This window comes from Taudactylus pleione, unplaced genomic scaffold (genome assembly GCF_031769625.1).
Source record: "Taudactylus pleione unplaced genomic scaffold, aTauple2 ptg000218l, whole genome shotgun sequence".
NCBI lineage: Eukaryota > Metazoa > Chordata > Amphibia > Anura > Myobatrachidae > Taudactylus > Taudactylus pleione.
Window position 1 is genome coordinate 2,222,501 of NW_028284620.1, and position 68,960 is coordinate 2,291,460.

A 68,960-nucleotide genomic window follows, 5' to 3' on the forward strand; every position below is an offset into this window, starting at 1 on the left:
AACTATGCACGGAAACATAGGAACTAGGGTGCAGAAAAATGGCAGCAGGTGCTCTGGACTGATGAGTCAAAATTTAAAATATTTTGCTGTAACAGAAGACAGTTTGCTCGCTGTAGGACTGGAGAGCGGTACAATAATGAGTGTCTGCAGGCAACAGTGAAGCATGGAGGAGGTTCCTTGCAAGATTTCAGCAAATGGAGTTGGGGATTTGGTCAGGATTAATGATGTCCTCAATGCTGAGAAATACAGGCAGGTACTTATCCATCATGCATTGCCATCAGGGAGGCTCCAAATTTATTCTGCAGCAGGACAACGACCCCAAACATACAGCCAATGTCATTAAGAACTATATTCAGTGTAAAGAAGAACAAGGAGTCCTGGAAGTGATGATATAGCCCCACAGAGCCCTGATCTCAACATCATCGAGTCTGTCTGGGATTACATGAAGAGACAGAGGATTTGAGCAAGTCTACATCCACAGAAGATCCATGGTTGTTCCAAACATCTTGGAGAACAATCTCCCTGTCGAGCTCCTTCAAAAAATACTGTGTGCAAAAGTACCTAGAAGAATTAATGCTGTTTTGAAGGTAAAGGGTGGTCACACCAAATACTGATTTGATTTAGATCTCTCTTCTGTTCATTCACTTTTGAGTTTTGTTAATAAAATAAACTATTAACACTTCTATTTTTGAAAGCATTCTAACTATGCATCATTTTACCACACCAGCCTAAAACTTTTGCACAGTACTGCAGGGCTGCCATCAGATATTTTGGGGCCCGGTACTGACAAAATAGGTAGGGCCCCCCGGGGTATCGGGCAGACTTGGGTGGAGTTGTGGATGTGGGTGGAGCTACTTCAGGGGGGGTGCATCAAATGATATGTAAGTCAGGGATGGCTAGACATGGTGGGGCACAGGGTAGAGAACACTGGATATTAATGGGGGGCACAGGGCAGGGGAGGCTAAAAAAGCAGGGGCACTGGGCTGGGAAGAGTGGATTGGGATGGAAAAGGGCAGGGAAGGCCGGCTTGGTCAGAGGGGGGGCGGGGAAAAGGGCAGGGAAGGCTGGCCGGACTAGGGGAGAGGCAGAGAGGCAGGACAGAGAAGGCAGGCAGGCTGGCTAGACATAGGGGTGCCGCAGGGAAGACTGGCTAGACTAGGACAGGGAAGACAGGCTGGCTGGACTAGAAGGGGGAGGGAGAGCAGTGAAGGCTGGCTGGACCAGAAGGGGGAGAGAGAGCAGTGAAGGCTGGCTGAACTGGTGGGGTAGGCAGGAAAGGATGGCTTGGGAAGGAATTCTGTCTGCACTGGGGGAGGGTGGCCAAGGAAGGAAGGCTGGCTGCACTGGTGGGGAGGTGGGCAGGCAAGGAAGGCTGGCTGGACTGGGGGGGGGGGTGGGCAGGGAAGGAAGGATAGCTGGGACGGAGATGGCTTAGGGAAAGCTGGCTGGACTTGGGGAAGGGCAGGGAAGGCAGCATGGCTGGCTAAACTGGGGGGAGGGCAGGCTGACTGGACTGGGGGGGCAGTGCAGGGAAGGCTATCTGGACTCGAGTGGGGGCAGAGGACAGGGTCAACAGAAGTACCTGAGAAAGGGACCAGGTGGCAGCGCGACTAGTGCACCGGGCGGCAGGCGGAGCATCTGCGTTGCGGCCTTTGAACTATGGAGCCGGTCGTGAGCCAATCACTGCTCGCGGAACAGGAGCCAATCAGGAGCAGCTACTCCTGATTGGCTGCTGTTTCGTGACCTATGATTGGCTCGCAGCCAGCTCAATAGTAGTATTAAGCTGGCCGCGAGCCAATCATAGCTCGCAGAACAGCAGCCAATCAGGGGCGGCTGCTCCTGATTGGTAGCCGTTCCACGAGCTGTTATTGGATTGCGGGTGACTCCATAGTTGTTCAAATGCTGTAGCACCACCAATGCTTTTCCACGCCGAGTCGCCGCTGCCACCCGGGCCCCCTCTCTCTCTGGGCCCAGGACAGGAGGCCCGGCAGTCCCCCCCTGATGGCGGCCCTGCAGTACTGTATATCTATCTTGATGAGATAGAGATAGATAGATATATATATATATAAATAAATAATCAACAGCAGTCTCCACATGCCATTATATATAGACCAACAGCACTCAGCACATGCCATTTATCTATCAGCAGTCTCCTTGTGCACCCAAAAAAGCTCAGTCACCCCCACAGCAGACTCCACATGTCCCGCAAAAAGTTCAGTCATCCCCATTGTCTGTAGATAATTGTGAAAACATACCAAGAGTTCAGCCAGGATGTGCTGCCTTTTATATTGGAAGATGTCGTGAACGCTGTGGTGCACACACTGCATGTTGTGTACCACATTGTTCGACATCTTCCAATCTAAAAGGCAGCACTTCAGATGAGATGCGTTGAACGACGAGCCTATATGCATGATTGAGCGTACACACTATGCAATGTGGACGATATGTCGTTCCAATATGCCTGAAAACTACATATTGTCCAATATATTGCCTAATGTGTACCCGGCCTAAGAAATTAACAAAGGCTGGTCTCTCCTCATCCGTAACTGGTTACAATTGTGACTTAATTAAATCCACTTCTCAGCTGACTCCGTATATATAGAACAGGAAGTTCTTTCATAATAAGTAGAAGACGTCTCATGTAGAAATGTCTCCATTAGACAAAAATACAATGAAAGTGTTGTTTGGATTGGTACAGCTTTTGTAATGTTTATTGCAATTTTAGAATTTAGATAACAGTACACTCCAACATCAAAATATAAGCAAGAAAAATATAGATGGTGTATACATGTTTAATGTACTGCAAGAGGAACACACCCATCCTATCGACTGCAACCTAAAAAAACTATCTTCCTTTAATAAATAAAGACTTCCCCCTGTACAAGTTTATATATGTTTTTCTCCTAACAAAGATGACAAAATTGGCCACAGTCTCTACCTTGTATGTCACTATGGGTGGGATACATGACATTACATTTTGCATGCAATATATCCCGCCATTCATTGCATGCATGCTGGCGTAAATAACGGCGGTATGCATGAATAAAATTGCAAAGGATGGCTCTCCCGATAAGGGAATCAGTATGATTTACCGCCGGCTGCATGGCCGGCGGTTCAAATCCCGACAGCAGCAGCCCGGCAGGGGTGAAAATACCGATTGTCAAAAGGTAAGTATTCACTAACCATATTCTACCCCCTAACCCAATCCCTCCATTAGGGGTGCCTAACCCTAACCTCCCCCCCTAAGTGCCTAAACCTAACCTCCCGGGGGATGCCTAACCCTAAGTCCCCCCCCTGGTCAGGATGACATCCGTCGGCTGCCCCCGGTAAGAGCTGTCCTTTGCGACAGGACTTCTAAGTTTATGACCCATCCATCCTTCTGCCTATGCATCGCGTGCCGCACGTGTCACGGGGGGGGGGGGGGGGGGTGCTGGGTGGGATCTGATTGGATCCCTCTCAGGGGGGGGAATCTCGAATAGAAGCCCATAGGTTTCTTTAGATGGTGTTGCCCGCCGCATCCAAACCCCGGAATGTATCACATTCCAGAGCTTGGTGCATATGCAGTGAGCGGCCGAAAATTTTCATTTTTGGAGGTTTGACTGCAATAGTGCATCCCGCTCTATGTCCGGGACTACAGCCAGAGTAGTGGGAAGAATATGTTGGTAGATAGTGGCAAGAAATTTGTTAGGGGGACCAAAGAAACCCCTCCAGACTTGAGGCTTTAAAATTACATAGGTGAATTTATAAAGTGGTACTAAGTAGCTGGTAGTAACTTAAAGTAACAGAACCTCATTAGTCTGTACCGAATATTAATAACACAGATGCCCAAAGTATTTAATTCTGTACGAAGATATCCTTCAAAAGTTAAACTTCTCTTCTACACAGTCGAGTCACATTATTATGACCACCTCCCACATTTGACGTCGGCAGCACGTAGCCCATGAAGTAAGTCACGTGCCATGCGCTGGCTTGGTGGGTATATAAGGTGTGCAATATGCCGTCTGCACACATATCACTTGTTGCTGTCAAGGGTAAAAGGGCCGATTTATCAGAGTTGCAAAAAGGGATGATTATTGGCTTTTGGGCCAAGGGTGGCAGTATTTCTGAAACAGCGCAGTTTGTGAACTGTTCGCATGCTGCTGTGGTGAAGGTATATAGTGACTGTACAAATGGCACCATTGTGAATAACCGCCGTGGAAACTATGGAGCACCATGTGCCATTGATGTGAGAGGTGAATGTCAGCTACAAAGGCGCGTGAGGGCTGACTGGCACGATACAGTGGAGAAGCTCATCGTCAAAATGAATCTGGGGGCCACCACGTGTGTCTAAAATGACAGTTCAGGGAACCCTGCTGCATATGGGGCAAACGGATGGTTACTGCACGTATGCCAACGAAGGTGCATTGGCGGAAAAGGCTTAAATTTTCACGCCTGTACCGGAATTGGACCTCCGCTGATTGGCGAAGGGTTGCCTTCTCTGATGAGTCACATTTTCTGCTTCATCGAACGGATGGAAATTGGCATGTCAGACGAGAAACATCAGAGAACAAACACCCTGCAACCATTGCTGGAAGAACTCAAGCTGGTGGTGGCAGCATTATAGTCTGGGGAACGTTTTCATGACATTCTCTGGGCCCACTCGTCCATGTGGAAACCCTCAACCGATTTGGTTATGAATACATCCTTGCAGAGCACGTGCACCCCTACATGCGGATTGTCTTCCCTGAGGCAAATCCGCATGTAGGATGCACGTGCACATCCTCCAGCAATACAATGCACATATCACACAGCTAGAAATGGCCGATAGTGGTTGGACGAGCACAACCAAGACATCCAAGTACTTCCCTGGCCCCTAATTCCCCGACTTGAACCCAATTACGCATCTGTGGGACCACCTCAATCGTTGCGTTTTCTCTATGGATACTCCACCGCGCACCCTCCAGCAGCTGTGGGATGCACTGCAGTCAGCATATCTCCAGAAATCTATGCCAATTTACAATCACCTTACTGAGTCACTCCCAGTCCGTCTAGCTCAGTGGTCGGGGAACAGGGATAAATTACCCCACATGGGGTAAAAATGTAATTCCTGGGGGTAATGGACGGACAGCCGGGCATGCATATGAATCATTCTATAATATAGAATGATTCATATGCATGCCCAGCTGTGCCGCAGGGAGGCTCTAAGCCGGACGCCCGCTGGGATGTTATTACCAGCGGGCGCCCGGCTCCTTCCCTGCAGTGCATCGTTAGCCGGAGGCTGGAGTTCTCTTCTGACATCCAGCTTCCGCCTCTCTCCATGCGCACTATGGGAGGGACGTCATGGACGACGGCGGATGCAGGAGCGGGGATTAAGGTGTTTTTTTTGTACAAGCGGCACTACTACAGGGGCACGACTATATGATTTCCTTCCTTTCAAATCAAGGGAGTAACATCGGCATATCTAAATATATTTTGGGTAAAAGGTAAAAAAGTTCCCTGACCCCTGGCCTAGCTGCTGTCCATGCTGCACACGGCCGATACTCTGGCTATTAGCTGGTAGCCATAATAATGTGACTTAGCTGTGTATAAATGCCCTACAGGAAAGGTATGGGGCTGGAAGTTCAGGTTCTATTACAGTGGCTTAGCAATTTTAAGAAAGGAAAAAAAAAAAAAAAAAGGAGATATAGTAATTTTTTTTTTACTTGTGCTTAAACATGGAGATCATAAAAAACCTGGACTGTTAGGGTGCCTTAAGGACAAAGGGCCTGATTCAGAGCCGGACGCTATTTGCGCTCGCTCGTTCTGAAAAAAGGGGTGGTTATTCAAATGAACCGTTCGCTCTTTGCGGTCTGTTCACGCCTCTATGTCTGAATGAGCGAATAAAACTTGCGGTCGTTTTTTGGGAAACTACACCCCCTGGCCGCTCGCATCCTACGTCATGTCCGCTATTTATTAGATTAATCGAGAACATTGACCAGTGTATGAACTGCTCGCTATTCTTGTGGTTGGTTTTTGCTACCACAATCTTGCGAGCAGCTCTGGCTATAAAATAACCCAGTGACGTGGTCAATGACGCTGCTGTATTAATTATGCACACCCTTAAAACGCCCGTTTTGACCTTTAAGCATGCCTGCGTTCGGATCTCCACTCCCCGTTTTCAAGCACCTTCCCCTGTTACCACCCACATATGCCTCATTCTGTCACTCAAAATAGCAGGCATTCGCTATTTAGCGAACAAACGATTTTCGGCCGCACTGACTGGTTCGCGCATGCGTATTACGATCCGTACGCATACGCAGTTGGGCAAACATCGCTCGGAGCGAACGCTTACGAGCGGTTCTGAATCAGGCCCAAAGTTTGGAAACAACTGCGCTATCTGATATGCTAAGGACAGGTGGTAGGAAGTTGCAGGACATCACTCTTCTCTTTTTATTTCATGTAATGGTTTATATGACCCAGCAAGGGCAGGAAGAATGAGGCCCAAGCATTACTACCACAAGTTGAGATCCTCAAAACTCATATTTTTCTTCAAGCCTCGCAGCCTTCAGCCTTAAGATAGCAAGGCACAATCTGATATTTTTGATGGGGATGACAAACAGGGCGATTTTTCAGCAAATCAAAAGCACCATTATCTGTGCTACACATGTGATTTTTTGTTTAATTAGAAGTTACCGATTCTCAGCCACAACAAACCAATTTTTGGATATGTCCAACCGCAAGGAGGATGACAGTCATTGGAAAACTTAGAAAATATGGGCAGATTAGTGAAAATGCACACACATTGCTCCATATCAGGAGATGGAGGCCGAGACTTTCTATCTTATCCGGCCGATCAGATAATTGAAGGAATGCGGTTGTGGACGTTTTTAAACATTTTGCCACACTATACAGTAACTTCAGGCCTATTACTGGCAAATCGGCCCAATAACTGTAGTATATACACCTCGCTTACATCTACAGTCTCCATATCCTGTGCTCCCCTACTTTGTCTGCCCATCCCCTCTAGGATGTAAGCTTTTGTGAACTGGGCCAGCTCATTGTCTTTTCAATAATGATGTAACTTTCATATCTTCATTCTGTAAATTTGAATTTCTCACATACAACAAAATAATGTATGTTCTAATGTATGTTCTTTCCCTTATGTACACCAATGGACTTTGTGCATTTGATTACTGTAAAAGTGTGTTTAGACTGTTATTAAAGCCACAGAAAGAGCCCACAGACATTGTGAGACACTAATTTAATGTAATATTTAACTTTTCATTTATTATAGCCCATAAATGAGGCTCTTATTTCATCATAAATGTACCTCCATAATTTCATCCCAAATCCAGTTTAGGTTACATAAATCGTCCCCCTCCCACATTTAACATACTTGCAGCAAATGCAACAGCAGTTGTTCATAAATTGAGTTCTATACAGACAACCACACACACACACACTTACACACACACACACACACACACACACACTTAACTGCATTATTAAGACGTGGAGAAATTTGTTACAGCTCATTGAAACAATGCGTCGTTCCTCCTGAAAAGTGATATTAAAAGTTATTATTGTCTTATGAAATTCTTGCTTATTCTCCAAAGACATTCTAAATTGGCCTTGTCATATGTGTTGGTAACACATATAGAAATATAACCCAATTATAATCTTTTCAAACTAGTTGCTTTCTTCAATTAGCATCACACGTCTTCAATCCTTTAATCAGTCATTCAACCTTTTTAAATGGATAAAGTAGTCACTCTGCTTGCTCTGGTCCATGTTCAGTGTGCCCATGATGATAACTATCAGCAAAAACATTCAGATTTTAGAGAATCGTGTTAAGGGTTATAAGACCATCTCCAAGCAGCCTGATATTTCTGTGACTACTGTTACAAATATTAAGAGTTTTAAAGTCCATGGGACTGTAGCCAACCTCCCAGGACGCAGTCGCAAGAGGAAATCTCATACCCAGATTAAACAGAAGGATAGTGAGAATGGTAGAAAGATACAAGCTGAACTCTAAGGTTAAGTACATTAGTGTCTTATTGCACCATCCAAAGGTTTTTAAAACAGTGGGCTCCCTGGTAGATGACTGATGAGAACACTTTTGAAAAAAAGAAAACAAGAGCAAAGCCAGACTGGAATTTTCTAAAATGTATATTGACAAGCCATAGTGCTCCTGGGAGATCGTCCTTTGGGCAGAAGAGGCAAAACTGGAGCTTTTTGGCAAATCACATCAGTCTGACTGAGCACAGATCGCAGTTGCATACGCCTATTGACAGATCCAGAAGGCTCATTGAGAGCTACAGAAATCGCTTGATTGCCTCTAAAAGGTTGTGCAACAAAATATCAGGTTATGGGACCCATTATTTTAGTCCATAACGTTTTCATTTGTTTTAGTATGTAAAATATTCTGTTGAATCAAAAATCAAATACAAAGTCTGATTTCTAGTAAAGATGGAATAAAGAATAATAATTTTCACAGACTGCCTCAGGCTATGAGGACATCCCATTACTGGTGCAGGCCTGCTGTCTGCAACATCTCCTGCACGTAGCAGGTATATGGCAGCACAGGATTGAGAAAGCAGGTGGCTGATCCTTATTACTATAAACAGGATACAACCAATACAGGCAGATGATTCTTACGTAAAATCAATTAGGCACATGTAGCCCAGATTTAATAAATAAATCTACAACCATTTTAAAGCACAGTATGGTGATCTTTTGCAGAAATAAAGGTCATTACAGAATGGCATGGACAACCTAACAAATACTAGTAATTAGAGTAGACCTTGGAATAATTTGCAAGCTCCTAGTCATGTAGAATAGAAGGAAATCTGTAAACGGCCATCGGCTTATGGGAGTGCCATACCAAAGCCCTGCAGCATATCCCTCCTCGTGCTGCCTGTCCAGGTAGCTGGTCATCTCCTAAAGGCACCCAGTAAGACACGCCAATGAAACCAATGGTTGTGTGACTTAGTGGAAGAAGTCAGATGCAGACACAAAAGGGAATATATAGAAAAATCTGTTATAGGCAGGATAGAGGCTAGATTTACAAAAGGTAACACCTAATAGGGCCAAATGCTATTAAAAAGGATAGGGGTATATTATGTACTACAAGAGCAATATGGGTTCCTAATCGCTTGTGTTCTCATATGAAAAGCAGAAGACATTAAAATCTTTGGCCACCTATAGATTAAGTTTAGATAAAAGCCACAAGCTAATTAAAAAAAAATAAAAATGTTTTGTATGTATATATATATATATATATATATATGTTTATATGTAAATGGGTGCCGCATGCATTTTCACCTTGAGTAGTGTACACTTGCATCATAATTCAAGCAATACTGCAGGAGAGTGGTGTTTACATTTATATAAATGTTCTATTTCACAGAATAACCATTGGCACTAATGCTTTCCCTTAGGGCCTTGCCTAGAGGTACAATGTCTGATAGAATGGTGGCGCAGTAATACATAAAATTTACAATGTCATATCAATACATCTTCATCAAGCAACTCCATTAATCTAATAGATGAATATAAATATAACCAACACCACAACAAATTGCTCAGTCTTATTTTTATCAGTTCCAGTAAGAGCAGAGGCGCTGCTGCAGGGCATGAGTAAAAGATCAAGACATCATCATGTGAACAAATGAGTGCTACAGATATATGAGGGAATAGTTCTTCCTTCCATAGCAGAAAGTCCTGATGTACAAGCCTATTACATAAGCACTTACAGTCTCCTCAGGCAACAGAATAAAAACAGTTTCTAAGAATATAAATGCGCCACATAAAAAAAAAAAATAGATACCAAGAAGAAGAAGAAAAAAAAAAAAAAAAGTTTGTTTGTCATCAGTTCTCCAGGCTCCAAGCTAATCTGAAGAGGGGAGAAAAGAAGTTTTGGCGATAACATACTGTACAAGTGATTTTTGTTTTTAGTCTCTGGTAAAGATCTCAAATGTTCTCTTGACGAAAATTCTGTCCATGCTTCAGCACGAGTAGAGGTTTGAGCAGGCATTGCTTTTGATAGCAGCTGTCCGTCAGTTAAAACAAATAAATAATAAAAAAAACGGTGTCCCGTTGGTTTAGCAGGAGCCGTATCACACAAACGTAGAATTCACCACTCTAAGTCCACTGGGTAGTCTCCCGTGAGGCACGCGGTACAGTGACCATAGGAAGAGCCATGAGTAGTTGTGCCATTTAACCCATTTTGCTGTTCTTTCAAGGATTTAATTCCTTCTCGAACTGCAGAAGTCAATCCTTCCACAGAGAGATAGACCACACTGTCTGCACCTGCCATACATAAAAGAATGTAACAGTTATTAGATGCAGTTCTGTGCTGCTAGAAGCAATTTTAATAACACACAAATTCAGCTCTTATCCCCTTTCCTGCGGATGATGAGTAGGACTAGTCATCTGCATGTGCACAAACTGCTCGGACGCAGACCTTTTTTTTCTTTTATCAAATAGACAAAAGTGGTCCCTCATTTAATGTGGTAGGCCTACACATTGTAAGCGCTGAAATCGAAACAGCAAAAAGTTTTGTGGTGGTGGGGAATTCAATTAGCCACAAGGGTTTACCCCATGACTATTACCTGCGCTGGGCGATTCAATTAGAGAAGTTTACCCCACGTGATAAAACCCAGAAGTGTACTTTTCCCTAGGAGCTTCAGGAGTTGCGAGCAAAAGTCTGCGAGAAAAAGGCACCCTATGGGATTTCAATGTGTTTAACGCATTTTTGTGGGTATAAAAAACAAAAAATGCAATATTGATGTTGGAACGCGAAGAACTTCAATGTCGGAAAATGGCTTCAACACAAGGATGACTAGTGTAATAAAATCGTAAATGATGTGCCCATTCTTATAGACAAAAGGGCCAAAAATCAGCATGAGACAACGTCGGTAACAATTATACACACACAAGGCTTACTTACCGATGTGACCTGCCAGGTCACTGAATTCTGGACGGTTTGCAATCAGTTCTTCTTTTGTAGGAATATTAATCCCCATGTAACAGGGATATTTTATTGGTGGAGAAGCCACTCGTATGTGAACCTAACAAAGGAAAAGCCAATGAGTATAATACAGAGATGACTAAATAATAGTAACAGTAAAAATAGAAGTGCCACAATTTTCATACTTGTCACTATGTAGACAATTTGTGGTTCAGATTGTGACTAAAGTATATTTGTAATGGAAGTATTTGCTAATCAGTCTCCTTCAGGAAAAAAGACCTTAGCTGGTATCTTCAGCACTACAAATACATAAATCCATGTTCATACATTTCAATATTTGTTGTAACAGGTCAAAAGGGCTGGTTGTGTGGACATTACACAAACTAAAAAACATTCTGATGGGATGGATAAGAGGCTGCGTTAAAGTTATTATATCCAAAGTTCTAACTTCATTTTTAGATCAACAGTTGTAAACCCCATGTCCCCCCTGAAGAGCACCAGAGATTAAGCCAATGTGCAATCTTGCTCAAAAGTAATTTTAATTGTATTCAAAAGCAAGCAATTCAGCACTACCCGCAATGATACACTGGTGCAGGGTTCACGGATTAGATTTCACCTAAACTCAGCAAAAAACAGCATTGTAGCAGCCCACACTCATTTATAAGCAAATATGAATAAGGTTTCTCATATGGATAAAGTTAGGTCTATATATTAAGTCTGACTGTTATAGGGGCACTGTGGGCATACACATTCCAGAATGCCCTGCCAGTTATCAGGGTTGCTAAAAATGTGGCAGGTATGATGCTGGGGTGTGGAGTTCACCTGCAGCTGGAGGGACACTTACTGCCCACCCTGACTCAGACACCTACATGAAGGAAGATGACAACTATTTATTTGGTCTTCCATAGGAGTTCCAGCAAGTGCTCACCTCTTTTGCGCCAGAATCCCTTAGCAGTTTAATGATCGGAGAAATGGTGTTCCCTCTCACAATGGAATCATCTATTAGCACCACTCTCTTCCCCACAAAGTTATCCGAGAGGACTCCAAATTTTTTCGCTACGCCGAGCTGTCGTAACCTCATGTTTGGCTGAATAAAGGTACGTCCTACGTAACGATTTTTGCAGAGTACTTCTACATATTTAATACCACACTGAAGAGGAAAGCAAATGATTCAGTTAGTCAGATACATAAATAGAAAAATAATCTAATTTTTCTTAAGAGAAGAAAGTTTACCTTCTCGGCATAGCCAAGAGCTGCAGGCGTGGCAGACTCTGGCACAGTGCTAACCAGGTCAGCCTCTACTGGGGCCTCGATAGCCAGCTGCTGACCACACCTCCGCCTGACTGAGTACACCATTTGTCCTGTGGGGGAATGCAGATTACATTTAATCACTATGATTTTGCCAAGGAGAAGAAACTAAGTCACTCTAAATGGTTTGATTTTATATTCTCAATTTTATTTTCTATATGACACTTTTGTCGGGTCACTGCACAGCAGATGTCAAAATGATTGTTGTGAAGTCTACAACATTCAAAGTCATGACTGCAATACAGTCTGGAAGCGTCACCGTCGAACAGATGTTTAAAGAACCAAAACAACCCAAGAGGATACTTGATGGATTCTCTAAACTTTAGGCTTAGAGACTTTATAACATTTTAGACAAATTCTGAATTAAATGTGCTCTGGAAATATAAAACCATTGTTCTTCTTTGAATAAATGCATTCCTTTATAAACAATGGCTATTGATATTAAGCTATAACATTAATAACAGAGAAGCCAAAATTAATTTGCACAACAACTCAGAATATCAGACCATACAGAACTAGTCAATAACAAAACGTACATTATAAAGACAACGGTTCTTTGTTAATGACCCATATGGTATTGTATTTTTTAAGGACTCCTGGTGTAGTGGAAAAAAAACAAAAACAAAAAAACCACACAAAATATACATACCTTCAAATAAAGAGTCTGGCCGTGCAAAATAAACATATTCAAAAATACAAAATGCAGAGGAGTCTCTCTCTCTAGGTCTGGGTACAATGTCTAGAGTGTGCACTCCATCCCGAGCAATCTTCACTATTTCTCCTGGCAGGACTTCCCGATAATACCTATAGAAGTGCAAAGAGAGGTGAACAAGCGCTTTCCTACACAACTGAGACAAATCCAGGGGACAAAGTCGTATATCACAAGGCTAGTTCTGCACAGCAAACTTGCATAAGTGGAGAGAACACTTCTGTAAGCAGGTTATAAAACGGTTCTAACAGATTACATTTAAACTCATGCATCAGACAGATTCCTAGGCCCGCATTCATTTTTTTTTATCTATAGTTCTGCACTTTTTAGTATGCAGGCAACATAATAATATGTAGAGGTATACATCGGTACTTACTCTGCACCAATTGACAAATAACTGCAAGACTCCGAGGAGACCACCCAGCCCTCCGTCTCCGATCGTTTTTTTTCTAAAAATAAAAAATGACTCGCTAAATAACCTGGAAACAAATATTTAAAAAAAGACTACTGTTCTGACAGAGTAGAATCATAGTTACTATGAGGGATGTTATGGCACTGCAACTGCCAAATCGTATCATGAACCAGTAATTCCGTATGTGCCTTCTATAGCATGAGCCCCTATGTGTTAATCCCACTAGTGACCAAAGCATATTTGGGGTATATTTACTAAAGTGCGGGTTTACAAAAGTGGAGATGTTGCCCATAGCAACCTATCATATTCCGCTTATTTATCTAGTACTTCTAGAAAATGATTCCTAAAATCTAATTGGTTGATTTGGGCAACATTGCCACTTCTGTAAACCCCCATTTTAGTAAATATACCCCCTTAAGAGAAGTCAACTTGCAGGTTGTAGAAACTCTCCAAAGAATTAAATTCTACTAGTGTTACCCAGCATTTGGGGCAGGACAAATGTGAACGAACATGTAGAATTTATAAGCATGTGTAATAGGGAGACAATAATTGAAAAGTAATACAACGAGAAAAGTATGGGGGCTGATGCAGTGTCCATTTTGTGTGACAGATCTATGGAGTAGAGAATACAGGCAATTCATTGTCATATGACAGTCACAAAGTCACTTGTGGCTGAAGGGGTGTAACTGGGTGGTAATGGGGGTTCGAATAAATTTTCTCTACAGATTATTTTTAAAGCTGGGTGGTATTATGATGTAGGTGGGGGGGGCAGGGGGGGGGGGGGAGGAGCATACCTGGGGTGACATTATGTCTCAGGATCCCCTGGGAGCCACTCTTACATTCACAAATGTGAGTGAGGTAGTCATGCCCTCAATATCTAATAGTATAGCAGTGACTGATGGGGCAGCAACAACATCTGCCGTCAGGCCACGGCCTGCTGTGTGCGTTAAACAGTGAGAGCACGAACACACACTAATGCTGCCGTGGGTGGGGGCACAGCGAGACTGCCTCCTAGGACTGCACTGAAGGCCTGAGTCAGACCCGGACGCTAAGCCGCGATCGCTCGCTATGGTCGATTGTTGCCCATCTGCGCATGCGTTGCAGTGCGCGTGCCAATCACTGCAATCGGGAATCGTGTGCTCGTAGTACACAGACTGAGCGCTACTTTGAGTGACAGATAGCGCAGTTTGTGGGTTGTAACAGGGGAAGGTCCTGGAAAGCGGGGGAGTGGTTGTGCGAACACAGGCGTGTCTGAGCGTCAAAACGCCATTCTTTGGGCGTGCATAATTAGCATTGCAGCGTCATTGTACACGTCACCCAGTTGTAATTCAGCCTGCAGTGATCGCAGTGCTTGCGGCAGGGTAGAGTCTACCTCAAGTGCTGCGAGCAGCTCCGATTGCCCTCGATGTTACCGATTAATCATACACTTCCTGGGAGATGACGTATGCCAAGACAGAAAAGTGGGAGTCATTACACCGGCATGCGATCACTCTTCCGTCGCTCTCAAAGACAGAGGGCGTCCTTAAGCCTGGCCGTGCGATTGCGGAATTTGCATACCCAGCCCTTGTCGGCGGCGATAGTGCGCTGCTTTGCGTCCGGGTCTGAATCAGGCCCTGAGAGCGGCTGCAGGATGGGAGGATGATTATATCTACCTCTTCTCTTATTATGTATGAGCAACCCAACTCACCACACACAGGGTAAGTCAGGCCGGCTCTGCGTTCCAGGCGGTTTACGAAAAAAGCCCATCAAAAATGCCCTGGAGAGAACACTGCGCATGTAGGCAAATTTTATTGAGGGCATGCCAAAGGCAATACAGGCTTTACAGAATTGTGTATATACGGGAGATACACCCGCTATTCTTGTAGCAATAATAGGGCAGCAGTACATGTGCACTGATAATGACGTCAGCCCTCAAACTAAACATATGATAGGACATAGATGTAAAACCACTCTGCATACGAGCACATATCTGCATCTTCTGCCACACATACAGCGCAGATTTAATTGCAGACTTGCATTCAGCCCCTATAATGTGTTTGTATGGATCTATTTTAGTCTTTAAGAAATCTAGTGGATTCTACAGATTTCCAGACGTCTTTGCACTGACAGTGAATATTTAGATGGCACCATCCTTCTGAGAGAATGGGCAGCCTATACTGTACGTACATGGATAATGAGCAGTGTTCATAGCTGATGAAGTACCTTTTCATGGTCACAATTACAATGTTACACAAACAAGCCTGAAACAATGGACTTTGTTATTGGTACATGGAGGTTTAGTTTACATACATGTCTTCACAAGATGCGGGTGTAGTCGGCAGGAGATTAGATTATACCGTGGGAATGGAGAGACTGGAGGTCACTAAATAGTGGTTTACAAAATGTGCAGTTTGCTTATGGGTTTAACACATTAACTCTACAATAAAGATTCTTCCAGTTGTAAAAGCATCAAAATGGTTTATAGAAGTAAAAATAGTTATTTCCCATTATCTGCTGCAAGTATAAACTCAATACAGCAATATCACTCCCTTCTAATAAGCCCATAGTAATAAGAGGGAGCATGGCAGCATGACCTAAAGGCAATCGTTCGTATACTGGGCAAACCTGGCACTATACCGTGTATAGAGGGAAAGTATGCAGAAACGGTCAATATGTATAGTCAAATTCATAGTCCAGCATCTCTGGTACACCGAGTGGCGTTTTGCTGCGCCTGCCATGTTAGTAAGTAGAGTACTGTATTTTTCTTTAAAACATCTGAGTGCCCGCTGCACGGCATACAGACAACCAGTGAGTGTGGGCACATCTGTACCCTGTAGAAAGGGGTGATAGCACTTGGCTGCTTAGTAAATGGAGTCCAAGCTATTGATTAGACATCCTAGTCTTGGCTATACTAAAGATGGAGCTGTCCTAAGTAATTTGATAAATGCCCATGATAAACTCAGAGCTCCACAGTAGCTCTACCGAGTGCCACTGACCCCTTTCTGGATTCTGCCTGCAGCAGAGAAAGCTAGCATGCCGTTAAGCTTCAGCTAAAATAGAACTATTCTTTATTCTCAGTAAGTCACACTCAATTTTATAAAAGTACCTTTTTCTTCACAGTTCACAGGGATAAGCCGCCCTATGCAGAGAGGCCGATTTCCATAAGGATCGCGTACAGCATAGACGACATCATTGTGCATGATGACCAGGGAGTACGATGTTGGGGTCTCATTCATCAAATTCCTAATTCTGGAACAGTAATAGAAGTAGCATTGTATAAGGGTTTCAACGGTTTACTTTTTAGAGGGGTATACATTTCGATGGAATGTACTGATGTACACATAATATAAAAATATTCACTGAAAGGGCGGGATGCATCAATACCAATACTGCGGTCACATCTCTGAAAATGCCATTTTCAGAGGTTTGATACATTCCCCATATGCACTAAGCTGCGGAAAGCAAAACTTTCTGGAGCCTTTAACAGATATGGATGGCGTTGCCTAATTGAAGTCTGCGGCTTCTTACCGCATATTTCCCTGAGAGAAATGCAATCTGATCCCTCCCAGTGTCCCACACAGCTGGCGCATGCACAGAAGGACTCCCGGGTCATAAACCCAGAAGTCCTTATTTCACAAAGTACAGTTCTTATAGGGAGAGCTGTCTGCCAGTTTAGCTGCAATTATACAAGCATACAGCGTTACTAAACGTCACTATGCTTGTGATCAGTGGCAGAATGTCTCATATGCAAAATGTGATGCATCCTACCCAAAGTGAGAAAAGCATGTTCAGCTACGTAAAATGTGTGCCATCCAATACAGTATAGGAAAAGGACAAGGTATAACGTTATAATATACTATGCGCCGTAGAACATTAATTTCTGCCGTTAATTGAATCCGGCCCTAAGAGGTCCGTTGCCATTATGTTGAAGTGGCAACTTGATCCAGGAAGGAAAAAAAAATAAAAAAAATACAAATTTACCTGAAGCAGTGGAACTTTGAAAAAGCTGCCACACGACTTACAGTGCTCCTGGGACTTTGCTCATCTGGTCGGTTTTGGACTCATACACAGTTTACTTTGAGGATTCCTAAATGTTATATATGGGCTACACACCTAGAGGAACACTCCTCTATCGGTGAAGGAAACTTGTAAATATATATCAACTGGACAGTCCCTGTGTCTCTCTAAATGAGAGTGGTGTTCATTGCCTACCTATTTGGTGCGAATATACACTCGGAAGTGCTAATAGGAACAGGCACAATTGTGCGGACATAATGTGGGTTAGGCATTTGCTTGCTTCAGAATGGTTTTAATAATGTCATTCTTTTTATATAAGAATTTTTTATTAAATGTAATTTGGTAAATTACCTTTAAATACTGTACATCATCTATCTTTCATCATAGTACTATTTATGTACTTTCTATGCATTCATGTGGTAAGGGTTTGACTACTCCTTTTTATTCTTAGCTGCTAAGAATAACATAACAGCATATCCCAACACCAGTAAATAGCCCTCTTTGGAAGTGTAACTAATATGTGAATGAACACAGAATTCAATTTTCACATATAACAAAGGACCAAATTGATTCGAATTGATCATAGAACATAAAAGAACAAAACAAACAAACAAAAAAAAACACACACACACCACACACAAGGCAAACCACAACAGGCGGTCATGTACATAAACAGCAAAAGTTCAGGTGGAAATGCTTGTGCAAACACATTACAATTAAGAGAAAAGCCTGTTTCAGTTTTTTTTGTGGCAAAAAAAGACTTTATGGTGTGCAATGGAAATAAAAAACATGTATTACCGTGCTATCCAATCGGGGGTGTGATCTTTCTCAAGAGGAGGGGTGAAAGCCAGGAGCTGCGTGATCAGCTCACTATCGGAACTCGTGGACAGACCAATACCATGTCGCATCAACTGTATAAATATACAAATTATTAGTCACTCCATAGAATTCCACAAAAGACAAGTGTCAAACAGATTTCCCTCTCAATACAATTTAGAAGACTAAAGTGTAATACTAATAAACATGAAACTACAATAATTGAAAAGGGAACATTAAAGTAAATTCAACATTAAAAAAAAAAAAAAGCCACAGGCTCATACAGGATTCAATCACATAATACCCCTACCTCAGAATTTTGATTAAATGGGACAACATTTGAGGTGCCATAACATGCATGTGTATGTGAATTTGTGTTTTTTTCTGCTTTAAAGATGAATATTGTGTTGGAGTGACAAATGTGGTGGTTGGTCCTGGTCAATAAAATGTAGCTTAGATCTTTGTTAAAGAATGTAGTATGTGGATTGTAGTTGACAGAGTAAAAAACAAACAAAAAAAACCCCCATAATTAAATGTTTGTGTGGTGCAATGCAAAGCAACTACATATTATGTCAGTAAATGATGTGTCTCATGCATACAGTAAGAAAACACTAAAGTCATGAAGTGGTAATGCAAAATCTGTATGTTTTAAGGGATGATTGATACATTGTTAAGTCTCTTATTGCCTTGCACAGTCATTGTAAAAATACGCTATAAAGCAGTTTTATTTGGTTGTGTTTGCTAGAGTATATTGCACGTACAAAGATGGACTAGACATCTTGGGAACAGTCTTGTATATACATCTTTAATGGCTTGGAGTATGTATACCAGGTCAGTTGGCAAGACAGGAAGAACAGCATCCCCATGACAGTGGCTGTAGCAGTGCAGTCAGGGGCAGTCATGCTAAAGCAATTAAGTCTTATGCAAGTCACATTTCTGCCTGGGGACAGGATAACTGCATATCAAGAGTCCTATTTGGCAAGCAGAAGAATGCACTGTACAGCTCTATGCCAAAGGGGAGCAAGGCATTAGTAATAAAGTCAGGTGATGGCATTGGGAAACTCAACACCTCAGTTATATGTCCCTGCTCATAGTTACAGAATTCTTTAACCATATATTAATCAGGCACAGCTAACAGATGTCTGAACACAAGGTCTGCAACCATGATGAAATGTTGGTATTTTACAGAGTTTAAGTTCCATTCTTGTTAAAGTAGAATATTGGTAGAATCAATAATGCAATAAGATCCAAAAAGCTCTGTGTACTATCAAACGGCATATGCCCTTTTATTAGCTTTTAGCCTCAGTATGAGTCTACAGATGACCCCTCTATATTAGATTCCTCCAAAAATGGAATCGCCTTTTAAACATGTTTAACAATCTAAAGATCAATTTTATTGTCAGCTTAAGCTTGATTAAAAAAAAAGACACCCCACACAAAACTACAACTTTTTTTTATTATTAAGTACTTTGAACGTTTGGAGGGCTGTAATAGTGCGATACCATGCCTAGATGTTAAAGTACCTGGATCAATTCCAAAACCTGATCTTGTTGTCTAATAAAGAATGTTTGTACATTTAGTAGCAGATGTTCAGACTAAAGTCTGATTTCTCAGAATAAAGCAATCACAGCCTGACTGGTCCTTATCAAAGTGGAAAGAAAGAATTGTGGGCCATGGAGGAAGTTCATTATTTTCAAGGACTGCAAAGCAAGATCTCCATGATTTAGGTACACACAGTTTATACATGTGCTACGAACACAGGAGACAAACTGAAAAATGGCAGGTTACATACAAACCATCTAATCTGAATAATCAATTTTACAGCCAGTGTTCTGTAAATATGTACATCACACATCCATTCAGTTTACGGCCATATATTGAGGATTATTATACAGTTCCCCTAGATCAGAGGGGGGCAATAAGCGACCCACCAGCTGCTGTTGAACTACACATCCCAGCATGTCCTGCAATAGTTTCAGCATGTCCACATAGCAAAATTGCAACAGGGCATGCTGCTATGTGTAGTTCTACAGCAACTGGAGGGCCGTTTATTGCCGACGCACTGCCCTAGATGAAAAACACAAAGATTGGACCTTGAGACATTCCAAGAGGAACTGCTGAAGACAAAGGGGAATTGCGGATTGTAGTTAAATAAAATGTCATAATAAAATGATAGCTTTGTGAATTTACCTTTCGTTTGAGCCGAGCTGCATTTATCAGTTCCCCATTATGTGCCACAGCAATCTTTCCATGCAGAGTTTCAACCACAAATGGCTGGCAGTTTTCTAGTGCTGAATTCCCGGATGTGGAATACCTTGTGTGGCCAATTCCCAGGTTACTCCATTTCAGCTTATTCAGACTCTCCTCACTAAACACATGATTCACCAGACCCATCCCCTTCATAGAAAGAAAAAATATACACAGAATTAGGTTTGACTACAGATAGTGGATTTGCCTATGATTGTTAGTATGTTCAATGGAGATTGGGTTGGAGAAACATAATTACTTTAAAAACATGCTTGTAATAGTCTCCAGGCTGAAAAATACAGAAGCCCAAGCCTTAATTTTTCTCCATTTTGTTAGCTAAACTATTGACCATAAAACTACAGTAATTTATTATTGAAATTATATAGATTATTCTTATGAACACTGGTTCAGTTTACAAAATGGATGATCTCACTATATTCAATTTAACTCCATAGCAAATTAATATCTACAGAAAAATATAATGTTTAAAATGAGAAAATTCTCATAAAAAGAAGCACTTGGAAATATTTTGCGGATTGCAAAATAAATTTGCAATTTCAATACATTTTTCCAATCCTATAGAATTCAGTAATGCTTTTCAATAACCTTTCTATACATTCCAAATTAAAACATTTCTGCATTTCCAGTTGTTAAGAGGGGTTGGGTATGATATCCCGGCAGTCGGAATGCCTGCTGTCAAAATGCTGACAGCTGCATCCTGATGCTCGGAATCCCAACAGGTGCCAGGTAGGTATACAAACCCTCCCCCCATCTCTTCCTAACCCTCCCTGTTAGTGCCTATCCCTCCCTCTTGGTGCTTAAACCCAATCGTCCCCCAGTGGTGCCCAACCCTAACCATCCCCTCCAAAGCCTAACTCCTCCGTGGTGCCTAATGCTAACGGCGCCCTGCTTACCTCCGATCAGGATGCAGTCTGTCTGGATTCCAGCGCCCGTGTGTAGGCTGGCTTCAGGACTTAGCCGTCTACGTTTAGTCCCAGGTCAGGATCAGACGCTGGGATTTCAACAGACGGCATCCCGGCCATCAGTATTTTGACTACATTCCGTTAAAAGAACGGTCATATTTCTACTATATTCAACATGATGCAGGAGTTCAAGATTATTGGGGATGTTACAGTTTTTTTCTAGGTATTGTAGTTCTCTTTTTTCCTATGTACAGCTCCCTTATAAAGTGACCTGAAGCTATACAATTGTTTTGGGCTACCAGCTATGAGACTGCCCCTTGTAGTGGATTTCTGCTCGCACCCTCCTGAGCTTTAAGCAAAAATCTATGTAAAAATAGGGCTGTGGGGCTAGTCGCAAGTGCCGGACACACCTTAACGCGGCTAATCCCGTGCATTAAGCTGTGATGGCTCCGTGCTCACACCCAGCGTGGGGCTGTTGTACAAAACAATTGAATATCTCCCTTGTAGTTTAGATGGGAGCTATAAACAAATGAATCTCACCCATTCAATTCTACAGAACAAGCTCAGTCATAAAGATGGATATTTACCTTGTGCACTTTGTATGTTGGTACATCGCCACCATCACTAGTCACAATGCCAGCACTTTCCTGTCCCCTGTTCAGAAATAATTAAAGTCATTAAATTATAATCATGGCCCAGACTATGTGAAATCAAATAACGCAAAACAAGACTTCCACTGAGAAAGGGGATATTATTTTACTGTCCTGTCTCTGAATATCTTGCCCCACAATATAAAAAAAAAAAAAAAAAAACCCCCACCATGATGTAGGTATTGCCAAAGTCAATCAAAAAGATTTAAATTGCAGCCAGGCTCTTCTCCAAGAGAAGTTGTAGAGACTTTCAAGTTTTTGCCACAGGCAATGTTAAGAACTTACTCACAGCACTCTACATTGAGGCAAACAAATGATACACAATGATATGACACAGATTACCATGTAAGGTGTGGGGAACACTTTGTACATATGAAGAAAAATTTTAGCTGTTGGCGAGTAGAGTGGCTAGTTTGGAAACACGGATTACGGAGAAAATGAAGAAGATGGGTTATAGCTAGGCTTGCCATATCATCCTTTTAATTTGGAACACACATGAATTACACCAGAGGTTCCCAAACACGGTCCTCAAGGCACCCTAGTAGTCCAGGTTTTAAGGTGATAGCCATGCTTGGGCACAGGTGACTTAATTAGTACCTTAATCTTTTGATTTAACCATCAGTGCTCAACCATGGATATCCGTCAAATCTGAACCATTAGGGTGCCTTAAGGATTGAGTTTGGGAACATCTGAATTACACAGATTCTGTGGCTGGTTGAATTAAAGTCTCCATTTCATCTGCTTTTAATCAGCCACAGAAACTGTGTAATTCACGTGTCCCAAATGAAAGCGATATATGGAATGCCTAGGTTATAGCAGGATTCAAACCTCCAGTTCTCAAGTCCCACCTTAAGATCATGTTTTGTGACTCTCTAAATCATGCACAAGTGAGGGGTTAGTAATTGTCCCACCTGCTTCCATAGACAGAAATCCTCAAAACATGATCCGTTGGAAATACTTAAGGGTTCTTCTGGGTTATAGAGACCATTTAAATATTTTCATGGTTGAAGAAAAGTTAGAGCCTTGTAAATTAGGCTCTATACTTGTGTAATCCTATCTGAAGCATATGGACAGCCAATGAATAGTTTTTATAACAGGAGAACCAATAAGGAAGAACAGGATGTGTAGAGGAGTATTGCAGCAGCTTTCATTTCTTGATAGATTGTCGACAAGACAGAAGTAGGTTGCAACAGTCAAGTTGAGAAATTATAGGGGATGCATTTTAAGTGGAGAAATAAAGTACCTTGAGGAATATTTTGCAACACATGTGGGGATTTATCTGCAGGTAAGGAATAAGGACATATGGAGAACAGAGGGCCAATAAGTAGGTAGAATTTAGCTGCAAGGAGATTTTTAGCTACTTTTGTAAGCAAAGTTTACATAGAAAGTCTTAGGTGACAGACAAACTAAGATTAGAGGACAGGGATGGGTCAAGAGTGTTTGTTGAATACAAATTGTTTATCCCACGTTTATCATCATTTATCATTTGCGATTGTGATTAAGGGGCCTATGTATCAAAGCTGTGAGAGAGATAAAAATTGTGAGAGATAAAGTACTAACCAATCAGCTTCCAATTTACATTTTGCCAGCTGTGTTTAGAAAATTACAGTTAGGAGCTGATTGATAAAATTGTAAAAAAATAAATTACCAGCCAATCAGCTCCTATCATTTTATAAACACACTGGAAGCCGATTGGTTAGTACTTTATTACTCTCCTAGCTTTGATACATAGGCCCCTAAAACCGCAAAGGACAGCTCTTTTGACCAGACCTGTTCTTTGAGGTGTGAGGACTTCTGGGTTTATGACCCCGGAGTCCTTTATACATGCACGAGCTGCAGTGTGCTTTTGGATCACACTCAGAATGCTGTGAAAAGAAGCTCATAGGTTTCTATTATGAAACACCATCTATAGACGGCAGTGCCTATCAGGTACAAAGCTCAGAAATGTTTTGCTTTCCAGTGCTTGATACATATGGGAAATGCAGTTAAACACCCCCCCCCCCCCCCCCAAAAAAAAAAAAAGTTACATTTTTGTAGGTTTGACTGCATTTCAGTGTTGGTACATCACACCACTGGCCTGCAGCTTTGTGTCTTCATATGTCCACAGGACTACTCTGCAACTAACAATAGTAGGAATTACATTGTATCTGCTGCACTAACCTCTCCTGTTTTACAACTTTGTTTTGTGCTGCGCACCAGTGGTAACCAGAATAGCAGGTGCAAGAGCAGAGTCTCACTTAACCATGATCACTGGACCTCGGATATACCCTTATCATGAAAGTTTCTCATATATACCAACCAAATTAGATCAGAGGACATAAAACCAGCCTCAAATTTTTTTTTTTTTTAAAAATGACATACCCACATCAGAGCAAGGTTGTCCCCTTTTCTTATTAGTGCAGAGTGCAACAACATGACAAAGACAGTATTCTCTACCCCAACAAATTGGGATAGCCAAAAATCTTTTTTATTGTGGCTCATGCCAGGGAGATGCAGGATTAGTGATTGGTATTTGACAGAATGACCGTGACACTACTACACTTGCTACAGATGGTCTCCTTATCATACTTAGGGGGACGCCCCTCTGTACTCAAATGTTCGCGCCAACATTTTCTCTTATTAAGTCAGCGACTGTTTACAGGCAAACCTACCCCATGAGAAACAAACACACACATGACTGGGCAATACAGAAAGCATCATGGAAGATGGGAGGTAACTATTTTATTGTGCATTTCTATGGATCCAGCATGCATTTTACAAGTGTGAACAAATATTAATACGAGTTGGTATTGACCATACAAAAGGTAAGAGGGTGCATTTTGTTTAATAATGTTTAGCATATTTTGAGTAAAGACGTGTTCACTTAAACGGCGAACTCGATGTATACATTATGTAGTTGATACTCATATTAAAATAATTGTATGCATAATACCAAACATGCATGGACTAAGCAGGAAAAAATGTTTCCCACCTCAATTGTAACATTTATAGTGAATTGTCTCTAAATGGCATGTTTGCAGTTAAATTATAAAAAGAACAAATATGTGCCATTACACAAATGCTTGAGTCACCCCTGAAGCCATATGCTGGGGGCTGAGCTATACACAGGAATTTCAAAGTTGACCTGACCCTCTGACTGAGACCTGCTCTAATTTGGTTAGACCATGTAGTCTGAACAGTCAGCACCATTTTGTTTATCATAGGAGATGGTTATCTTTATCTTGGAGGCACCATCCATGGAACCTGGAGCATTTCATATTAGAACATAAAAAATGTATATCAATAAAACAGGGAATGGAGAAACATTGTGCAACTGGCATGCTTTGAACACCATCGGGTTGCACAAAGAAAGGCTTACCTACAGCTTTTTGATTACTAGAAAAAAAGTTACAACTTGTGAAGATGGATCATCACAGCGCTATAGTTCCATTGTGCGTGTGTATAACATTACCTGCTGCCCACATAGTAATATGCATAGACATGGTTGGTGCCAACACAAATACATCTACAAGAGCTAGCTGATATAGCCAAGCATATTACATGGGACAGCAAACATTCAGATTTGGTTAAGGGAATGTGTAATAAAAAGGTGACCTAGTAGCATAACTGATAAGGGGACATGCAGAACACTAATACAGCCCATCACTGTCACTAACTGGATCCCTCCTAAGACTTGTATTTTGTCATTTCCTGCAAGAAGCAGCAAAACCTAAAACCCTGGTAACCGACACCACAAGCTATTAATACCAGAGAGTCAGTACAATCTGACCTGACCCTGGTGATCAGGGCAGCAACAGGTCTGATGGGAATGTTACAATGTTGTGGTGCACACACAATGAATGCATGGGCACATCTGCAGGCTAACCACACAAGGCTGCGACTACCAGCTCCATGCATCAGAGGTTCTGCAGCAGCTGAGTACTATATACCCAGATCATGTGACAACAGCAGCACAGCCTGTTACATTGCAACACAGGCATGGTACCGGAGTAATTACCTGTGCTGCAAGCCCACAAGCCCCAGGGTGATCACATGGGGCACATCCAGCTGCGTGGGCCAGGTCCCCGATGCAACGCAGCCGAACACCCCGCACTCCTCCCGGATGCCCAGCTCCTCCAGCTCCATGCTGCAGACACGTGGGACTCAGTCAGGCGGCTCAGTAGTAGTAGCAGCAGCACTTCCTGAGCTAGGGGAGAACCAGGCCCGGCCAGGGGGTATATAGCTATCAGGGCAGCAGCAAGTTCCACTCTGGACCTGGGATAGAGGGCTGGAAGGGGGTGATCTGGGCCGTGTATGAAATTGAATGGAGGTCGGATGATGAAGAGACTGCGAGTAACGAGGATAAAGTTATAGAGGAGGAGGAGCTGCGGCTGTAGGCAGGGTGGTGGGGGAGGACCAGATGCTTGTGTTGTGTTGGTGACTGTGACGACCCGGCGGCGTGCACTCAGAGCAGCTGTGTATAGGAAGCACAAAGCTTTACACTGGGGATATTGGGGTTGTAACCTTATCAGCCCCTCACAGTGCCCGGAGGAGGGAACACACATCAGGCTTCAGCTTCCAGCCACATAACTACATAGTGATTAATATGTATGTGCTGCTCTGCTGCTGTACCTGTGATGGGCTCTTAGTTAATAGTAACCAGGCCCTTATTTGTGTATACCTATTATTGCAAGGTAATGTCTAAATCCCCTTCACTGAGAGGACCCTGACGTCATCAGCCATTGTCCAGCGTCATTCCCTGCCATCCAGGTGGGCATAGAGGGGGAATATAACCATGTGGCGAGCGTAGCGAGCCACCGTGCCCGAAGCGTGGCGAGCGGACAACAAACTTGTGCAAGTGGGGACAAAGTGCTTCTGTAGCTGGCTGTCATGGGCAGGAACTGCACTTCCGCCCTCATTCACATCACTTCCAGGTCCCTAGTGCAAAGGGGAAATACAGCCTACCATTATTGCAAGGGTGTATCAATTAGAGGTGTGCGCCGACCCTCGTGCTTTGGTTTTGGATCTGGATCTCCCGTGGTTTTGGATCTGGATTGGTTTTGCCAAAACCTCACCTCCATGTTTTGTTTTCGTGTTTTGGATTTGGATTTTTTCTTAAAAAAAACCCCAACAAAACAGCTAAAAACATATAAAATGGACCTTTTTTTATTTCTACAGTATTAATAACCTCAATAACATTTATTTCCACTCGTTTCCAGTCAATTTTGACCACCTCACAGCTCACAAGGGGACCAGGAAGCGTGCTTTCCAAAAATAAATAATAAATAAACAATTGACTTAAATAATGCTTGGCAAAATCTTCTATAAAGGCATTTCCCAACTTGTAGAGGGACATTAAAAAAAAAAACATAGTGGCCTTCAAACTGCCGTTGTTCCCACTGTCCACTTAACCATATGAGATATATTGTGAACAAGCGGAACAGAGCAGCAAATGCAACATTTCAGACCTAAGGTTTAAGTATTACGTTGTGTCTTTCTTGAGCGCCATGCCTGCTTGCTGGGAGTTGATTTTTTTCATCCCAGAAGGGGACCAGGAAGCGTGCTTTCCAAAAATAAATAGACAATTGACTTAAATAATCCTTTGCAAATCTTCTGTTCTGTAATAGAATTTTCCGACCATTGTTCCCACTCAACTTCTTCTTAGATATGTGAATGTTAGAATGTGGAAGGCGAAAATTTGGGTGGACCACACATGGCTGATTGATCAACCATGGCGACTGAATTAGTGTCATAAGGAAGAGGAGGCTACAAACTGGGTGTCATGTTATGAGTTGGCCATATGGGGTATGTTGCTGTTAAGGGATCAGGCTGGTTATCAGTGAACACATTATATTATAGTTGTTGTTATTCTGGGTTGCCATCTCCTGAAGGGCGTTTACCAACAGACAGAGACTACCTATCAGCTCAGGCATAGACATTTGCTGAGGAACAGAGCTCTTTTTGGGGGAGGGAAGCCAAATAGGTGGGAGCCCCTGTACTTCCAACATCTGAAGCTCTTATCTCTCAACATCATCTACAATAGAAGAAAAAAAATGTCATTGGGGACATCTAGCTCCTCTTTCTTTCTGTCCCTTTTTGGACAGGAAGTCCAGCATGGATGGTTTTGAAGAAGAAGGCCTAGCAACAGATGGGGATGGTCATTATCAAGACCTGGTCCCCCCAGTGGGTGTAGTCTGGGAGGCATTGGTTGGCATGCAGGCAGCGGAATAACAAATGCCTCCATGTTGTCTGTGCTTACTATTCCGTATTTCAGTTTGCGATTCAGGTAGGAATAAAGTGGGCTACAGAACACAGTGACAGAATCACTGGATGTCTTAGTGCATTCAAGTGTCCCAGACAGATTCCGGACAGATGAATCCTTTGCTTGTAATAATCTTTGGTAATTCCTGGCAAAGGTGGGTGTTGTAGCCAGATACTTTGAAAGCTGTAACTTTGAACTGCTTTAAAGAAAACGTGAATGAAACCTTTCCACACTGCAGAACATGATGGAGAAATCCCTTGAAGTTCAGCACCTAGAGCATCTTTTTTTTTCATGTTCTCTGAGGCCTCTCCTGACTGTGAAGAAAGATTCTCCACACTGTAGTCTTCCATTGTGACATTTTAATGGTGATTTCAATGTTGTCCACTCATCTGAGGGGTGGCTTTTCCCCATGCAAATGAGACAATTCACATCCAGAAGGTGACTCTTATGTTTAGCCGTGGTGTCAGTCTCTCTTTTGGCAGAATTAGACTTTAGTTTTTTTAGAGCATATAACTTTATAAGCTGTTAGGATAACATGTCTGCTATGTTTAAGATAAAAAAAATAACCCAATAAAAGTTTTCATTGCAATATTCATGCAGCCCCTTGACAGACAGCAGCACAGCACCCCTGTGCAGCTATGCCGATGACATGTGTGGCTGACACGCACACAAAAAAAATGGTTTATTATTTTGGGCAGCAGCCCCTCGACAGACAGGAGCACAGCACCCCTGCACAGCTACGCCGATGACAGTGACAGCCAGGTGTAAAATTGATAATAAATTAATTAAAAAAACAATTCATTGGGTGCAGCCCCATGCTGTTAAATTGATCATAAATTTAATTTAAAAACAATTCATTTGGTGCAGCCCCTGGCTGTTAAATTGATCATAAATGAATTTAAAAGCAATTCATTGGTTCCTAAACCAACCATAACATTAATTTAAGATGTCAGGCAGCAATGCTCCAACCAGCACATAATGGAAAGGAAAAAGGTGCAAGATGGAATAGTCCTTGGGCCCTCCCACCCACCCTTATGTTGTATACAAAATAGGACAGTTTAACAAAATAATAATTTCAGCGACAAGGACTGCCAATTATGGCTGAAATTATTGGTTTGCTTGGACCCCCCATAAAACAAGCTGATTCCATACACAAACTGGCTTTACATTACGAGTTGTCCTCATCATCCCCATCAGTGTGTACATGCTCTCCTTCACAAAATATTAATTTGTCCCCGCTGGAATCCACCATAGGCGCCTCTGTAATTTTTTCATGTAATTGTTGGTAGAGGTCTTCCTCGTGGAATTTGTAATTCATTTTAATGAACATCTTTTCCACATTTTGAGGAAGTAACCTCCTACGCCGATCACTGACAAGGTTGCCAGCTGCACTGAAAACTTTCGGAGTACACACTGGAGGGTGGGCAACTTAAGTAATGCAAAGCCAGTTGGTGTATGGGACTCCAAATTGCCTCTTTTTCCTGCCAGTACTGAAAGGGACTGTCTGACATATCTAATATGATACTGAAATACAACATGTTCATAAGAGACCTATATGCAAAAGACGTTCAACTTTTTTCCCATCTGAGAATATATGCCCTGAGGTTGGTGTTTTTCTCAAACTAGTGTCCAAGGATTTTGATAACATCTACAAACAACAAAGATACCGCAAGCCAACTGAGAACTTTAGCTTACCACTTAGATCTGCCATGGAAGAAATCAGAAACTGGGATGATGTGGTAATAAAACCATTAGACAAAGGTGGAAATATTGTCATCTGGCCACTCACAATGTACCTAAAGGAAGCTAACAAACAACTACAGGATGCCTCATGTTATCAAACAACTTTGTTTGATCCTACTGAGAATTTTAAAACTCGGTATTCCAGAATCATAGATAAAGCTTTCTATATAGGCACTATAACTAAAATGGAGTACGATTACCTATGGGTATCACACCCAAGAACCCCAACATTTTACCTTCTACCAAAGGTCCATAAAAACCTGGTGGACCCAACAGGAAGACCAATAATGTCAGGAAATGGAGGACTCTTAGAGAGAGCCACTTGCTTTTTAGATATCCATCTGAGACAACATGTCCTTAGTCTTCCATCTTACACTAAGGACACCACCGATGTTCTGCGAAAAATACACGACATCGTTCTTGATGACAATCATCTTCTTGTTAGTCTTGATGTGGAATCCCTTTATACCTTCATTACTCACAATTTAGGGATTCAAGCAAATACTTTCTTACAATGGAAGGACTGGGAGACTTCCAGGAGTTCCTTTTAGAACTCCTGGATTTTGTCCTACATCATAACTATTTCACCTTTAATAATTGTTTTTATATCCAAACTAGAGGTACAGCGATGGGGGCAGCTTGTGCACTGACATATGCCAACCTTTTTTTAGGCTGGTGGGAGAGGGAACATGTGTTCCAAGATTACAATGAGTCTCATACTCAACATATTATTATCTGGATGCGTTACATCGATGACATCCTGATGATCTGGGATGGATCAAAGATTGAACTAGACAATTTCATTGTCAATCTTAATGACAGTGATATCAATCTAAACCTCACATGTGAAAGCAGTAATACCAGTATTGCATCCTTGGACCTTAGAATCCTTAGAGGAGAAAATAATAAAATCAATACAGAAATCTATAGGAAAGAGACCTCTACCAATAGTGTACTCCACAATGATAGTTCTCACTTCCCCCCACTATCAAAAACATCCCTAAAGGAGAATTTTTGAGACTGCGACGGAATTGCTCAAATGAAAGTGCAGTTGAAACCCAGAGCAAAGACCTCATCACAAGATTGCAAGAAAGGGGATACAGTAAAAGATTGATAAAGAGAGCTAAAAATGAAGTATCAAAAACCAAAAGAGAATCCCTCATCTTCAGTGATAAATCTTAAAGAGAAAATACCAACATCATCAGGTTTATAGGGGATTTCTGTAATAGTTGGAAAGAGGCCCAAAACACACTACAAAAGCACTGGCATATTTTACTATCAGATGCCGATTTAGCCAAAAGTTTTGATACTAAAGTTAACATGAGTTGGAGGAGGGCACCAAATCTTAAGGATCGACTAGTGAGAAGTCATTTTACTCTGAACACTAAAAAAACCCCTGCCACCAAAGGTAGTTATCCCTGTGGAGGCTGTAATGTATGCCCACACATACAAAATATCAACATGATAAAAGATAAATTTGGTCAAATCATAAAAATTTGAGATTTCTACAATTGTAGAACGAGGAATGTTATTTACTGTATCACCTGTACATGTGATATGAAATATGTCGGTATGACATCAAGAATGATTAAAATCAGGATCCTGGAACATATAGGTAATGTGCGGAACGCTGATGCAGACACTAGAGAAATGAAACAACTTACTACAGTGGCGAAGCACTTTCATCATGTACACTCTGGAAGGACACAAGATCTGAAGGTTTTCTGTTTAGAAAAAGTCAAACTAGGTCTTAGAGGAGGAGATTTGAATAAAGCCCTCCAGAAAAAAGAAAGCGAATGGATCTTTTATTTAGGAACATTGATACCTGGTGGTCTCAATGAAAATATAAACTATAGTGTGTTCCTGACTGTCTAATCACTCTACTTTTTCAATATTTCTAACTTGTTATATCTCTACAAACATTTTCCCACTGTCCATACTAGTATAATTTCTTTATATATCAAAGGGTTTATATCTACTGATATATATTTCAGTAAGTCTTCATCGTCATATTTTTTATTCCTTTATAATCATTTTTTTTTTCACTTTCTTTCATTGAAGTATACGTTTTAATATTTATTTATTTATTTTCTATTTAGCAATGTTATCTACTCCTATTCTTACCAACCGATTCTACAGATAATATACAATTAATCACTTCTATTTTTCCAATATATCTTTTGTCTTTTACACATATTAATCAATAATTTGGGTTAATACACCCATCATAATCAAGCACCCCCCTTTTTTTACAATTACACCATTTCATTAGCTTTATTTTTATTTATTTTTTTAGAGCTTCTTCTGCACTCCTAAATCACTTTTCTATATAATTTATTCTCCAACGTCCCCAGCACTCACGTTATTATTTTTTCATTGTTTATCTTTTACACTGTATATTATGTTAAATTTATTAACTTCTTTAATATTTATCTGTCCATCCCTTCATCCTTTTATATATTTACATTATAGTCACTCACATCACTTTACACTTTTATTATATTGATATATTATCATTAATATAACCTACAGCCACACCACACTGGACATGCCCAATCTCGTCTGATCTTGGAAGCTATGCAGTGTTGGGCCTGGTTAGTACTTCGATGGGAGACCACCTGGGAATACCAGGTGCTGTACGTATTATTTTCATCTATTAAGTTTATAAGTGTATATTTTTACTATAATTAATATATCCTCTTTAAAAATATTTTCTCACATACTTTTATTTGATACTTATGTTTTATGAACAGTTTATGCATGAATTTCATAAGATTATCGTTATTTGTTCATTTGCACTAGTGCATTATCCAGCGTTTGTGTGCTGTCAGACACACATAATCTCTGTTTGTTTACATTTGCTAATTGTGTTCTTTGGATACACCCCTTCCTTTCCTAACAGTAACATGATGGGCTGTTTGACATCCCCTGGTCATTGGTCGGATGTACAGCCACTCGGCAACACAGCCCTATGATTGGGCAGACTTTCTGTAAAAGGCAGGAAGCCAGAGCAAAGTCTGGTGATCAGGTGAACAATCCTCCCGGTGAAACACGTGTCCTGTCTCTGTCTATGTTCATTTAGCATGCTGATCTCTGAATAACCACACCAGCAGCTCTGACCCACGGATTTTTCCTGTGAGGTATCTTTCTATTGCTCTCCTGCGCTCTCTCATCTGAGTCCTAGTCTATGACTCCCCCTGCAATGCCTGAGAGTAACAGGGGTGAGACTTAGTTCTATTCTCAGACAGCAGAAGCGCTGTCTGTTGTTTCCCCTGGAATAAACACTGTAGTCACTCTCTCATCCTCTGTTTGATGTAGACAGGGGAAAGTAGAAGTGACTCCACGTTACTTTATTCCAGGTCTTCCTTCAGCTTAAACCCTTTCATATATATATATTTATTCTATATAAATGTCAAATTCTATGTTTTCATTTAGTACGTGTGCAAAAAAATTATTTTTTTTTCTGACGAGTGTCACTACTCAGTATATATACTATTGCTTCTCTTTGTTCATGAACATTTTTGGAATTATCAATAATTTTTTTTATATATTGTAATTCACCTTATGCATTGACTTACCCTTGTGTTGTGACACATAACCCTGTCTTTTTCAGGGCACATCCTTATTACATATGTACACAAATATGTTGTATTTGTCCATGGTTTAGGTTGATATTCAGTACAAGTATAATTTTTCTATTATTTTTCTTTATTGCACTGAAGACAGTGTCATTATTCAGTACATGTAACACTGTCATTGTCTACTTACCATTATTGTTTGGATTTTTTTCTTTTTCATACATGTTTTCTGTTTTGGGATATCACTTTGTTTCTCACAGTGCAAACTGCTGATATTATATGGCAATTTAATATATGCATTTATCACTACTCCAAGGTGTACTATTCTTTACCTAGCATATCTGCTAAAACCAATATGAGTTAACATACTTGGGATAAAAGTCCTCCCAAACACAATCCTCTTAGTTATATGGGGACACAGACTTTGGGCCTGATTCAGACCCACTCGCGAGCGGCTGTCCGCTCGCAAGTGGGTCGATGGTCTGCACTGAGCATGCGCACGACGGAGGGAGCTCCGTCGTGCGCATGCGCCAGACACGACGAGCGAAGGACTTTCCTTCGCTCGTTGTGTCCGATCAAAGGGGGCGTGCTGTCAATGTTGATTGACAGCACGCCCCCTTTGGTGGGCGTGCCGGGGGCGTGCCTCCCTGATGGGGGCGTTCCCACGGGAACGCCTCCCGTCAGAAGCCGGCCCACTGACATCACTAGTGATGTCAGTGGGAGTGATTTTGGCTCTGATAGAGCCAAAATCACTCCGGAGTTTGCGGTTGAAAACCTCAACCGCAGGCTCCGGCTCGCAATTTCGATGGTCGCGATTGTCACGACCATCGCGGCCATCAAAATGCACGCTCGTATAGCCTGTGGGTGGTGACCCACAGCTATACGAGCGTCCAGGAGGACGCTCCATGAAAATGGAGCCCGGCCCTCATTCAGAGCGTGCGCTCTGCTCAGAGCGTACGGCTCTGAATGAGGGCCTTTATCACTATCAGTAATGTCTATATATGTGTACTGATATTTAATTGCAATATATATCCCTCACTCATCTACAGGGGACACAGATTTCAAAGCTGCTGGATTATCCTAATAAATCATCTTTCTTAGTTATCATAAGAAAGATGAGCTCGCCTTAGGACACCTGCGTTACGGTTTGACAGGTGTACCGCCCCAGTCAAACTCCCCACCTGGTTTCTTACAATATACAATTGTTTCTGACCGACCATCATTTATGTATATGTCGATCACAACAGAGATCTAATTAAAAACTACTACAGTATAGTTCTCCAGATATATACTCTATGAAGTAATCATATGTGCCTCCCTGTAGATTGAATTAGGGTTAATTAGAATATTCATTACCCTTAACAGGAGCTGATTACTCATTGAATTTTTAGCAATAATAAATAATAATACTCATTTACACTTCAAAGGACGTTTATATTGTTCTTTTCTGTCCTTAGTAGATTTCTGTGTTATATCTACACATCACTCTCTGGGGAGAACTTCCTTTTAAAGGATATATATTAAACGTTAAGTTTTATTCACACTAATCATTCCATCATCATCCATATATAAACAATTATCTGTCATAAGAGTGCCCCTACAAAGGCATATTTGTCCTTTTCCTCTGCTTCTTGCAGAAAGTACTTTTATATATGTCTAATAGGATGTTATCTCTGAAATAGTCCTCCACCATTCTGTGAATGGAAACCATATCACACATAGTCACGGTAGAAGACATGTCACTAGTAGGCAGTTCTCTCAGGCCCGACCAGATGTCATTTTGTGGTGAACGATCTGCATGACCAGCAGGCATTCTGTAAGGAAAATTTAGTTTTTTCCTGGCAGCTGTTGAAAGTGAAGGAGGAGATGATGGCATTTCACATGCAGCTGCAGATGACAATTTTTTGACCAACAGGGTAGGACTTAAACCTAGGATCCAGAATGGTGGCCAAAATATATTTTTCAGATTTCAATAGATTGACGACTCTAGGATCCTGGTGAAGTGAATCAAGGGCTTGATCCACCAGTCTGACATACTTTGCGCAATTGCTCCGTTTCATGTCCTCCTTCAGTTTTTCCAGCTGTTTTTGCAAAAGTCTGATGAGGGGAATGACCTGACTCAAGCTGGCAGTGTCTGAACTAACTTCACGTGTAGCAAGTTCAAAGGGTTTGAGAACCTTGCACAACATGGAAATTATTCTCCACTGCGCTTGAATAAGGTGCATTCCCCCTCCACGGACTATGTCATAGTCCATTGTATAGGCCTGGATGACCTTTTGCTGTTCCTCCATCCACTGAAGCATATAGAGGGTATAATTCCACCGAGTTACTACCTCTTGCTTCATCTGATGGAAGGGCAAATTTAACAGTACCTGCTGGTCATGCAATCTTCGACAAGCGGTCGCCGAATGTCTAAAATATCCGGTTATTTTGCGGGCCACCGAGAGCATCTCCTGCACGACCGTGTCACTTTTTAAAAAATGTTGCACCACCAAATTAATTGTGTGAGCAAAACATGGGACGTGTTGGAATTCGCCGACATGTAATGCTCTAACTATTGGTGGCATTGTCCGAAATCACAAATCCCGAGGAGAGTGCAAGTGGGGTAAGCCATTTAGCAATGATTTCCCTGAGTTTTTCTAAGAGGTTCTCAGCGGTATGCCTCTTAGTGAAACCAGTTATACAAAGAGTAGCCTGCCACTGTATCAGCTGTCTTTTGGGAGATGTTGCTGTTGTAGGCAATACACCTACCCAGTGGGCTGTCACAGTCATGTAATCCTTAGTTTGCCCTGTCTCACTTGTCCACATATCAGTGGCCAAGTGGACAGTGGGTACAACTGCATTTCTGAGGACATTAATATGGTTTTTTTTAATGTGCTTGTACAGACTTGGAATTGCTGTTCTAGCGAAGTGGAATCTAGAAGGGATCTGGTAGCGAGGACACAGGACCTTAATTAACTGTTGAATACCCACTGCAGTAATGGCGGATACTGGACGCACATCTAATACCAGCATAGCTGTTATGGCATCAGTAATCTGCTGTGCAAATGTGTGATTGCTGTCATACTTGTTTGCCCTTGCAAATGATTGTTTGACAGTTAATTGTTTTTTGGAGGATACGCTACAAGTAGTCTTCTTCCTGGTCCCCTTCTGGGATGAAGATCCACTGGCAGCAACAGGCGTAGTCATCAAGAATCCTTCTGAGGAATCACAGATAGGAGAGGAATCAATCATGCTTGGAATACCAACATTGGATGCAGCAGGACTACTTCCGATGACAAATGAGGGTGTTGATGATGCAGGTGTTGGTGTTGGAGATCGAAGGCGCTTGGATCTCACAGAGAGGGAGCAGGTAGGTGACACTACGTTTTGAGTTTTGGAACTTGGCGATGTACACTTTGATATTTGATGAATGCGCTCCAAGTGATGTAACAAGGAGGAGGTTCCTAGGAGGTTTAGGTCCCTCCCTCTACTCACTCTTGTATGGCAATGGGCACATATGGCTTGACAACTGTTGTCTGGATCGTGATGGAAATAATTCCACACGTGAGAAGTATATTTTTTTGTCTTTTGTCCCGGCATGACAAGAATGGGCTTTGGCTTTTTCAAACCATGGGCTACAGCTGTTTCCTTACTTACACAAAGGACATCCTCGGCATCAACATCCTCATCATCAACATCCTCATCATCCTTAGCGCCTTCAACTACCAAAATATCCTCCTCCTCCATGTGCAGTTCCACAGAAGCATCCTCAATGACTACGTGTGCAAGATGTTGACTGCCTTTCCCCACATTTACAGAGGGCACACAAATGTTGGATCTTGGAGGATCCTCCAGTACACTAGTATTTAGGTCGGGCTCACACATGGCAACCGCGGACACACTTGCACTCTCCTCTGGGATTTGTGATTTTGATTTCTCAGGGCACAAAGTTGGTTTTCCTGGAGCTGTCTTAATAATTTTCAAATTTTTAATTGGACCACCACCACTACTACTACAAGCAGAAGGGTTATCAGAAGAATCAGCAGTCTTCATAAAGAATTGCCAAGGCCTTATCCTTTCTTTGCCACGTTGTGTAGTGAATGGCATATTGCCAATTTTTTTTAATCTAAGGGCAAATATCATTTAAATTTTTTTTTTCTTAACTTCAGTAAAACTTGCTTTGCCATAACGATGGCGTGACTTAAGCCTTGGGGCATGTGCCTTCATAGAGGATGAGGAAGTTGACGGCCTTGCACTGCTGGCGGCAGCTACAACATGTGGTTCTTGGCCTTGCTCTCCTGTCATGTGACAGTCCTCCATATTTTCTGCAGTCTTGAAGCAGTGTCACAATCACCAATAGTGTAGCCAAGGTGCGGTTACAAAATTCACACACGTGCAGTCGTGCGCACACACAAAAATATTAGAAAAAAGGACATTATTTTTTTATAAGACACTTTGTTTTTGTTTTTTTTGGAGCACGACTGTAGTCGGGCAGCACAAGGTTGTTGCAATGTGCGTTGCTGGCTGGCTCTTGTGCGCTACTGCGGTTAAGCCTTACACCCACAAGCACACGCAGAAAAAAATATATAAGACACCTTGATTGTTTTATTTTTTGGAGCACGACTGTAGTCGGGCAGCACAAGGTTGTTGCAATGTGCGTTGCTGCCTGGGTCTTGTGCGCTACTGTGATTAAGCCTAGCACACACAGAAGAAAAAAATATAAGACACTTTGTGGGGTTTTTTTTGGAGCACGACTGTAGTTGGGCAGCACAAGGTTGTTGCAATGTGCGTTGCTGCCTGGGTCTTGTGCGCTACTGTGATTAAGCCTAGCACACACAGAAGAAAAAAATATAAGACACTTTGTGGGGTTTTTTTTGGAGCACGACTGTAGTGGGGCAGCACAAGGTTGTTGCAATGTGCGTTGCTGGCTGGCTCTTTTGCGCTACTGTGGTTAAGCCTAACATGAACGCACACACAGAAAAATCTAAAAGACACTTTTTTTTTTTTTGGAGCACGTCTGTAGTCGGGCAGCACATGGTTGTTGCAATGTGCGTTGCTGGCTGGCTCTTGTGCGCTACTGCGGTTAAACCTAACACGCACGCACACAGCAAAATATAAGAGACACTGATTTTTTTTACTTTTTTTTTTGGAGTCCAGAACTTGGGCCCACAGATGGACACAGCACAAGCCCAGGACACAGCAGACAGCACAGTGACAGTACCATGACCAGAGACCAGAATGGATCAGCAGACAGCACAGTGATAGTGACAGCACCGTGACCAGAGACCAGAATGGATCAGCCCCAGCCCAGGACACAGCAGATAGCACCAGCACCTCTCCCAGCCCTACACTACCCACCCTCCCTGTTCAGTCTCCATAGCCGAAGTCAAATGGCGTCCGTCGCGTGGTCCCTTATATACTACATTGATCATAGAGACGAAAGCTCGCGAACCGCAAGATTTCAGACTCTATCGTTTTGCCTCAGTTTCGAGATCCGAGTAAGGCGGGAAACTCTGAGCCTGCTTGGATCCGACTCGGTTATGCTAAATTCGAGTGGGTTCGGAACTCCGGAATCCGAACCCGCTGATCTCTAATATTAATATTGTATTATTTTGAAGGGACGATATGGGCAGCACAGACAGTGAAATGGTTAGCATTACTGCCTCACAGCACTGAGGTCATGGGTTTAATTCCCACTCGCAGCCCTTAGGGTTGCCTTAACCTTACGCAAGCACAGCGATCAGTGCTGGCTGAAATACATGTAGGTGACGTGTTCAATGAAGCATCTTTGATAATTATGCATGCCCTTTAAACAGCATTTTTGCGGCCTGACACGCCTGCGTTCGCACATCCACTCCCTCGTTCACAAGCACCTTCCCCTGTTACCTCCCACAAACGGCACTATCTGTCACTCAAAGCAGCGACCCGATAGTGGCTTACGTGCAACCAAAATCAGATCGCAATGATAGGCTTGCGCGCGCACACTTATACGCATGCGCAGATGGCCGAAAATCGCTGAGAGCGAGCGGGTCTGAATCAGATCCATAGATTGTAAGCTCCACTGGGGCAGGGACTGATGTGAATGCCCAAATATTCTCTCTGTGTAGTGCTGCGGAATATGTGCGCTATATAAATGACTGGTAATATATGGCACACACCTCACAACCAGGCTTAATGCTAACACCGAAATCCTACTTCTCCCTTATTAGATAGCTAACAAAATAAAAAAAAAGATGGTCTGATCTACTCTACTGGCACATATGTACTGTAGGTTCCATGAGTAGCAAAACGGCAGTTAAAAACTATGGCCCTGATTCAGAGCCGTTCGCTATTTGTGGTCGTTCGGTCAAAAACAAGGGGTGGCTATTCAAATGATCCGTACGCACATTGCGGTCTGTTCCCACAGTCTGAACGAGCGAGCAAAACATACGCTCGTTTATTTGATAAAAACGCCCCCTGGCCGCTCGCAACATACGTCATGTCCGCTATTTATTAGATTAATCGAGTACATCGAACAGCGTATGAACTGCTCGCTATTCTTGTGGTTGGTTTTTTCAACCGCTATATTGCGAGCAGTTCTGGATAAAAGACACCCAACTGACGTGGTCGATGACGCTGCTGTTTTAATTATGCACACCCATAAAACGCCCGCTTTGACCTTTAAGCACGCCTGCGTTCTGATCTCCACTCCCTGTTTTCAAGCACCTTCCCCTGTTACCACCCACATACGCCTCATTCTGTCACTCAAAATAGCAGGCACTCGCTATATAGCGTACAAACGACTGGTTCGCGCATGCGTACTAAAAACCGTACGCATGCGCAGATGTGCGAGCATCGCTCGGAACGAGCGTACTGCCGCTAACGAGCGGCTCTGAATCAGGGCCTATATTCACACACACGCGCAACCAGAAAAGCTGGACCCACAGTAAATTCACATGCACTCAAAAAAGCTGAATTTGCACTACTTTTACACTTCCAGAATTGCTGGATCTATACTAAATATATAGAAATGCTACTTCAACACTAAGGGGCATATTCAACTGGCCGCAAGGTTTTGCCAGCAAAAAGGTTACATAGACCTGGCAACCAATTTTGGATTATTGTGGTGAATTTCTTTTTCACTCAACCTGCGGACAGCTGCCGAAGGGTAGACAGCTGCCGAAGGGGAGGGGTGCGCCTTCTATGGGTGGCTCCCCTGTTGGACCGCACTGGTCGAACACCCCAAGAGCCGGCCAGGATTAGGAGTAGTGTAGGTAGTGTGTGCGGGAGCAGAATTAGGGGTAGTGTAGTGTGTGCAGGGAGCAGGATCAGGAGTAGTGTAGTGTAGGTAGTGTGTGCGGGAGCAGAATTAGGGGTAGTGTAGTGTGTGCAGGGAGCAGGATCAGGAGTAGTGTAGTGTGTGCAGGGAGCAGGATCAGGAGTAGTGTAGTGTAGGTAGTGTGTGCGGGAGCAGAATTAGGGGTAGTGTAGTGTGTGCAGGGAGCAGGATCAGGAGTAGTGTAGTGTAGGTAGTGTGTGCGGGGAGTAGGAGCAGGGTTAGGGGTAGTGTAGGTAGTGTGTGCGGGAGCAGAATTAGGGGTAGTGTAGTGTGTGCAGGGAGCAGGATCAGGAGTAGTGTAGTGTAGGTAGTGTGTGCGGGGAGTAGGAGCAGGGTTAGGGGTAGTGTAGTGGGAGCGGGCGCAGGTTTAGGGGTAGTTTAGTGTGTGCAGGGAACGGATGCATGGTTAGGGGTAGTGTATTGGATGCAGGGAGCAGGTTTAGGGATAGTGTGTGTGGTGAGCGAATTCAGGGTAATGTGTGTGCGGGGACAGTGGCGTCCCTACCTCTCTTTGCACCTGGTGCGGGCAGCGGCGGGGAGCTTGTACTGTGCGCAGCTGTATAGCACGTCGGCAAATGAGTGGGCATGGCCTCGTGGCCTGAACCCCTGTTTTTTGTCACACAGGGGGTGACGGCTGTCCCTGGGGAGCAGCCTATATGAAGTGCCGGCTCCCTCACTGTGCTAGGAGCCGAGTGCTGCACGTAATGCAGCACCCAGCTCCTGTCACTGAGGGGGAGCCAGCACTTTGGTGTCACCTCTCGGCTGGTGACACCCGGGTGCGGCCCGCAGCCCCCTTGTGATGCCAGTGTATGGGGAGCAGGCTTAGGGGTAGTGCAGGTAGTGTGTGCGAGGAGCAGGGTTAGGGGTAGTGTGTGAGGGTAAGTAGTACCTGTCCTGTGCCAGGACAGCGCTGCAGAAGGTTAGTGATTAAGTACAAAGCTTATTGAAACCTTCCAATTGCTTAATTAGTCATTAGGGAGGTGTCCAAAGGGTTTCAGAGCAAGTGGCAACAATTTTTCCTCAAAATGTAGATTTTAGGAAAAATTGGACCTGCTCTGGAGGTGCTTAAAATACAAAAATATAAAAAACCTGCACCCAACTGAATACCAAAAATCTCACACCTGCAGGAAAACACCCCTGCAGGTGGGAGTTTTTTGGTAAACTCGCACCTTGTTGGATATGCCCCTAAGGGGGAATGTAATAGGATGCAGGTCTCCAGCGACAATAAAGTTGCTGGAACACGGAAAGAGTTTTTGGCGAGTTTTAGTGTAAACTCACTGATTGTTGTAATAGGTTGCTAGTTAGCGTCTAACTTGGCAACCGTTTGGCGGTGTCTGATGTGTTGAAAAGTCACACTCGCTGGCATTCCAGCATCTTTTCCAGCATGTCTGCTGGAAACACGCTATGTTTTTAAAGTAATGTGTGGGGTACCCCCTTTACGGTTAACCAGCACTAATGAATATGCCTAGGCTGGTATAAGCAAAGTATGTGGGGTCAGTGGCGTAAATTCATCCCAGACGCCTGAAGGCAAGTTATAATTTGGTGCCCCCCCGTCACCGCCACTGTAATGTAGCAATTCGCATGCAGACAGGCTATAGATAGATGAAGGCAACAGCTGAAGGTCTGACATGGAGCTCTCCACTAGTGTATGGTGGCTTCTCAGGTGCCGGGAAGGGATGCCATGTATTGGCGACCATGACTGTATGCTCCAGGTACATAGTTACAGCCCTAAGTGGGGTGAATATATTGTGGGCAATGAAGGAGGTGCCCCTTCAGAGCTGGAGCCCGGCGGCAGGCGCCTCCATTGTTTCCCATAGTTCTGCCCCTGCGTGGGGTCCCCCCGACTTTTCCTTACCATCAATAGGCTTGACCAGCTAGAGCTAGTGGAACCATAGACAGGAGACCTGCTATGTGGGAGTCCCCACGCTATGATTACATTAGCCCTAGGCCAAGGATGATTTCCCCAGGGAAGTTAGGCATGCAAAAAAAAAGTGTGCTGCCCCCCCTCTCTTTTGGGTCCAACCAGCCCTAGTGCCGATAGCACTAGAACTCTTCTCTGTTCCCCTGGTGGCCGGGATGTGATATGATTTACCGCCGGACGTGAGCCCGGCGGTTGAAATCCCGACACCAGCATGCCGAAGAGCGCAGATTCCGATGGAGGTAAGTAACCTATCTAGCCCTCCCCTCTTTCCCCCCTAACCCTCCCTTAGGGGTGCCTAACCCTAACCTCCCCCCCTAGGGCCTAACCCTAACCTCCCCCCAGGGGTGCCTAACCTGACCCCTCCTCCCCGCAGCCTAAACCTAACCATTCCGGGGGAGTGCCTAAACCTAACCTCCCCCCCCGGGGTGCCTGATCCTTACCCCCCCTTCCCCTAGCCTAACCCTTCCAGGGGGGTGCCTAACCCTAAGTCTCCCCGGGAGCCACTAGACCTAAAAAGCTGCTGTCCACTCGCAACGCCTGGGTTACCTTCTTTCGGTTATGCCGGGCGTCGGTATTTCGGAGGGTGGATAATGATAGGCGTTGGGATTTCGACGACTATCATTAGTCCCTTGCTGGGATTTCCAAGTCGGGAAGCCGGCGGTCGGCACTTCGACCGTCGGGTCCTTGACTACCTCCCGGTGGCAGTGGGTACAGAGGTAATGTGTAATTTCAGAATTAATGTTTTTCTTAGATGATCTACTGGCCCCAGCAAGGCTGCCGGGGCATGATGGCATTTGGAGAACCACGAGTGCCAGCATACTTTGGCCTCAGGCTCGCTGGCACCTGTAGTTCACTTTCAAAATAAATATTTAAATATGGACAGGACTTCACAGAAAAAGTCTTATTAAATAATGACACCCCCACACATTTATTACTCACTCAAAACAATGGGATGACTCACTCATTGACACTCTCCATAGGAATGAATGGGACTGCGATGATTGGTCAGAGTTTGAGAGCAGTAGTGTCATCCTAATTTGTTTTTATTTTGCCAATACCCATGGGATGCCTACATGTACTGAAAACGAGTCATCTCATTGGATAGAAAGAGTAATAAATAGGTTAATGAGGGAGTGTGTGGGAGTCATTATATAATAAGTCTTTTTCTATGGTGTCTGAGTTCTGTATTTATTTTAATATTTTTTATTAAAGGTGCACTACAGTTGCCAGCGACCCATTAATGCCAGAGTATGCTGGCACTTGGGGTCCACAAAGTGCCATCGTGCCCTGACAGCCTTTCTGGGGATAGTAATTCACCTGTTAAAAACAATATTAATAAAATTACACAAAAATCAGCACTGTTGTCAACTGGCCTAGGACAAATGGAATCATGGTGTAGGGACTCCCATATAGCGGGTCTTCCCTCTATGGTTCCACTAACCCTGACCGGTCAAGCCTATTGCTGGTAAAGGAAAATCGGTGGGACCCCACACAAAATGTCCCCAATATTTTGCTTATACCACCCTAGGCACTAGTGCTAGTGCGTAGAGGGGAGGACACAACACATTTTTTTTTTCATTTAAAACATAACGTTTCCACACATTACTGAATGGTTGCCAAGTTAAAGGCTAAAGGGCAAATTCAATTGTGGGCAAAATAATAGGAAAACCCTGCTGCTTTTCTCTTGCAGCCCCAGAGCAAGTAAAATTTTTCCTTAAATTGTTATAAGGAAAAATTGTAGGGACTTGCTTTAGAACTCCTAACACCTTTCCCCCCAGGGCCGGCCCGACCTATACGCCGGGTACGCGGCTGCGTAGAGCACCAGCCTGAGGAGGGCGCCGCGGCAGTCACGAACAGTGAGTCACCCGCAGGCTCCGAGACTCCTCTGAGCCGCGATCATAGGCAGGGCTGCCGGGACTGGTGTCACGTGCCCGGATATAGAAGGGGGCCCGCCACCGGCTCCTGGCTCTGTCAGTTCTGTGCACACCCCGCCCCCCTCCGCTCGCAGGGACACTTCCTCCACTCACCCCTGCATGACGTCCCTGGGAGATGCATGTGCGCGCGAGAAGAGGAGTGGGAGCCAGGCTGCGTTGGAGAAACACCTGCTCCCTGAGGGAATGCACTTCCTGATACACTTCTACAAAGCATAGGGACCCGCTCAGTGTATGATGATGTAGTGCCCCCGGTATTCCTGCTGCTGCTGGCATCTTCTACTCGTGGAAGTGTGTATGCCCTGCACTAGAAGTGGTTATTACATTACTGAAAAGGTATGCAGCAATGGTGTTACTAGTGCCTCTGTACACTGTATATTACAGCAAAGACTGGGCAGTTATGTTAATGGTGCCTCTATACATCATTATATGCTGTCTTTGGGTGCTGGCTGGAGAGACAATTTTTTGTGTGTAGGGATATGGTAGGGGCCCTGCCTATTTTATCTGTCCAGGGCCCCGTCACTTTTGATGGCAGCCCTGATCATAGGAGGTGAGGTGCGCCTGCTGCCATAGATTGTAGCGTGAGGGCAGCCGGTGAGTGCGTTAGGGGGATTGGGTGTGTTTTTGGCGTCTGCTGGGTGGAGGTGCAAGCCGGTGCTTTGGGCCAGCGACAGACGGGAGGGGTGATATAGTGCACACACTCTGGATCTCTGGTCACTGATTATTGCACGACTGATGCAAATTTAAATCACAGCAGACTGGGCTTTAAATGCTGGGCTAAAGGCCAGGTTATACCACACAGTAATGGGGCCCCTTGCCCATTATAATATAATGGATAAGGGGGATTACTGTGTGGCATAATGTATAAGGGGCACTACTACTGCATGGCCTAATGTGTTATAAGGGGCACTTTTTTTTCGCCGTAGCATAAGTACGACCTTAACTTTTCCATACCTCCAATTCAAAATTCCCACTCTATATATGAACATGCTTTAAGTATGTGTATGGCTTTTCCCACAAGACCACGCCCCCTTATCTTTTTCGGTCGCACGCCTTCGGTGCGCACAACAGTACCCCTGGGGGCGCCGAAAAAAATATTTGCTTACCTAAAATATTGGTCTCGGCCCGGCCCTGTTTCCCCCCAATGGTTAACTGAGCAACTGGCAGTTTCCAGTTAATTTAATAAGTCCATAATTACTTACCTTCTGCAGCGCTCACCTTCTCCGCAGCCCTGAAATGTTAGTCTTCCTCCTTCATATTCCTGAGCACCTAGGACTCTGGCAAGTGTGCTGCTGGTGTCTGTGTGCTTTGTGTGCTACTGGTGTCTGTGTGTGTGTGGGGTGCTGTTAATGTGTGTGGAGTGCTACTGGTGTGTGTGTGCTGTATGTGCTGCTGGTGTCTATGTGATATGTGTGCTGCTGGTGTGTGTGGGGTGAATCTGGTGTGTGTGGGGGTGAAGCTGGTGTGTGTGGGGGTGACGCTGGTGTGTGTGTGTGCTGTATGTGCTGCTGATGTCTATGTGCTGTGTCTGTGTAGGGTGCTGTTAGTGTGTGTGGAGTGCCGCTGGTGTGTGTGTGTGCTGTATGTACTGCTGGTATCTATGTGCTATGTGTGCTGCTGGTGTTTGTGTGTGAGGTGCTGTTAGTGTGTGGGGGTGACGCTGGTGTGTGTGGAGTACTGCTGGTGTGTGTGCTGCAGGTGTCTATGTGCTGTGTGTGTGGGGGGTGCTGTTAGTGTGTGTGGGGGTGACGCTGGTGTGTGTGGAGTACTGCTGCGTGTGTATGTGTGAGCTGCAGGTGTCTATGTGCTGTGTGTGTGGAGGGTGCCGTTAGTTTGTGTGGGGGTGACGATGGTGAGTGTGTGTGCTGCAGGTGTCTGTGCTGTGTGTATGGGGTGCTGTTAGTTTGTGTGGGGGTGACGCTGGTGTGTGTGGAGTACTGCTGGTGTGTGTGTGTGCTGCAGGTGTCTATGTGCTGTGTGTGTGGGGGGTGCTGTTAGTTTGTGTGGGGGTGATGCTGGTGTGTGTGGAGTACTGCTGGTGTGTGTGTGTGTGTGCTGCAGGTGTCTATGTGCTGTGTGTGTATGGGGTGCTGTTAGTGTGTGTGGGGGGTGCCGTTAGTGTGGGGGTGACGCTGGTGTGTGTATGTGCTGCAGGTGTCTGTGCTGTGTGTGTGGGGGGTGCTGTTAGTTTGTGTGGGGGTGACGCTGGTGTGTGTGGAGTACTGCTGGTGTGTGTGTGCTGCAGGTGTCTATGTGCTGTGTGTGTATGGGGTGCTGTTAGTGTGTGTGGGGGGTGCCGTTAGTTTGTGTGGGGGTGACGCTGGTGTGTGTGTGTGCTGCAGGTGTCTGTGCTGTGTGTGTGGGGGGTGCTGTTTGTGTGGGGGTGATGCTGGTGTGTGTGGAGTACTGCTGGTGTGTGTGTGTGCTGCAGGTGTCTATGTGCTGTGTGTGTGGGGGGGTGCTGTTAGTTTGTGTAGGGGTGACGCTGGTGTGTGTGTATACTGCAGGTGTCTATGTGCTGTGTGTGTATGGGGTGCTGTTAGTGTGTGTGTGGGGTGCTGTTAGTGTGTGGGGGTGACGCTGGTGTGTGTGGAGTACTGCTGGTGTGTATGTGTGCTGCAGGTGTCTGTGCTGTGTGTGTGGGGGGTGCTGTTAGTTTGTGTGGGGGTGACGCTGGTGTGTGTGGAGTACTGGAGTACTGCTGGTGTGTGTGTGTGCTGCAGGTGTCTGTGCTGTGTGTGTATGGGGTGCTGTTAGTTTGTGTGGAGGTGACGCTGGTGTGTGTGGAGTACTGCTGGTGTGTGTGTGTGTGCTGCAGGTGTCTGTGCTGTGTGTGTATGGGGTGCTGTTAATTTGTGTGGGGGTGACGCTGGTGTGTGTGGAGTACTGCTGGTGTGTGTTTGTGCTGCAGGTGTCTATGTGCTGTGTGTGTGGGGGTTGCTGTTAGTTTGTGTGGGGGTGACGCTGGTGTGTGTGGAGTACTGCTGGTGTGTGTGTGTGGGGTGCTGTTAGTTTGTGTGGGGGTGACGCTGGTGTGTGTGGAGTACTGCTGGTGTGTGTGTGTGCTGCAGGTGTCTATGTGAGTGTGGGGGGTGCTGTTAGTTTGTGTGGGGGCGACGCTGGTGTGTGTGGAGTACTGCTCGTGTGTGTGTGTTGCAGGTGTCTATGTGCTGTGTGTGTGGGGGGTGCTGTTAGTGTGTGGGGGTGACGCTGGTGTGTGTGGAGTACTGCTGGTGTGTATGTGTGCTGCAGGTGTCTGTGCTGTGTGTGTGGGGGGTGCTGTTAGTTTGTGTGGGGGTGACGCTGGTGTGTGGAGTACTGCTGGTGTGTGTTTGTGCTGCAGGTGTCTATGTGCTGTGTGTGTGGGGGTTGCTGTTAGTTTGTGTGGGGGTGACGCTGGTGTGTGTGGAGTACTGCTGGTGTGTGTGTGTGTGTTGCAGGTGTCTATGTGCTGTGTGTGTGGGGGGTGCTGTTAGTTTGTGTGGGGGTGACGCTGGTGTGTGTGGAGTACTGCTGGTGTGTATGTGTGCTGCAGGTGTCTGTGCTGTGTGTGTGGGGGGTGCTGTTAGATTGTGTGGGGGTGACGCTGGTGTGTGGAGTACTGCTGGTGTGTGTGCTGCAGGTGTCTGTGCTGTGTGTGTATGGGGTGCTGTTAGTTTGTGTGGAGGTGACGCTGGTGTGTGTGGAGTACTGCTGGTGTGTGTTTGTGCTGCAGGTGTCTATGTGCTGTGTGTGTGGGGGTTGCTGTTAGTTTGTGTGGGGGTGACGCTGGTGTGTGTGGAGTACTGCTGGTGTGTGTGTGTGGGGTGCTGTTAGTTTGTGTGGGGGTGACGCTGGTGTGTGTGGAGTACTGCTGGTGTGTGTGTGTGCTGCAGGTGTCTATGTGAGTGTGGGGGGTGCTGTTAGTTTGTGTAGGGGTGACGCTGGTGTGTGTGGAGTACTGCTGGTGTGTGTGTGTGTGTTGCAGGTGTCTATGTGCTGTGTGTGTGGGGGGTGCTGTTAGTTTGTGTGGGGGTGACGCTGGTGTGTGTGGAGTACTGCTGGTGTGTGTGTGTGCTGCAGGTGTCTATGTGAGTGTGGGGGGTGCTGTTAGTTTGTGTGGGAGTGACGCTGGTGTGTGTGGAGTACTGCTGGTGTGTGTGCTGCAGGTGTCTATGTGCTGTTTGTGGGGGGTGCTATTAGTTTGTGTGGGGGTGACGCTGGTGTGTGTGGAGTACTGCTGCGTGTTTATGTGTGAGCTGCAGGTGTCTATGTGCTGTGTGTGTGGAGGGTGCCGTTAGTTTGTGTGGGGGTGACGCTGGTGTGTGTGCTGCAGGTGTCTGTGCTGTGTGTATGGGGTGCTGTTAGTTTGTGTGGGGGTGACGCTGGTGTGTGTGGAGTACTGCTGGTGTGTGTATGTGCTGCAGGTGTCTGTGCTGTGTGCTGTTAGTTTGTGTGGGGGTGACGCTGGTGTGTGTGGAGTACTGCTGGTGTGTGTGTGTGCTGCAGGTGTCTATGTGCTGTGTGTGTATGGGGTGCTGTTAGTGTGTGGGGGGGTGCCGTCAGTTTGTGTGGGGGTGACGCTGGTGTGTGTGTGTGCTGCAGGTGTCTGTGCTGTGTGTTTGGGGGGTGCTGTTTGTGTGGGGGTGACGCTGGTGTGTGTGGAGTACTGCTGGTGTGTGTGTGTGCTGCAGGTGTCTATGTGCTGTGTGTGTGGGGGGGTGCTGTTAGTTTGTGTGGGGGTGACGCTGGTGTGTGTGTGTATACTGCAGGTGTCTATGTGCTGTGTGTGTATGGGGTGCTGTTAGTGTGTGTGTGGGGTGCTGTTAGTGTGTGGAGGTGACGCTGGTGTGTGTGGAGTACTGCTGGTGTGTATGTGTGCTGCAGGTGTCTGTGCTGTGTGTGTGGGGGGTGCTGTTAGTTTGTGTGGGGGTGACGCTGGTGTGTGTGGAGTACTGGAGTACTGCTGGTGTGTGTGTGTGTGCTGCAGGTGTCTGTGCTGTGTGTGTGGGGGGTGCTGTTAGTTTGTGTGGGGGTGACGCTGGTGTGTGTGTGTGCTGCAGGTGTCTGTGCTGTGTGTGTATGGGGTGCTGTTAGTTTGTGTGGGGGTGACGCTGGTGTGTGTGGAGTACTGCTGGTGTGTGTTTGTGCTGCAGGTGTCTATGTGCTGTGTGTGTGGGGGTTGCTGCTAGTTTGTGTGGGGGTGACGCTGGTGTGTGTGGAGTACTGCTGGTGTGTGTGTGTGGGGTGCTGTTAGTTTGTGTGGGGGTGATGGTGTGTGTGTGTGCTGCAGGTGTCTATGTGTGTGTGGGGGGTGCTGTTAGTTTGTGTGGGGGTGACACTGGTGTGTGTGGAGTACTGCTGTTGTGTGTGTGCTGCAGGTGTCTGTGCTGTGTGTGTATGGGGTGCTGTTAGTTTGTGTGGGGTGATGCTGGTGTGTGTGGAGTACTGCTGGTGTGTGTGTGTGCTGCAGGTGTCTATGTGAGTGTGGGGGGTGCTGTTAGTTTGTGTGGGGGTGACGCTGGTGTGTGTGGAGTACTGCTGGTGTGTGTGCTGCAGGTGTCTATGTGCTGTTTGTGGGGGGTGCTGTTAGTTTGTGTGGGGGTGACGCTGGTGTGTGTGGAGTACTGCTGGTGTGTGTGTGGAGGTGACGCTGGTGTGTGTGTGGGGTGCTGCAGGTGTGTGTGTGGGGTGCTGCTGGTGTGTGTGTGGGGTGCTGCTACTGTCTGTGTGTGGGGTGCTGCTGGGAGGTGAGGAGAGGTGATGGGCAGCAGGCTGACTGGACATTATCTTTTCTCCCCAGCAGGATTTTAGCTGCAAAAAAAATTGGGACCATTTTTTTTTTTATTGAATACTGTGGGTATCGGGAGCACGCATATTTGCAGAAATTCAAATTAGGCGTGAGGTCGACAACATTTTTTGCGGGCAAAACCCTGCACCTACTTGAATATGCCCCTAAGGGTCAAATTTATTAAAGGTCGATTTTGAACAGTTTTATATCTATCTAATTTCAGGGCTGCATGCAATGCAGTTGTTCACGTAATTGAGATTTTTTGTAACTGCACATACGCCTGCCTTTCAGGAAGGTCGGGAGCGGCACCCGATTTTCGGGAGGCCCCCGGCCGAATCGGGAGGGTAGGCAAGTATGGGCATAGGAGGTAACAATATTGGATCAGAACCTCTATGTACCCCTGCCTGTACCTTCTAAAATCCTTCCTATAAACCTCTATGGATGACGCTAATTTGCGTACGCAGTTACACCATAAATAAAGACTTAGACATAGAACCTGTGGTTCCAAAGCACAAGTGATATTCAGGTAAAAGTTCAGACAGTTACACGCAATTGATCAAGACACAATTTAGGCGCAAAAGTAAATCATACAGACCACAAGTACAGTATACGTACGCAGGCGCTTCTGGACCCAGAGATAGGCTTCAGCAAGAGACCCCTCATCATTCAGCATTCAGCACGAAGACTCCCAAATAGTGTCCATGCACCCATACTTATACCCCCCCCAGTATAAACAAGACAAAAGGTATGTCTGTTGCTGATGTCATTGTTTCTCAGAGGTGAAGCATCTATTACAGTGCATCTAACAGGCTGGTTTAAACAGACTTTCTCTGCCTCTAACAGCTAGGGGTCTTCCTCCTCACGCCTTCGTCAGCATTCTAACAGTTGAATCTAAAATATACATTTTGGTTGCTTGTAGGTTCTGCGGTCCATAACTCGAGAATGCATGATGCGATCTCCTCACCGATTGCACCGGGAAACTGTGGAAAGAGTACGCATCAGAACAACTCCAAGAATGATGTGTTTATCTTGTATAATTCCTTAGTTAACAAATATCTTTATTTCTTAGCATTTAAACTAACTGAACCTTCTTGAATCATACACTTTAAAGCTTAATGAACCTTATGTATGAATATGAAATGTGTGGGTATTCGAGGTTTGATATAATATTTTAGCAGCGTGGCATGCTGAGCTAAGTAGTTCTACATGTCCTGTCAGCAAGCCCCCCCCCCATCTTTCCTGTGTTCAAAGGAAAGATATCTCTTTTGTCCTCCTAGACTCTTGTGTGAAATGCAAATGTATTATCACCTCAAGCTGTGAAGTTTTTGGGACCTTCCTGTCTAGAGTTCAAACAGATCCAATTGTGTATACCAATGCATGGACTATGTTACAATTGTCACCACTTTACTTTATCTGCATCCAGGGATTCCCAATTTGTATGTAAAAATACCCATTGTCTATTTCTATTTACTTTTACTCAGAAAGCTTGTTTTTTTCCAGTTGCCCTTGGTCGATTAACATTGCCATCTGTTCTTAGCTCCTGAGTGGTAACTTGAAATGACGCTGGTCATAAAATGGTGTCTAGCAGATTTTTGTTTCTAAAATGGAGTCTAGCTGCCATTTGCAAGATGGCATCGCGCACGCTTCAATTTTAAACTGATCTTGTCTCAGCTAATAATCCAGTTTTGACAGTCCACCCTTTGATAGCAAACAACATGCTATCACAATCTGCTATTTAAATTTAATTTATGCTTACATTTACATATTATTTAGTGTTATTATGGGATGGCACAAGGTGGTTCTTAATCCATCAATAATGTGTCTCTAGGTGGGGACATAAAACTACTATTATACGCACACCGCGGACCTTGGAAGATCATGTGAAAGGTGTGGGAGTGCACCAATCTTATAATAGCAGTCTTGAAAGGGAATTGAGACTTTACATCATCTGAGGTGTTCTATGAATAACATTTCAATATTACATTCTATGCATGTCTAAATATTATACCTTTAAATGATGGTACTTCCTAGCTCAGGATTGTAATGCAGTTCTGTATCTACCTCAGTATACACATTATCATTTCTGACCACCATCATAGTTTCATTCTTTCGTTTCACTCTGTTTTTACATTTTTCACACTTCAACACAATAGGAACACACCGGACGCATATGCCAATCATTATGATGACCATCAGTATAAGGATTAAGAATTTGCCTATGCTGGCGATCACTTCCTGAACCCATTCCCCTAGACCTGAGAACCATTTCACTGGGTTCAGCCATGACACCCATCCTTCTATCTTTTCCCCTACTTCAGCTACTGAAGCGTTATGGTTCTTGCGAAACTCCCACTTCAGCTGCAGAATTTCATCCATCTTCCGGTCTATCACCTCCTTAGGATCGTTGGTATCATTAGTGACATAGGTGCAACATTTGACTCCAAATTGGGTGGCCAATGTTACGCAATACCCTCCAGTAACAGCAGTTAAATAATTCAACACTAGCCTGTGTTGCACCAGTTCTTTCTTGTACGCTTGCAATTCTTTCCCTATATACCTAAATGTGTCATCGTACATCTCGGTGATATTATCTATTAAATTAGCAAGTTCCTGGATATATCTAAAATTTTATGTACCCCGAGCGATCCTGGTGGGGTCCAATGCGACCAGAACTTGAAAGCCAGTTGTCTCACTAATTAACTGAGCGGCTTTATGCATATCACCAGGTATCATATCTTTCTCTTGCCTCTGTGTTCATATTGTGTGTGAAGATATGGTGACGGTGTGTTTTTTATGTATTCCCAACATTTCAACATGTGTGAGGGTCATAACTTCTGGAAGTATTCTTCCCAAATAACATAACAATTACAATACTAGAATTGGTCAGAAACTCCCCTGATTGGCATTGCACTCCTCCTGGCTCCACTCCATCAGCTCTCCTTTATCGGTCCCCCATCACAGACACTGAGTATCCCCAAACAGATCATCATGACAAAAACTCTGGAAAGAAAAACAACTAGGATGACCACAGCAGACCACTCCATTGCTGGAAGCACTGATCTACACATTTCTTTAGCTCAGATATCTCACCGTCACCTTTTTAATTCTTCCGGCACAAGCTCGCAATCGACAGGTCCATGTTATCGGCCTTGTCTCTGCCTTGTATCTCCACCGGTTGGTTAACCTCCCTATAGTGAGTGGAATGGACCCACGTATCTTCCTCGGCCACCCTTTGAGGATGCTGTATCGTCAGATACAGACCTTTCCACCGATCAGTCAAACGACCTGAGCTAAAAAAAAAATTTGGATCATAACAAATTCTTCCAGATTTTGACATCATGACAGTTTGCATTAGACATGTTAGTTAATAACACTTTCAATTTCAGTTATTCTCATTCATCTTTGTGAGACCCTGCACAGTAACCTCATTATCATATTTTCACATGAGGCTGCCTGTTTGAACAGTATCTCAAAGGGGGGGCAAATAAAGGAAAAGACAGTCTGGCATAATCTCAGTGTTTTTACCCATCATCTTACACATGTTCTTGGAAACGTCACCTGTAAAATAAGTCCCCCTATCATTTTTAATAATTATAGGGATATAGTATCTGCATACAGGTTCCTGCAATTAAATCTTGTTATTAATAGCTACTGTTCTAAGTAATGCCTGTGCCACTGGGTTGGATAATATTCCGAGTAGTTGACCTTAGCCTGGCATGGCTGCCGTTTATCCTTAGCAACCTTGTGTCCTGTGAGTGGGAGATAAAGCACAACAGTTTAATATCATTTAAACATGACCTAAAATACAACAATAAATCGTCCACATTTTACATTAGAACAGATACATTGGCAGGTTGAAAAGATTGTAAACAGTCATATAAGGCCTGGGAGAAGATACTGGGGTTACCTATGAACTCATGGGAAACTCGTGTTCCTGTGTGGTGTTCTTCGCTTTGCAGTACTTACTTACGTGTCCCACTTGGTGACAGTTAAAACATAATTTTGAACGGGGTGGATGAAAAGATTGTTGTGGGATTTGAGCAAGAGGGAAAGGTGGTGGGTATGGGTAAGGATAGGGAGGGTAAGGATATTGTGGGGGATATGAGTATGGGACCTGTGGTTGTGTATGATATGTGGGGTAAGGATGTGTTTGCTGTGGTGTAGGATTGGAGAGGACGTGTAACTGTTCAGGTGCAGGTGTGTGTGTGGGTGCAGGTGTGTCGGTTGGCTGAGATGTTATTGTCATTCCTTCCAGAGCTTGTATACTGACAGCCATTAGTTTCTCGCTCTGGGCTTCTCTCTTTTTGGAGATGTTTTTATCATGTTCTATGGCAGACTCTATGAGGTTATCTATTGAAAGTCCCCTCCAGCCAGGTTGTGAGGTCTGAACCCGAATCTTTAAATTGTCTTTCAGGCCGTCCATGAGTACCGTGACTATGATTCCCCTGTGGTGAGTGCTATCTTTAATATCTTCTATCCCAGTGTACTGGGTGATAGCCTGCAGAGCCTGATCACAGTAATCTTCTGCAGTCTCACTCTCTTTCTGTTTGATTGTGAAGATTTTGTTCCAGTTAACTACTACTGGAAAATATACACCCAATTGAGTGACAATGCGGGAAATGTTACCTTGGTTTACTTGGTCTGTTAAGGGAACGTCGCCATCCAATACACAGTCCGTGATAAATTCTGTCACGTCGGTATTGCGTGGTAGACAGGCCCTTAACACCACACGCCTATCTTTATTAGTGGGCTCATGAGAACTACCCAAATTTCTCAAAAATCTTTGACATTTGGCTAGTTCCTTTTTGGGATTGGGGAAATCATTTATGATGGAATTTAGTTCTGCTCTTGTCCATGGACAATGCATTACTACTTCCCTCGTGGGCACTACACCGTTTGCATCCGCATTTCCATTCGGAAAAGTTATTGTCCGAATGGGATGCAGACCAGCAGCGTTGCTACCTCTGACCTGGTTACCTGGCTGGGGGTTTAATCTGCTGCTGCTACGTATGGTATTAACAACTTCCTCTATGGGTGCAGAGTGTGTTAACGCTTCCCTTGCTGTTACCGATGGAGATGGCGGCACCACCCGTGATTGTGGTGATGCAGCATCTATCATTTGCACAGCATGGGAAATGGCAGACATTACAATAGGCTCATCATCCGTATCATGAACATTTTCTTTATAATTGTTTAAGAGAGGGTACAAGTTGCTTGTTACATTTTTATGGTTTATTTTTGTTACTGTACTTACAGCTCCATCCTCATAGGGTGGGGGAGGTGCGCGTGAACTGCTGGCAATACTCTCCATGACGCTACCTTGTCACACGTGCTCGCCCGTATTGCAACTCAGCGTCGCGGATGTATTTTCTGGCAATGCGCTCGCAACGCTAGTTTGCGTCGTTTGCATATTTTTAAGCCAAGCATCCCCTTCATGCTGCCATAGTTTTAAACATTCAAAATACTTAATCTTTTTCTCTCTGGATCGCACCATACTGATGTGATCCTGGACTTTGTCTAACACATTTTTATCAAAACTACCAATTCTGGGAAACGGTCTAACACTCTTTCTCGTCATATTAAACCATAAATCACAATACCTTATTGCATAAGTACCGTACATAGTATGCATAATACGACGGGCTGATCCAATCGGAGCCTCCATTAGCAGCACATCATTGCCTAACATCTCTACTGTTTGCGTGGCTCCCATTCTGAGACAAAGTCCTACGCTATTCAATAAAGATTTAAACTGGTGAAAGACAATCTAGATACTCTCACTTACCTACGGACGAAATTTCTAGATGCGCCCGCTCACCTACGGACAAAATTTCTAGATGCGCCTGCTCACCTACGGAAGAAATTCTAGATGCTCCCTGCTCACCTATTGTCTCTCAGCTCACAATCACACCTAGTGCGGCTCTACTACAATGCTCAAATATTATTGAACACTGCAGTCACACTGAGAGCCGGTCCCTAACAAAAATAACAAACCATACACCTGCTCTGTGTACTGAACGGTAAGCTGCTTACCGAGCGGCTAGCACTTAGCCCTTAAAGGTCATACGGTACCTTTAACTGTAGGGAACAATTTACCACTACCAACAAAACACTCACTGTTACACACTTTTTCCTGCGCAGAAAAATACACGTTAACCCAGATATTGGTAATATTTAAAAAAAAAAAGATGTAAACCTCAACAGCTTTGTTCAAACACGTGGCAGCACATCCGGAAGTACGTATACGCTATTGTGCGACCAGCCACATACACAATAATGCGACCACCCCACAACCGTATAATGGCTTTTTAACTGCATACGCAAAAATGCGTTTTAGCCGCGTACGCAATACTGCGGCACCCCTCTAAACGCAAGGTTCTATCAACAGAGGAAAACAAACTTTTTCCTCTCTTGTCCCTGGATTCTAATCAGCTTCCTTAATTCACACGGAGACGGATAGCGATCTTTCAGCACAAAGCGGTTGCAGGCAAACCCTGCATGTGGCCACTCCACCCTTTGCTGAAATATCGATGACCGTATGTAATGTGTGAGCAGGTAAGTGACTTCACAAATAGCACCCGACTAACAATATTGGATCAGAACCTCGATGTACGGCTGCCAGTACCTTCTAAAATCCTTCCTATAAACCTCTAAGGATGACACTAATTTGTGTATGCAGTCACACCATAAATAAAGACTTAGACATAGAACCTGTGGTTCCAAAGCACAAGTGATATTCAGGTAAAAGTTCAGACAGTTATACGCAATTGATCAAGACACAATTTAGGCGCAAAAGTAAATCATACAGACCACAAGTACAGTATACGTATGCAGGCGCTTCTGGACCCAGAGATAGGCTTCAGCAAGAGACCCCTCGTCATTCAGCATTCAGCACGAAGACTCCCAAATAGTGTCCGTGCACCCATACTTATACCCCCCCAGTATAAACAAGACAAAAGGTATGTCTGTTGCTGATGTCATTGGTTCTCAGAGGTGAAGCATCTATTACAGTGCATCTAACAGGCTGGTTTAAACAGACTTTCCCTGCCTCTAACAGCTAGGGGTCTTCCTCCTCACGCCATCGTCAGCATCCTAACAGTTGAATCTAAAATATACATTTTGGTTGCTTGTAAGTTCTGCGGTCCATAACTCGAGAATGCATGATGCGATCTCCTCACCGATAGCACCGGGAAACTGTGGAACGAGTACGCATCAGAACAACTCCAAGAATGATGTGTTTATCTTGTATAATTCCTTAGTTAACAAATATCTTTATTTCTTAGCATTTAAACTAACTGAACCTTCTTGAATCATACACTTTAAAGCTTATTGAACCTTATGTATGAATATGAAATGTGTGGGTATTCGGGGTTTGATATAATATTTTAGCAGTGTGGCATGCTGAGCTAAGTAGTTCTACATGTCCTGTCAGCAAGCCCCCCCCCATCTTTCCTGTGTTCAAAGGAAAGATATATCTTTTGTCCTCCTAGACTCTTGTGTGCAATGCAAATGTATTATCACCTCAAGACCATCCTGTCTAGAGTTCAAACAGATCCAATTGTGTATACCAATGCATGGATTATATTACAATTGTCACCACTTTACTTTATCTGCATCCAGGGATTCCCAATTTGTATGTAAAAATACCCATTGTCTATTTCTATTTACTTTTACTCAGAAAGCTTGTTTTTTCCCAGTTGCCCTTGGTTGATTAACATTGCCATCTGTTCTTAGCTCCTGAGTGGTAACTTGAAATGATGCTGGTCATAAAATGGTGTCTAGCAGATTCTTGTTTCTAAAATGGAGTCTAGCTGCCATTTGCAAGATGGCGTCGCGCACGCTTCAATTTTAAACTGATCTTGTCTCAGCTAATAATCCAGTTTTGACAGAGGTCATGGTCAGATGGAGAAACTGCACCTGCCATAGGGCTGTTGCAAATTTAGATGGTGTGACCCAGAGCCGTAACTAGACTTTTTGGTGCCCTGTGCCAGAAAGAGCATTGGCGCCCCCCTCATTTTTCAAAGGGACATAATGCACCCAAAAATGGGCCATGGCCTCATGGGGAAGGGCCAGGGAAGACATAGGAGAATCCAGTAGATGCTGGGGATGAAATAAGAGGAAGCTACAAGCAAGAATGATAATAAACAGAAATTTGACAGGCCCAAACAGCGCCCCCTGACCTGTGGTGCCCTGTGCGATGGCACCGGCCGCACTACCCTAGCTACGGCCCTGGTGTGACCCATGGTGGTTTATGAGAATGCACCAATTGGTATTACAGCTTGCACAGACGTTAAAAATGGGCAAATCAGTTCTTGGCTGCACGGATGTACACAAGGGTAGGAGATAAAGAAATAAAATAAAGACTGAATGAAAAACAACAATTGACAACTCATTGCCAGGCCCATGTATAGGAAATCGTCAAGATAGTGAGCTATCCAGAAATCCCCTGTCCTGGTCTCAACACATCAATGCAGAAAGGTGCTAGATTGTTCAAAATAGGCACAGGATACAAACATCCCATAGACAAGCACTTGTCTATGTAATAAACGTCACCCAGGTGAAACTCCATAAACCTCAACATAGGCAAACGCAGGGGGGGTTCCGTCTGCCTGGAAACCCCACACCATTACCACAATAGAAATAGTAATCTAATAGAATTTTACTAGTGCGGCATGTTCTTGGAATGGTGCCCACATCTAAAATAAAAACATTCAGCTCAGGCAGGATGGACCTACTGACGCACCTAATGGCTAATGGGGCCTTTCCATTAGCAGATGTATTTCTGAGCGATGAAAGACAAAAGATATCCCTTGAAAATTCCGGTGACTGTGCTGAACGATATCTGTCATGTACATGACAGATTTTGGCAAACGATGAACGATATCGCATGACATCATTCAGGGAGTGGATTTTTTTCTCTGCACCGCTCTGTAGCTGCTGCTAATATCTTTAGTCGTTTACTGCATATAAACTGCCCGATATTTCTAATATCTGGCAGCGATATGCGATAATTGACCAACATGTTGGAGAGATGCAAGATTCAATTTATCGGCCGCGGGAGTGCGCATCTGTCATCGTTCAAGGCCTATCCATAGCAGATAAATTTAGCGATATATCGTTCAATTGTTCAATTTATCTGCTAATGGATAGGCCCCTTAGTATGATCACTGGTCCTGTATCTGCTGGAATTATGACACACAATACACTTTGTATGATGTATATCAAAGTTGGTTAAGTACTAATTATGCCCTCTTCATGGACTGGCCACACTTACTCTAAAATCGAGCATTTGGAAACCCCCTTCTAGAGATCCTGCATTTGCCACTGCTCAAGGCATCAGGATGCAAAGGAGGCAAACAGAAAGCTGACTCAACATCCACCTTACCCCACAGGGCTCCCGGGCAGTGATCTTTCACCATCAACAGTGCCTCATCAAATGACTAATACATTACAAACCAACTGGCAGAAGGAATGGTGCTGTAAACAGACGACCCTGCAGGGTAAGATAAATGCTGTATAAGTCAGAACTCGCTTGGTGCCTTCTTAGGGATGACACCAATTGGGGAAAGCACCAAATCCCTAAGTGTAGGGGAAGCAAGATCCTGCTATGCTGCATAATCAAACCTCATTCAACACTTTTTCTCGACAAACTAATAGAAACTCCCAAACTGATTTCAAAACCCGAAGGAACGGGGCCAGAAAATGGTTACTAAAGAACGCAACTAAAACCTTGAAACAAAAATTCAGTGCACTCCCGATCTGGGTACCTGTGCAACCACTTAGCTATGACTTCCAGACGAATGGGCAAAAAGACTTTACTTAGATGACCGAAGTCCAGATGGCTTATCGATTGAGAAGCACCGGAGAGACAAAAACAATGAAAAACTAGTTTCACACTTTAACCAGAGATTTCGAAACACTCAGTCTGAGTCAGGTCCGGACGGTACTGCACATTCGCAAGGAAGCGGCTGTGCCATATTGTTCAGCATATATTAAGATAATGCAGGCGTCGTCTATAGGAAGCAGACGCCCAGGGCCAGATTTACAGCTAGGCATCCTAGTTGGACGCCTAGAGCCCGGCCCTGGAGAGAGCAGGCCCTGGAAAGAGCCTGAATTTTAACTCCACCTCCTCCTTCCCTGTCCTGGTAGGAGCAGGGCTCTGGATGTGCTGCTGCTGTGTCTCCTCTCGCCAGCCGGTGCCAGCAGCAGTAGCACCATGTCCAGAGCCCTGCTCCTACCAGGTGGAGGAAGGAGCAGGTGGATTTTCAGGACAGGGCCAGTGAACGCCCGCGACGTGAAGAGCCTGCGCGGCCGCGACTGCTGGATCAAGTCAGATCCAGTCAGTACGGCAGCGGGAGCGGCAGCCCGGTTGACGGCCTCGTGGAGTCAGATAAGTAGGGGGCGGGAGGTGGGATACTACTACTACAGGGGCACTACTACTACTACAGGGGGAATTGGTATGAAATACCGTCAGCCGCATGGCCGGCGGTTCGATTCCCGTCAGCGGCAGCCCGACAGGAGCAGAGTGCGACGCAGCGGAAGCCCGACAGCGCTGGAAATCCCGATCGTGGATAGGTAAGTATCCACTAACCTAACCTAATCCCCCTAACCCTAACCCTCCTTCGGGGTGCCTAACCCTAACTTCCCCCCCAAGTGCCTAACCCTAATCCCCCCTCTAAGTGCCTAACCCTAACCACCCCCTTCCCCGCTGCCTAAACCTAAGTCCCCCGGGGGGGTGCCTAACCCTAAGTCCCCCCCGGGGGTGCCTAACCCTAACCCTCCCTCCCCCTAGCCTAACCCTAACCCTCCCGGGGGGGTGCCTAACCCTAAGTCCCCCCCCGGGAGCCCTAAACCTAACCCTCCCCCCCCACGGCTGTCCGCTCGCGGCGCCCGGCATCAGTAAGATCGTGATGCCGGGCGCCGGTCTCCCAGCGTCAGAGAAATGCGGGCGTCTATATCAAGACGCCCGGCATTTCACCCATGCCGGGATAAGACAGTCGGGAAGCCGGCTGCCGGTATTTAGGCAGTCGGCTTCCCGATTGCCTCCCCTACAGGGGCACTACTACTGCTGCAGGGGAACTACACAGGGGCACTACTACTACTGTAATAAGCACTTAAAATGTTAGAACTGAAGTTGCGTAGTGTGATGCGTTTTCTTTCAATCAATTTGCTTACCAGCTTGTTGGTAGTACCGTTCAATGGTAGTAAGGCTCCGACTCTCAAGATATTGGCTCACTTTTCAGTTTTAAAGCAAATTTATTCTCAAATTCTCAAACAAGGGCAAATGGATACGATGGAACAGATAATGGCAACAATAAGATACAATACATTACGTTAAAACATTTCAATAACAATGTAATGGACACTTTTCTGAGAGAATTAAATATACTCCAGTCCGTGTTATATTTACACAGGATACTCGACCCACCTATGGGAGTAATGGGTTAAACACGAACAAGCATATCACCACACTTACGTATACCTTAGCTTAAATGAAGAATTATGACTATCAGCTAATTGGTGCACCAAGCAAATACAGCAGATCTCAGTCTCTAATTCTACCCTTGTATGCAATAGGTTATCTGTTTAGTAGTTAATAATTTTACGTTGCCCGGGTTGCTGGCTAATTTGTGAAGAGTCAAAATATCCTTTACTTATGTAAAATCCTGTACAGTTGTGTCCTAAACGGGTAAAGTTCATTTATCATGAAGTTCAAATTGTAATCCTCTCTGCCTGCTCTTTAGAATGATGTTGTTAGCTGACTAGAAAATTAGGTTCAGTACAACCCTACAGTATTTCTCTTTAGAAGCAGCTGGCGGGTAGCTGAGTAGGCTCTATTAGGGTTAATGGTAGCAAACTCCCCTAGCTACACTTATCATAGTTCATTGGTCTTAATGTTCTTTACAGATACCACTCGGTTATATGGACAGGGTATTTTGCAGGGACACAAGCAGTAGGTGAAGAATACACTGCTGACTTTCTTGCGCACTCTGATCCTTTGTACATGGTTACAAATACAATATAAACTTATGCTTTGCGGTAAATATCACTTGAAGAGATAGATTGCAAGCTGCTGATGGACCTTTATTCAAACTGCCTCCTCACATAAATTGTGCCACTTTTGTGATCAGTTAACTTGGCTTTCTTACGGAACTATGTAGCTCGTTTGCACTGCTGCACTTAAGTCTATAAATTTTCCTCTGCTACTGTTACTGGATGCTGGGAACTGACTTTAACAGGTGGGTGAAATTTACAATAACGGGGGCTGGATTAGTTACTCACTGCTCCACCTCCGTCTTGCCTCCGTCCTGTGAAGCCGCACCTCAGCCCCCAACACTCTCTAGACGGGATGCCAGTCAATGGGTAGGGGAAGGAAACAGGGCGGCCCCCGCTGCTGAGACCACTTCCTCCTATCAGTGCCCCCACAGCAATCCTCTCCGCTCCCCGGCTATCAGTCTCTCAGCAGGGCAGGCTCAGAGGCGGCCCCCTGGCTGACGCGACTTCCTCCACTTGCCACTCGGTAGCTCCGGTCGCAGCCCTCAGCACCCAGAGGTCCGCGGATCAGCACTGAAGCTCCCGGTGAGTCCCGCTTATTATTCAGGGCTCCGTTAACCCCTCACTCTCATTGGTAAGCGCAGCGCTTCTACCGCACTGGCTTACCTCAGGTACGCACTACCCGGCAGTCCCTGCGGGTATCTTCTTATATACCAATGGTCGCGCGCGGGTTAGCTTCCCGCCGACCGCTCGCGCCGCTCTGCTGCTCCGTAAATAGCCCTCTATGGGCTCTCTTTTTCCCCCTCCGTGCAGTGGCTACATAGGCTGTCCCTAGCACGTGCCCATCAATCTCGGTGTCCAGCAAGGGCAGCCGGCTCCATTTGCTCCCCTTGAGGGGGTTAACATGTTCAAATATACGGTATATATATCATGAGGCACTGTATGTACATAGCAAACAGTGCTTGAATCTTTTTATAAATAAAACAACATGACTATATATATATATATTGGTAGCCTTCAGCTCCTACCCATATAAATACATCAACTAGCCTGTCATTAAAATACAAGGCATTTATATATATATGTTCAGTTTAGTGTACATATATGGATTTACATATTTTAACTGCATTTTTTTATCAACTGGACAGCAACACTCTAGGGGTACCATACTACAACATAGGAACTACACAGGGGCACTACTTTAAAGGGCACAACTACAGGGGCATTACTACTACTACTACTACAGGGGCACTACTACTACAGAGGTACAATTTTAAAGGGCACAACTACAGGGGCACCATTACTACTACAGGGGCACTACTTTAAAGGGCACAACTACAGGAGAACTACTTTAAGGGGCACAACTACAGGGGCACTACTTTAAGGGGCACTGCATATGGGCACCACTACGGGGACACTGCATATGGGCACAACTACAAAGGGCAATACATATGGGCTCAACTACAGGGGGTACTCATATGAGCACAACTACAGGGGGTCCTGAATAAGAAGCACTTCTACAGGGGGCATTGCATAATGGGCAGTACTACAGGGGGCATTGCATAAAAAGCACTGCTACAGGGGGCATTGCATAAGGGGCACTAGTACAGGGGCATTGCATGAGGGGAAGGGGGCCTATACTGAGACAGGAGAGGGGTCAGTGAAATAGCGGGTCTGTGCTGTGGGGAGGAGGGGGGCCAGTGATGTGAGGAAAGAGGGGGGCTGTGATGTGGGGGGGAGGGTTAGGTTTAGGCTGCGGGGAGGGTTAGGGATAGGATTAGGATACATACTGGCAGGTATCGGTATCCTAACCTTGTCGGGATGCTGGCATCTGGATCCTGAGCGCCGGCATCCCGTACCCAACCCATACATATATACATACATAGGCAATGTTTCAAGGCCGCAGCAGACCTTTTCTTGGGTGCTGTACAGGGGAATGAAATGGAAATTAAAATATAGTGCTATGGAATGTTTGAGGGAGGGGGCCCCCAAAACTGGTATCTTGCCTAGGACCCCATGAGATCTAAATCCGGCTCTGCAGACGCCTCCTGACAACAATAGAAATCCGAGTTCATCGTCCATAGACAATGCCTTGGATCACCATCAGTGATCTGTGTGCGAGAACGCAGGACCTGTTCTGCAGATGTGCAGAACGGGTCCTGCACATGCACAGTTTTCTGATAATCGAAAAACTGTGTTTATAACCACAATAGTGTCTGGACCTGAATCAGGCCTACTGTCCGTTGTTAAAGGCAAAGCATTTGTCCTTAACAGGAACAGAACCAACAACACAAGTGCTCACCGGATGTCCCGAAGCTGGATTATCTGATGGAGCACGTGATAGCTGAGTAACCACAAGCAACTCCTCCACATCCTTAAATCCAAAATCCATGATCTGCAGCCCGTCCTGCTTACGACAGAACTTTTCATCATAAAACCTCCATGCCATTCCCCTGACTGCACTCTGTATGGCGTGGATAAGATGTAAATACTGGATAATATTGCCATGTTCCTGTGGATCTAGGAACTAAACCATACCAGTTTTGCCCTTGGCAACCTTTAACTCTCTCCTAGCCTTATTAGTAAGAGCAAACACATCTAAATAGCACCCTTGCTTAATTTGATGCATTTTGGGATGTAAACCATACAGTACCACTGTATTGTCGCAATGAACCACCCCAGGACCGTTATTATCTCTGCAATGAGGAATATGGTTTTGGATCTATATTTTTTCCAAAATTTATAAAAACAGCTAAAATCACATAATTTGGGTCTGTTTTTGTTCCTACAGTATTATTAACCTCAATAATATTTTATAATTTGTGGCCATTTACAGGTAATGTTGATCATCTCACAGCTTACAATATACTTTTCATCCAGTTTATGCCAAAAGGTTGCACCAAGCTAGCTGGCTGACTAAGCTAAGCGACAGCAGTGGGCAGCATAAACACATGACAGTTCAACTTCCAACATGGCATATCTAGAAAATAGAATGGCACTGCAGTGGCAGACAGGATGGAAGTTTAATAAACTATATGACCCCATAGAAAGAAACCAAGAATGTTTTCATTACTCAAGAACTAGATCAGAAGCCCAAGGGAGGTGGAGTATGTGTCTAGTTGAAGACAGGGAAAGGAAGGAGGGATTGATTCCTTTGTAAATTTAATAAAAAAATTTATGAGGTTGGAGGGGAGCGCTTTACAGCAAAAAGTTGGCCATTCACATCAGTCCCTGCCCCGGTGGAGCTTACAACAATCTATGTTACCTATCACATGCACATATACACTAGGGCAGTGGTTCCCAAACTGTGCCGTGGCACCCTGGGGTGCCTCGGGACACTTGCAGGGGTGCCTCAGCTCATGGTCCAGCACCAAATCAAATTATTTATGGTCAATGTAATGTAAATATGTGGACAAACAGAAGCGCAACCATGTTCACCACCACATAACTGACCCTAAGGATTACAGGTAAGCACAATTTACTTTACTATACTACTTTACTTTGTTTTCTGAATTTCTCAATAACAAACTTTTGGCTTAGGGGTGCCGTGAAAACAATGCTGATACTCTAGGGTGCCATGATTCAAAAAAGTTTGGGAACCACTGCACTAGGGTTAATCTGTGTTGGGAGCAATTTATTAACCTATCAGTATATTTTTGGAGTATGGGAGGAAAACGGAGTACCCGTAGGAAACCCAGGAAAGCACAGAGAGAATATACAATCTCCACATATGATTAGTGTTGATAATTTAACCATAAAAAAAGTAAATCCAAGAAGTAGAAAGAATAGTTAAAAAACAAGCATCCAAAATCCCAATGAAGTTGATTCCTCAGGATTTAAGGCCTAGTCAAATTGAATAATTAATTATATGATTTAATACTAGTCTGCATATGCTGAGAAGCTGCAGGAAATGGGGCCTATATGCCTGGATGAGAAGTTGGTGATGGATGGCATTGGAAGATACAAAATAACAAATGCCCCAGTAGAGTACAGTAATATACAGTACACTGCCTTGCAAACACACACAATATTGGCACAGCCCATTATGAAAAGTGGTGCAAGATGGTATTGGTCTTGGGCCCTCCTACCTACCCTTATGTTTTATATTAAAAAGGACAAGCACAGGTTAACAAACCAATCACTTCAGCGACAGGGACTGACACTTTTGTGGCTGTAGTGATTGGTTTGTTTGAGCCCCCACAAAACAAGCTACTTCTTACTAGCCTCTTAGTGAAGCTGGTGATACAGAAAGTAGCCTGCATGGGAATGAGCTGGCATTTTGTGCAACCTAATGCTGCTGCTGAAGGCAATACACTCATCCAGGGGGCTGACACAGTCATGTCATCTTTTGTTTGCCCAGAACTGCTTGCCCACATATCTGTGGTGAAGTGGACAGTGGGTATAATGGCATTTTTTAGGATAATAATTAAGATTTTCTATTTTCTCCTGGTACAGGCGTGAATTGCTTTTCTAGTAAAATGGAATCGCAATAGAATTTGGTAGTGGGGACACAGGACCTCAATTAACTGTCTAAAACCTAATGAATTTATAGTGGATATTGGACGCAGATTTAATTCTAGCATAGCCTTCATGGCGTTAGTTGTCCGCTGTACAACTGGGTGTCAACTGTCATACTTGCTTCCTCTTGCAAAGGATTGTTTAACAGTCAATTATTTTTTTTATTAGTGCCAGATGTAGTCTTATTCCTACAGCAAGGCACACATCCAAATGAGCATGAAAAGATAACATTGCTACAGGTCTCAGCTACTTTCTACACATCTCTATAATCCAAATTATTACAAATTCTACAAATGGAGCATTTTATAATCATTATAGCAAATAAAACATAGTAGCATACATACAAATATGAAAAATATATTTGAAATTATGTTTCTTAACACTCTAAACATAGAGGGAGCGATTCAAATGTTTTGCCGGCGGATTCTTTTTTTAGACGCCCGACAGAGCAATTCAATTGTTGCTCTATCAGGGCATGATAGCCGCTGGCACCGGCATTTCTGCACGCACTCAGGAGGGTACGAGCAGAAATGTGTGAGAAACCCCCTGGTTTTGGCGCACTAACCACAGTTAGCGCGCCCTAACCTGAATTTTAGACGGGTTTATCCATTTTACACGGCTAAACCTCGTCTCATAGGCGGTGAAGAGGGCAATAATTAATGAGCACCCAGAACAATTGAATAGCAAACTGGGCGCTCATTAATTATCAATATCAAAAAAACATTTGAATCGCCCCATTTATGTAAATCTAAATGTCTTATATTATCAGCTTCTATTTTTGGTTAATTCAATTTTTCTTAAATATTTGCTTAAGTATGAATATGGGTAGAGAAAAAGCAAAACTACAACCAAAAAACTGCCACAATACAATAATGTTCTATAATAATAATAATAATAATAATAATAAAAATAATAATTTCTATAAAGATGTTTTACCTTAGTAGCTGAATCTGAAAAGTTCTTTCTGTTACATAGAGCTTGGTCACCGCAAGTTAAATATTTTTTTCTGGGTTCTCATCCATTCTCATTTCCCCACTGGTTGTAATTTCTTCATAGCAAAATAATAGAAATAAAGGCCATAGTGGTGGGAATGCTCTGCCCACAAGTAGAGGTTCCACCCTCCCAATGCCCTCTGTACCTCTTCTTGTGGGCAGGGGTGGTTTACACATATAAACAAACATAAGCTTTTAAATATTACTGTGATTAATTGTAAACACTAGCAGCTACATATAAACAGATGGGTTTTTTTTAGTTTGAATTAATGTACCATGTAAATTGTATAACACATACTGTATGTTAACGTATGTACTACACTCAGGGGCTGGCTGGCAACTTTCAGCCTGGGGGCTGCCCAGCAAATGCAATTTTAACAATGGCTGTGACAATAATGTTGGGGGTGTGGTTTACGTAAAATTAGGTCAATTTAAGGCTGTTTATTGCGGTGGGATGATTTTTTAAAAAAGAAAAAGGCTTAGACTGTGCTAAGGTCACAGTAGATATAGGGGCCTCTTCATGGTGAGGTGTTATTCAGCTATGGCCACTACTGTCCGCCTGTGTCTAGCCGCCGATCCGCCCTCGCCTCTCACTGACAATTACAAAATGACCAGCAGCTTGTGTGTGTAGCATCTAATAATGCTTGTCCTGCCGGATTCTGGCCCAAAGCATTCAGCCTGCTCCATATCCTTCAGGTAAATTCATGTGCTCTGGTGTCTCGCAGTCATAGGGGAAAGCTGTACGTACGTGTGCTTGCGTGAATTGGGCTGCTGGAGACATGGGGCCTGATTCAGAGATGGACACTAATGCGTACGCAGCCGTGCTTCCCCACGCTCGCAGCTGTGAAAATATGCTAATGTTAGCAAAGATCACCCGAGCATAAAGACGCCCACTGATGCGTTCCTACTTGCATGCGCGATCGCATGCACGCATAAATATCGGTAACATCAGATAAAGTGGATGGAGATAAAGGACCAACT

General features: G+C 44.2%; 1 protein-coding gene and 1 pseudogene across 1 annotated transcript; one reads left to right on the forward strand and one right to left on the reverse strand.

Annotated features, from left to right (window-relative positions):
- Positions 1–9,536: 9,536 nt before the first annotated feature.
- PPAT (phosphoribosyl pyrophosphate amidotransferase) lies at positions 9,537–26,431 on the reverse strand. The gene is made up of 11 exons (XM_088478797.1): positions 25,989–26,431; positions 21,929–21,995; positions 20,362–20,568; positions 18,154–18,266; positions 16,445–16,587; positions 13,324–13,396; positions 12,888–13,042; positions 12,164–12,291; positions 11,859–12,080; positions 10,910–11,030; positions 9,537–10,269 (listed from the first exon to the last, which is right to left on the reverse strand). Exons 1-11 carry the CDS (start codon positions 26,114–26,116, stop codon positions 10,094–10,096), a joined length of 1,533 nt encoding a protein of 510 aa, XP_088334923.1. The 5' UTR covers positions 26,117–26,431; the 3' UTR covers positions 9,537–10,093.
- A 6,068-nt stretch (positions 26,432–32,499) lies between these two features.
- Positions 32,500–32,618, forward strand: LOC148517359 (5S ribosomal RNA; annotated as a pseudogene).
- The last annotated feature ends 36,342 nt before the right edge of the window (positions 32,619–68,960 follow it).

Bases quoted from the DNA above. Each gene is read 5' to 3' on its own strand.
- PPAT (XM_088478797.1), bottom strand. From the start codon at position 26,116: ATGGAGCTGGAGGAGCTGGGCATCCGGGAGGAGTGCGGGGTGTTCGGC. The intron at 16,588-18,153 runs GTAATACATGTT...TTACTGTTCCAG, and splicing joins ACCCCCGATTGGATAGCACG to AATTAGGAATTTGATGAATG. The intron at 13,043-13,323 runs GTAAGTACCGAT...GCACTTCTATAG, and splicing joins TATTTGTCAATTGGTGCAGA to GTATTATCGGGAAGTCCTGC.